Source organism: Ptychodera flava, chromosome 4, assembly GCF_041260155.1.
Source record: "Ptychodera flava strain L36383 chromosome 4, AS_Pfla_20210202, whole genome shotgun sequence".
Lineage (NCBI taxonomy): Eukaryota > Metazoa > Hemichordata > Enteropneusta > Ptychoderidae > Ptychodera > Ptychodera flava.
In genome coordinates this window covers 29,417,712-29,489,346 of record NC_091931.1, presented here as the reverse complement: position 1 = coordinate 29,489,346, position 71,635 = coordinate 29,417,712, and the positions used below count along the sequence as shown (strand labels likewise).

Here is a 71,635-nt window from a genome sequence, read left to right as displayed (position 1 = left end):
TGAACAAACCATTATCAAAGCAGCAAACAGACCCTTGAGTAACTATCTCGGGGACTATGAGCAAACCATTTTTTGGCCTTTCAATTTCGAAGAAGTTGTTAAAAGAGGAAATTGCATCGGCCGGGAATCGAACCCGGGCCTCCCGCGTGGCAGGCGAGAATTCTACCACTGAACCACCGATGCTACACAAACGTTGTGAAATGTACGTCATTTTTATCTGAATCAAAATTGTCATGTCATGCCTTCTTTTGACCTTACAAGACAAAGTGGTGACAAATCATGATAACACAAAGGGAGGCAGTGTATAAAGCTATATTATTTAATAAATTTGTTAATGATCCCAAAATTCCAATCTAGTTATCTTAAGTAACATATTTTCTTTTCTACATCGCATCAAAGGGTAAATCCATTTCTTTGTCTTAATAAATTTTAATTGATGTTTGTCTTGGCGATCCAGTACTTATGGGCTCTCCGTTTTTCTGATGAACTTGAGGTTCAACGTTGCGAAGCAGTACTTTTTTCCTGAGTGACAACTTTTTCAATCTAATAATATTTTATTCGGTTTTCAACCCATAATGAAGGCTTATTTTCAAATAACGAGACTCGGTAAAAATTGTGCCTTTTTCAAATTTTTAAGTACTTTTTCCCATCCTTTGATAGAATTGATAAATATGTAATTTTGTCTCAAAACTTCCCATCTCATTGTACAACAAACATAACGATTGTAAATAAGACTTTTAGCCAACAAATGTATATACACGATTGGAACTACAGTAATTTGGGATAATTGGATCTTCATATTTTTCAAATTTCTCAAAAACGGTAGGCGCCCTGTAGCTGACTGTCACAATATTACAAATTACTCATGAAAACATGAATTAGTGTGTAACGTAAAAAGAAAAGCAGATGAGCTCACATTAAATTTGCAGATTTTAAAGACATGACTTCACCATCCAATTAAAAGATTAGTTCCAATCGTGTTATGTACAAAAACCAAAAAAATTATCGAGTAAAGTTTCAAAATTACCATCCCAGAAAAAGACAAACACGGTGAACAGAAACCTTGTAGTTCTCACCTAGAAGAATTGTCAAGCAACCACCAGTGCACAACTGATGGAGAAGTTGTCTGAGATACCTTTGAGTTAAACTGTATAATCCATTTAACATGTGAAATCCCAGAACACGGATGACGTTTGGAGAAAATTACATACTTAGAGCTGAACGAGTGAAGGCCGAAAAACTCTTTCTCCGTACCTGTCTTTTCCCTGAAGCTCAGGTGATATACGTCAGTCGATAAGTGTTTCAGATTTTCTTTTTCATTTCTGCTTACTTCGACCATAAAGAAACACAGCTTTTGCGACCTCTGCCTATTTGCAGACCCTATATGAAAGTTTAGGGTCTGTGTTTGAATTTTTTCAGGTCCAGTCACTTCAAATATATTTTGCAGTTGTATTAGTGTCATTTCATCAGTGAAGTTTATCTTCAGAATCTATACGTATCATACTTATTGCGTTGGTAAAAAATCTACGAACTTATGAGGAAGTCCGTTAAAAAAAACGTTTTTAAATCTATGGCTTGAGATATATTGGGAAAATCTTAATATCAAACAAAAAGGGAACAGGCTGAAAAATACAGTTATTTTTTGATATTTTGGAGACGGAAGAGGTTTTGATATGACAATGATGTGTGTACGTACAGAGTAAAAAAATAACTGAAAAATAACAATCTGAAATCTTCAGAAATCAAAATAAACTGTTGACCGGGGGGATGAATTAAAACAGCATCTTAAAGGTCAAACATTTCAATGTGATTAGTCTTGTCTACGAATATTTCAAGCGTACATATTGTATGAAACAATTTGCTTTCTCGAATTGCCTCGTTTCTCTTCGACACTCTGAAAACATACTCTTGTTGTGAAATTTCAAACTGCTTCATGTTTGGTGAATGTAAAATTAAAACTAATTCGAATGATTCGATATCGATAATGTTTTGCGGAGTCTTGATTTGATTTTTCGCAGGTTCACATTTTTTCTCTCTGTTGTTAGACACTAGCACAGCTTCCGATGAAAACTTGTCGGTATCGTTACAAAAGTTATCTTACGGTGTAAGTCACTCTACATTTTGCCACAACGAATAACCACGTAAGATTGCGCTTTTAATTTCTGGAATATTCATGATCTACAGTCACCATATTGTGTGAGTCATCACCCCTTTGTGGCCTGATTCTTCGTAGGATGAAAAGAACACCGACTGTTACCAACACACCGAAGGTGACACAGCCAGCAGCGGTTGCGATCCAAGCCGAGGCTGGGATGGTCTGGCAACTTGATGCACAGAGGTATATGAACTCCTTTACGGGGATCTTCTCGATGACTCTGTCCCTGTATTGATCTGGGTCGTGGCATATCGTTTTTGCGCTTGGATTGTGGCTGTCGGACCAAACCCTGTATTCAAACAGGTCGCAGTTACACTGGAGTAGATTATCTGTCATAACGAGGTAGTTGAGGGTGGGTAAAACTTCAAAGATCTCACCGGGAATGGTACGGAGCTTGTTGGTTTGAAGATCGATTTTATTTATACTATGTAGACCGATGAACCATTTAGGGTCAAGTGTTTCCATTTGGTTTTGGTACATCAACAGAGTTTTCACGTTTCCACAGCATTCTGCAAACAAGCTTTCCCGGAGAGCGGTCAAGTCATTGCCGGATAGATTTATGAACTCAGTACTTCCCAACCCGGTCAGCATGTACCCCTCAGTAGTGGTAAGTTTATTGAAAGTGATTTGTAGTGAGATAAGATGATCGAGTCCATTAAACGCACCTTTCTCTATGTTTTGAATTCTGTTGGAATCAAGCTCCAAGTATTCCATGCTTATCAGTGCTTTGAAAGAATCCACTTTCAGTTCTTGTAAACGATTATAACTAAGGTCAAGAACTTGTAGCTTGTCCAGTCCGGTCCAAAATGTCGAGCTGATCTCACTCATGTTATTAAAATTTAAAGCAAGATTGGTAAGCAGGGGAGTTTTAGTGAAAGTGTTACCCACAATAGTAGAGATCCAATTTCTGTCAGCTTCAAGTCTCTTCAAGCTCTCAACGCCGTCTAGCATATCGCCATTCAACTGAGTCAGGCCGTTACTTGATAATTTCAATAAAGTTAGGGAGTTCAGTCCGTCGAATGCTTTCTTCTCGATTGATGCGATGCTGTTGACGTCCAACCGAAGGGATGTTAAATTCCTTAGATTGCTGAATGTATTTTCCTTTAACTCGGTTATTTTGTTATATTGCAGATGTAATTCCTGAAGACTGTCTACTCCTCTAAAAGTATTTTCTGTCATATATTCGATTAAATTGCTGTAAAGGTGTAGCTTCGTTAAAAAAATCATGTCGACAAAGGCAAAATCCTCGATGGAAGATAACAAATTGTGCGCCACAACGAGAGATGTGATCCCGAGGAGGCCGTCGAACATGTCTCTATTGAGAGAGGTCAAGTTGTTATTGGCTAGGTTCAGAGTTTCCACCGATTCTGTTCCGTTGAAAGCACCGTTGTCGATGGTTTGGATCAGATTTGAGTCCAGGCGCAGGGTGACCAGGCTTGTCAGTTGAGCAAAGGAGTTGGCCTCTAATCTTGTGATACGATTATTCTGTAGGTTGACAATTTCGGTGTCAGTTTCGATGCCTTCGGGGACGGTTTCCAGGCCTGTGGACGAGCAGTCTACCACCAAGGGAATATTGCATTCACAAAAGGCAGGACAGGCTGCGTCAACGATGTTGAAAATCGACGAGAAGATGACGAAAAGGGCGATGAACCAAAACGGCAAATTCATGGCTCTGCAAAGTTAAAAGAGAAAGCGAGTGATTATTTCCAAGTATAATTACTTTTAATATGTATCCTTATAATTATCGGGTGAAGAACTAATATCGTCCAACCTTTGGTTCCTTACTGAGGAAGTTTTAAGATAACTGATCAAACGACAATCTTTTTGACTAACAATAGCAGTTCATTTTACCCTACAATTGCACAAGTGCAACTTTTTCCCGGGCGACTTTTAGTTAGATCACTTCTGTCGTCACTGATCTCACATTTACAAACGTTCAGGCAACATGCAGTAAGAAAATAAAAAACCCAACTAAACAAGCGGGCCATCATATGCATAGACAATGAGCCAGCGTCTGTGGAACGACTTTTCCTGATGGAATTCAGAGACGATGTCTCTTGGAAGACCTATCTTGTACCAATTAAAGCATAGTTTGTCTGCTTTTTCATCAGCGGCATCATTCATGGAGTCAAGTAGTATATTGTGGTGAATTTGCCGGAGAGAGATAAAGTTCCTTGTATTCCTTGAAATTGTTTACTGCGGGCTTAACTATATTAGATTTGTGAAACTCTATTACCAGTGTTGTTCAACCTCAGGTATTAAGATAATACGCGTCTGATTGGAACTGAAAGACTGGGCGTTTTGCTGAAGGTTTATTTCATAGAATCTTTAAAATTGTCTTCCGAAATCAAGAAAGGAGTCACATCGCAAATTATGGTACTACGCAAACAAACTACCTAACCTTTACCGATATTTACAATTCAAAATGGCCGCTACTCCTTTGGTACCGCTACTTGGCAAATTACATTTTCGTTAGGACAAACACAAAATATTGACACTACATTTACTCCCGATCAACAAAATAGTCCGTTAAATCAGCATTTTTGCAAATCACCGTAAAGCCTGATAGTCTAAATTCAGCATCAAAAACGAATTGAGAGGAGAATTCTGTAACATTTTGAAGGTTTTTGAGTAACGGTGTCAGACTTTATTAGTTAACATTGTCCCATCGATTTAGCGTAATACGTGCAAGCGTTGTAGCACTGTAGAATGTCTTCATATCATTTTTTTCAATAGGCCGAAGTGGCAAAGCTTTCGCTGAATGCAGTTAAATATTAACAAGACGCCATGTTGTCATTGTATTTGCGACGAATGAGGAAATATTGCACTGTTTTGAGGGTTAATGTCCTTTGCAATGACTTAGTAACACAGCCAATTACGTGAGCTGAGTAACGTGAGTTGGTAACTAGCGTTCTTGTAAATTTACGGGTGTTACGTTTAATGTCACGTCATTTATGGTTCGGTAAACACAATCCTTGATCGGCAAGACGCCGTTACTAACCGTACTGCAATCGTACTGTGCAATTACTTACCAAATGTATTCGTCACTCTTGGCTGAAAGGGACTGCTTTGAAACTGTCTTTACTGACCAAAACTGAGTTATGAGCTCGATAGGATATGTCTATAATGAGATGAATTTCTCTTGTCCACGTTTCTGATCCCAACAGTTGCCTCTGTTACATGCGTCTGGCCTTATGTTTCAAATAAATGGTAGATTCACCTATCACGACGTTTCTATAAATGGAACTCCCCCTTGACTAAACTGATGATGTCATTGTTGATTCAGGCATGCGAAACAAATGATTCCGTTGCATGGTCGCCAGAATACCTTAAATTTGGAATGGTCAGCATCTTTCAAATGCTGTATAAATTTGCAGGAGTAGAGATTACTGGACGCACACCATTGGATGCAAAGTGAAACGGTTTTCCCGGGGGGGGGGGGCTTACGACTGTCATGTTAGTATGAATAATCTGCCTGACACCGACGACTCTATCGATCACTTGACATGCGAAACGCTTAAACTTTCTATATCCATTAATTCCCTCTTCTCTGTTGGGATACGTTCACAAATAACGATTAGAGGGAGCTGGAGGAATCGTGTTTCAGATCCCCCTCAATACCCTCAAATATTTTCAAGTCCCCCCGTTTATATGATCAAAATTTTTCAAGCCCCCGCCCCCATTATTATGTAGCCACATATTTATCAGTGATGCACACAGAGATAAAAAATACAGATGCATTGCATGGGCAGTTCTGCTGTAAGATGTTAGACACTACCTCTTATCAGCAGGTTGTAGAGCCATATACCTATAGGACATTTTCTTAAATTGATACATTTTTAAAAGCATCAGTGGACTTTTTGGCTTTATCAGTCTAAGCCGACTTGAGTTTATCCAACTCTGGCCAGGTCAATGGCACTTGCTGAAGAGCATAAAAATAACGATCATGAGACAGTATGCAAATTGTGATTTCCTGGCTGCATTAGATGCTACTTATAAAAAAAAATTACAAAATTGACAATACGTGAAGGTTAAATATTCCACCAATAAACGTTTTAATCTCTAAAATTGTGTTGTAATAATGGCAAATTTGGTAAAATTAAAATAATTTCTTTTACTCACACAAGTTTTCATTTAAAGTAGTTAAAAGCGATTAGAGGGAGCTGGAGGAATCGTGTTTCAGATCCCCCTCAATACCCTCAAATATTTCTAAGTCCCCCCGTTTATATGAGAACCGCCGAAAACTATCACAGTGAAGCGTTGGTCTCCAGAATCTATCGATTCATTGAAGGCCTCTCTGGAATGTACAAACTGGAACGTATTTTTAGATTCTTCAACATCCATAGACAACTTAGTAGAGACAGTCGGCGATTACATTAATTTCTGCGTGGACTCGGTCGTTCCCAACAAAACAGTAAAGATATTTCCAAACAATAAACCGTGGATCTCGAAAGACGTAAAGTCTTTGGTCAATAGAAAGCGACTAATCCATGCCAGGAAAAATAAAGATGAACTCAAAGTAGTTCAAAAGGAACTGAAAAATACCAGCCGAAAGGAAAAACGAGTATACAAGGGAAAAATTGAAGAGAACTTTATTGGCAATAATATGAAACGTACTTGGCATGGTCTTACACTTATGAGTGGAAATAACAATGCGAACAACAGTACCAATCTGTGTCCACAGAATAACAATACTTATGCAAGCAAACTCAATTTAATCTATAATAGGTTCGACTGTCATGATTTTTCCAGTGAACACATACAGACACGGAACCACCTTGGCTGCAATGATGATGGTCAGTTCTTCTCGACAAATGAGGAGGAGGTGAACAAATTATTCAATAATGTGAACCCCACAAAAGCATCCGGTCCCGATAGAATATCTCCACGAGTACTTAAAATATGTGCAAATCAACTTGCCAACATATTTTCCATCATTTTCAATATTTGTTTCAAAAGTAATTCTCTTCCTGAAATATGGAAACGGTCATGTATAATTCCAGTGCCTAAGAAATCGGTTGTTTCAACTATGAATGACCTTCGTCCTGTTGCTCTGACGTCAGCGCTTATGAAAGTTTGCGAGCGCATTGTTCTTACCCAACTTAATACTTTTTTAAAGATTTTATTGATCCATATCAATTTGCGTACAGGCAGAACAGGAGTACTGCTGATGCAATTTTATTGGTTCTTCACAATATTTTTTCACACCTTGATCATGCCGGTAAATCTGTTCGTGTTATGTTCTTTGATTTCTCAAGTGCATTCAATACCATTCAGCCACATCTTTTAGTTCAAAAATTACTGAGAATGAAGGTCCCAACAAACATGATCGCCTGGATCTTTAATTATCTAACAAACAGGTCACAATATGTTCGATTAGGAGACATCAAATCAAACATCATTAGTTCTAACACAGGTGCACCCCAAGGTACTGTTCTAGCCCCATTTCTTTTTACCTTATACACGGCAGGCTGTCGTAGTTGCTCTGAGACCTGTCCACTTGTCAAGTTTGCAGATGACACAAGTTTGGTAGGCAAAATTAGCCAGGACAATCATTCTCAGTATTGATGAAATCGGTCGCTTTGTACAGTATCGTAAAGAGAATTACCTACATCTTAATGTAAAAAGACCAAGGAAATGCACATTGACTTTAGAAGAAATGCGAAAAAACCTGACCCCATTTTAATAGACGGGGCCGAAGTTGAGATAGTAGATATACATATCTTGGTACAAGACTAGATGACAAACTGAAGTTTTGTGATAACGTGGATTTTATCATAAAGAAAACTAATAGTCGCATGTACTGCCTTCGTAAATTAAGATCACTTGATGTTACTCGAAAACTCCTTTCATGTTTACAATGCTTCAGTTTTGAGTATTCTGTCTTTTGGTATTGTCTGTTGGGGTGATGTGATTTCTGTTCATGACAAGGGCAGGTTGGAGAAAATCGTTAAGAAAGCCAGTAGAATTATAGGGGAAAACCAGGCATCCATTCAAGACCTGTGTAGCAGACAACTTACTGATAAAGTGAGACAGATATTATCTGACACGACTCATCCCTTGTACAATGACTTTGACAATGAACGTATTGACAGGAGTGGACGACTGAGAATACCACGAACAAACACAAAGCGTTACAAAATGTCTTTTGTTCCGAGAGCAATTTCGGTCTATAATTCAGAATTTTTTCATAGAAACTAAGGACCGCGCACGTGACCATTCGCACATCTTTTTAACATGCAGAGATGTAAATATGTGCATGCTTTTATGTCTACCTGTCTTTCTTACTGTATGTATTTTTAGTGCTACGTTTCTTTGTGGTTTTCATTGGTGGTGACTTGCTTCTGTTTTATTTATGTGGCTAGCAATCCAATTTCCCAACGAGGCTTAATAAAGATAATAATAATATTATTATTACAGTATGCTTAAAAATTAGATTCTTTACTGTTCAAAGTTTTACTTTTGTGTTATTTTACGATGGTCAACCATGGTGACCCCATTTTTTCTTTAGTATTTGATTATTCTCATATCATGCCAGAATTCAAAAAATCATGATATTTTTAAATCTCTAGGTCATCCATGTGTTGCTCTCTGGCCTGATCTTGTTTACATGTTTATTTCACTGTCATGCGTCGTTTGACCCAAACTGTTCTTCAACTACATCAGAGTCAGAGCGGTATGCAGTGACAGTGACACTTCAATACTAGGAGGACAGCTGTATTCATTTTGATAATTTTGACAATGCTTTTGTTCAGTTTATACAACGCTGCGTTCTTGTTCTACCCCTATCATGCTGTAGGGAGACAGCAAGAAACTGTATTTTATATATCGCATAGCAATATTGAAAAAAAAATATTAACAATTGCAGCTTCTGCCCCGTTACTAGGCCAATATGTTTTTTTCCCGAAAAATCATACATGTATATGTATAGGTTATTTTTAGAGATAAAAGTCATGCCATGGGACAAAATTATTCTAGATTTTGTTTAAGTATTACTTACATTAGAAAGATTGGATGACATTAAAATGCTATTCTTTTTTCATTAAATTACATACCAAACCTTGGAATCGGAATATCTAAAAAGTAAAAGGGAACCAAAAATGTTCAGGTCTCCCCTGTGCGTAGAGCAAAACTTTCAAATCCCCCCCTTTACGACACCAAAAATTTTCGATTTCCCCCAAATTCATCCGGCCCCTCCTCGCCGGGGTTTTTGTGAACGCAGCCTTAGAGCACAGAACGTTTCTTGATAACCTCCTCCCTTGCGTAAGCGAGTAAATTATCAATATAATAAAAATTAATATGTGTTTTTCCTTTTCAAGTTCCGTAAGGAAAAAGTCTTCGTTATAGTAATTAAGTTTTCGCAGAATTGATATTGAAGTCACTTCGGTGTGACAACATCCGGGTGACACACTCTGCTTTGTGTGGTCGCCGAATTTCTGGATCGCGTGAAATATTTTTCCTTCATTTCCAATTAGTTTTTACCAAATATACCGTTGGTGATTCATGTACCTGATTTCAAACTTCACAGTTCTGGTGACCCTTGGCTTTATTGTGAAGAAGGGGTTGAACTCTAACTGACAGCTGATGGAGATCGCGAGGGTGAATGCAAATTTCAATATGGGCCAAGACGTCTGAGAAAAGGGACATACATATCAGTGCTGCCAAGTGTGGCTGGTATTCGTGAAGTTTCAAAAGGCTTGCCACTTTGACGAGTTGACTCTGCGGTAAGTCTACTTTTGGTGTAGATGCGAAAAGATTTGCATAAGCCTGCCGAAAAGTGAATTCCTACTACAAAGCATGGGGGAAGCAATCTTCGATTGTAAGTTACTGCATTCCCACGATGCAATTAGTTGTCAATTGTGTCGGACCATACAAGATCATTTAGGATACAGGTGATTGTTGTGGTTGTTGTGGTAGTGTTCATGATTTATTTCACCATAAGGCTTAACTTGGTTGTACAGAAATGTTTACATAGAAAGACCCACACACCTTTAGCTTGTATTCTCATGGAGGTATAAAAGTGATCTCGCGTCTTACTCGTCCATAGCATAATAAAAGTGCCTGAGTATTGACATTAAATTCAGAACTTAGAGTTCAGGTCATGTCAGGCCAGGTCAGTTTAATGATATAGATAACCTCTACCATATTTGCCTTCTTTGCTTTGACTGAATACGAAAAAAGACCAGATATGAACTGAAAATGCTCACGTGTTTAATTATATGTTGCAGTTATGTGTAAATTTGAACCTTTGCCACACGTTTGCAACTTCATTTAAAGTGTTCTGATCAACATAATGAATAATATTCACCACAGATTAATTTTAAATCCAAGTATATATCCCCAATCAGGAAAGTTCATTAAAATATGCAAATTAGGAATTGACTAAAATGTTCTCATTAAATATGCAAATTATGAATAGGCTGAAGTAAAAATGTTAAATAACTTTCAATAATGTCGTATCATAGTATCTTCAATGTACAAAGTAGTTCATCAACTTTGGTCTAGTCAAGACAGATAAATATCCTTAATTAGGAAAAATCAATAATTTGAATCCTAGAAAAACTATTTTATGGAACAATAAGGACATTTTGATTGGAAAACGTTCTATTTTTTACCAGGATTTTGTAGATGCAGGAATCCTATACTTAGAACAATTGTACAACGAAAATGGCCAAAAGCTGGACTGGGATTCTGTACACAATAAAGGTGTCCCTCAATCATCCATTTTGAAATGGTTTGGACTAAAAGTGTTACCCAGCCAACATACAAGTGAATCAGCAAAGTACAGCTGATGATGAAGATGAAGTAAAAATTGTATCGAAACACAGGTCAATCAGTGTGGAACTGTGTAATATAAAAGTAATCACACAGCTGATTAATGACATTAATTTATACCACCAAAATCAGAACTGTATTTTGAACATGAATTTAAAATCAATGTTACTAACTGGAACGAAATTTATCATCTTCCATTTAAGGTAACTATCGACTGTAAGTTGAGAGAATTTCAGTTTAAAATTTATCACAATATCCTGTATACAAATGCTAGACTGAGAAAAATGAACATACCCACAGTTGATAATGCTCCTTGTTCTTTCTGCAAGAACAAAGAAGAAACTTTACTCCATATTTACATGATTGTCAACATGTGCAACTATTTTGGGAAGCATATTTCATGTTATGGGGACAAAAATAACTCGTGAACTCTATACAAAAACTGAGTATCACATTGCCTTGAGAAAAGATAACATTTTTGCCCATAATAAAAAGTGGAGAATTTACAGTACTAATATCCACCGAGACCCTAGCACAACAGACATACACAATAATGATGTATGATCACTACTTTATTGATTTCTGTAATGTCTTTTTTTCCTCAGATTTAATGAGACATGTATTTGAAAATTTTTGATAAGTCCAATAAAAACGTTCAAATAAAAAAAAAAAATCATTAAATTTGCAAATACGGAATCGGCTAAAGTGCTGTATCATAGTATCTTTAATGTACATAGCAAGTTTTGTCAAATTTGGTCTAGTCAATACAGATAAATATCACTAATTAGGAAAGTTCATTATATATGCAAATTAGGAATTGGCTGAAGAAAAAAAGTTTCATGACTTTTAATAATGTTGTTTTATAGTATCTTCAATATATGTTGCAAGATTCATCAACTTCGGTCGAATCAATTCAGATATATATCCCTAATTAGTGAAGTTCATTAAATATGTAAATAAGGAATTGGCTGAAGTAAAACTGCTTAATGACTTTCAACAATGTTATATCATAGTATCTTCAATGTACATAGCAAGTTTCATCAATTTTGGTAAAGTCCATTCAGATTTATATATCTAATTAGGAAAGTTTATTAAATATGCAAATAAGAATTGGCTGAAGTTAAAATGCTTAATGACTTTCAACAATGTTATATCATAGTATCTTCAATGTACATAGCAAGTTTCATCAATTTTGGTCAAGTCAATTCAAATAAATATCCCTAATTTCAAAAGTTCATTAAATATGCAAATTAAGAGTTTGATGAAATAAAAATGCTTAATGACTTTCAATAATGTTAAATCATAGTATCTTCAATATACATACCGAGTTTTGTCAATTTTGATCAAGTCAAATCAGATATATATCCCTAATTAGGAAAGTTCATTAAATATGCAAATTATCAATTATCTTTTATGTCACCCCTTAATATCTTTCACAGCTGATATATCTTGGTAAGATCAACATTTGTAGCAAATCTCATCAAATTGTGTGCAGTCGTTGTCAATATATATCCGGTTTTTTTTCTAAAATCATTAATTATGCAAATGAGCTAAAAGTAAGCAAGCCACACCTACCAAAAACTAATCAGTTCTTGCCATTTGCAAACTGAATCTATGTACCAGATTTGATTCTGATCTGATGAGCAGTTTTTGAGATATTGAGCCCACAGACAGACAGACAGACAGACACACAGACAGACAGACAGACAGACAAACAGACAGACAGACAGACAGACAGACAGACAGACAGACAGACAGACAGACATCGCTGCGACATATGCTCACGTGTGTCAACACGTGAGCAAAAAATGACATTTTTTGTGAAAAAGGCCGCCTCTCTAGCAAAGACAACGGTACAACAACGTCAGAACTATAGCAATGTGGTCAATTAAATTTTGCGAAAAACGCAATTTCTTCTGAGTTAAGGTAGTATGCACCTCGAAAGTGAAAGACTTAAACTTTTGCTCTAACTTTCCTCAAGGAATCTTTCAATCATTCTCTTTCAAAATCAAGAATAAAATTAGGGGGTCACCGTGCAAATTTTGGTACTAGAGAAACAAATTACCCGAGATTTACCGATATTAGAAATTCAAAATGGCCGCCATCCCTGTGGTAACTCTATGGAGAAAAATAAAAAATTTCGAATTTTGAAAAACTAAGCCGGTAAAAAGTTTTCTTTTACCAAGAGCTTTAAAATGAACCCCCACATGTGGTATATCAAAAGAGAATTGTAAAAGTTTGAGAGTCCGAATGTCTGTCCCCGAGGTGCGTTCTACCTTAAGTCAAAACAACTTTGCATATGCTCTTTATGATACCGACTCGATAACGATGTACGTCATCACAGTCATCTTCTCAGTCATTGTCGTACAATGTGTGAACGTTATTGCAACGTGACTCATATATTTTTGAATTCATTAAATTACATCTTTAACCGGATATATATTATCAAAGAATAGTAAAATTGTCATTTGCATCGGCCGGGAATCGAACCCGGGCCTCCCGCGTGGCAGGCGAGAATTCTACCACTGAACCACCGATGCTCACTTACACTTTCCGATTTTGACAATACTCAGATTATTACATACATATGAAAAAAGCGACAAATAAAATACATGCTTCTGATGTGCTATTTAAATTCAACACATGCAAGGTACGCGTCAGGCATTCCTGCTATCAATCTTCAAGTCTTCATTCGTTTTATAACACACCTCATCCACAGTCTGTGTTCTAATTCGCCAATTGGAAGTCATGTGGGATGCGTTCTTTATGTGCTGATCCACGTAAACGACGTCATCAGGCATCATTTGTTGGAACTGTTGCCTGCCAGTCATCAGTTCTGAAAAATGATGCCCGCTGACGTCAAAAATGATATTTCGCATGCGCAAGCCGGAATGTAAACAAAGATATCGTCTGCGGCCGATCAAAACGATAGTCGATAAATTTCTAGCTTTATCCTACTTTCTGAAGAAGAACTGAATGCTCTGGTTTCCAACATGGACTCGAAACGGACGAAAACGATAATCAAACGTGCACTGAACGTTTTGCAGAAGCCTAGTATTACGATCCTGCCGGGGAAAACTTTTTCTTGCCGAACCACTCCAAAATCATAGTATTACATGGGACAAGTTTTGTGTATGATACTTTCTTATGCATGACTGCAGATGAGGTGTGTTATAAAACATATATTGACTGGCCATGAGGGCAACAGCATACGTCTTTAACCCCTCGGGCCTGTGAGTCATCCCCAAAAACAGACTGTTTCACTCGGCCTTCGGCCCTGGGGAAACAGTCTGTTTTCTTTGGTGACTCACAATCCCTCGGGGAACTGACGTATGCTGTTGTCCTCATAGCCAGTCAATATGTGTATACTGTCGTTCTATGTCCAATCAACGTTGCACACACCGTGTGTCGAACTACATGGCAGACTCGGAAACTGCCATGTCGTTTCTTGCAAATGGCACAGAGTAACATCAGACAGAGTGGCAACAGCTATTGTTTAAGGCGTGAAGCGGTTACGTAAGCCATCCATGTTTGCCTCGCCTCACGAAGCTCTTGGCTCTCTTTTCCGAAGAGTGCCGACCATGCACCCTTCGGTAATTTTCGGATTTTCACCAATTGTTAAGCGAAAGTATGTCGACAAAGTTTGTGTTGTTGCTGTCGTGTGGTGCTGATCGGAATTGATGTGTTGGCAAAAACGGGAGTGTTTTGAGCTTCAGGAAAGTGGGTTTTACCGTTTTAAAAATTCCTCTCATATTTTTATGATATTATATGAGTGTGTTTGAACCAAATTTGAAAGTCTTTTATCGATACTGTCTGGTTTTACTCAATGGTTTACGGTCAGTCATACCGTCTTTTCAAGTGCGTCAAGAAAGGACATGTTTATGAAACTGCTGGCGTGTTATGTTTTGATTGGCGTGAAGCAGTGTTTCTAGCCTGAGAGCTCACAAAGTAACTATGGTTGCTACGCGACTGGCAGTACGATGCCATCTCGTCGTATGTTTCGCATAATCTCGTGTAATTATCAACCACAAGCAAAGTCTCCAAAAAGTTTTAACACCTTTGAGCTCATTTTAATATGAAAAGCCATAGTCTGCCGAGACGACCATGGAACAAAGACATGCAAGTGTTGCCACTCTGTTTATGGTACTCTGTGCAAATGGGGAGGATTTCGTTTCAATGCAATGAGTAGTAGTTTTTCGGTTTGGCCCATGCTTTGACTTCGTTCAGTGAGTTCCCGTCAAGTCATGCATGTCTTCGTCTCGTTTGGACCTGATTCTACCCAAAATCCAGCCGACGACAATTGTCGTCACGCCACCACTTAGAAAGCAACCGACACCGATGCCGATCCAAGCCCCGGTAGAGATAGTCTGGCAACTTGATGTGCAGAGGTAAGTGAACTCCTTTACGGGGATCTGCTCTATGACTCTGTCCCTGTATTGATCTGGGTCGTGGCATCTCGTTTCTGCGCTGGGATTGTGGCTGCCGGACCAAACCCTGTAGTCAAACATGTCACAGTCGCACTGGAGTGGATTATCTGTAATGACGAGGTAGTTGAGGCTGGGTAGAACGTCAAAGATATCACCGGGAATGGTGCGGAGCTTGTTGGTGTGAAGATCGATTTTATTGAGACGATCTAGACCGATGAACCATTTCGGTCCAGTATTTCTATTTGGTTGTGGTACATCAACAGAGTTTTCACCTTTCCACAGCATTCTTCAAATGAGTTTTCCTGGAGAGTGGTCAAGTTATTGAGGGACAGGTTTATGAACTCAACATTTCTCAACCCGGTCAGCATGTACCCCCTAGTCGTGGTAAGCTTATTGAAAGACATTTCTAGGGAGACAAGATGATCGAGGCCATTGAAAGCACCTTTCTCTATGCTTTGAATTCTGTTGGAATCCAGCACCAAGTGTTCTATGTTTGTCAGTCCTTTGAAAGAATCCACTTTTAGTTCTTGTAAACGATTATAGCTGAGGTCAAGTTTTTGTAGCTTGCCCAGTCCGGTCCAAAATGACGAACTGATCTCACTCATGTTATTAAAATTTAAAGCAAGATTGGTAAGCAGGGGAGTTTTAGTGAAAGTGTTATCTACAATAGTTGAGATCCAATTTCTGTCAGCTTCAAGTCTCTTCAAGCTCTCAACGCCGTCTAACATATCGCTATTCAACTGTGTTAGGTCGTTGCTTGATAATTTCAATAAAGATAAGGAGTTCAGTCCGTTGAATGCTTTCTTCTCGATAGATGCGATGTTGTTGACGTCCAACCGAAGGGATGTTAAATTTCTTAGATTGCTGAATGTATTTTCCTTTAACTCGGTTATTTTGTTATTGGCTAGGTTCAGAGTTTCCACTGATTCTGCTCCGTTGAAAGCACCGTTGTCGATGGTTTGGATTAGATTTGAGTCCAGACGTAGTGTGATTAGGCTTGTCAGTTTGACAAAGGAGTTGACTTTCAATCGTGTTATACTATTATTATGTAGGTAAAGTGTCTCGGTGTCATTGTGGATGTCCTTAGGGATAGTGTGCTGGGCTGTGGACGAGCAATTTACTACCAATGGAACGCTGCAGTTACAATAGGCAGGACAGAGTGCGTCGACGCTGCTAAAAATTGCCGAGAAAATGACGGAAAGGGTGACGAACCAAAACGACAAATTCATGGCTCTGCAAAGTGAAAAAAGAAAGTTATAAAGAATAATATTTACTCTTACGTGTCCTTACTGGTCACATAACTAAAGCCATTACTTGGTTCCTTCGGCAATTAATGTAATCAAGCAAATGACAATCTTTTTGACTAATTTGTCATTTGGCGCGTGTTTGTCCACTCCTATAAGTTCAACGTTAACTTTCCATTAGCTTTTTTCTGTTATAACTGACCAGACACATTTCAAACTGTTAGACTACATACAGGTAAGAAGTAAACAATAACACGAACAGAGGATACATACATGGAAGGACAAATAGAGAATGAGCCAACGTCGGTAAAAAGTTCTTTTCATGAGGGAATTTGGAGACAATGTCTCCTGGAAGACTTGTCATGTACTAATTCAAAATTTAATGCTTTTTTAAGTTTTCATCTGTGTACGGAAGTATAGGGTACGAGGCGCCAAATGTAAAAAAAATAATTTACATACATACATACATACATACATACATACATACATACATACATACATACATACATACATACATACACACATACATACATACATACATACACACATACATACATACATACATACATACATACATACATACATACATACATACATACATACATACATACATACATACATACATACATACATATATATACATACACGCATATATATATAAATATATATATGTATGTATATATGTATATATATATATATATATATATGCGTGTGTGTATGTATGATTGTATGTATGTATGTATGTATGTAAATTATTTTTTTACATTTGGCGCCTCGTAATAGGGAACATCTTTGCCTTGTAGAACACCCTTAATGTACACTTACTTTGATTACTAAAGCAACGAAGAATGAACGGGTCACGGTTGTTGAGTAATCTCAAAAAATTTGCCATGAATTCAATGTGATGAGTTATTACAATGATGTCATTCAATAAAAATTATTATAGCTTTGTCAATACCCTTGAACTTGTGATATTCCCTCAGATTATTACTGATAATGTATGCGATAATCAGGTATTGTGGCCTCAGACGTTATCTACATCTACAAAATCACTGTCATTGCAAAATAACTATAAAATGTACCAAGAATTATTTACTTGTAGAAGGAGAGCTACTGATTTGAATCGTCATACGAAACGTAAAATTTACAAGATCTCCGTGTCACTATTTGAGTAAGTGCTTATCTATATGTTATCCGTTTTGACCTTCGTAATTCGAGACAGACAAAAAGCGGCATCATTCATGGAGTCAAGTAGTATTTTGATGAGTTTACCGGAGAGGGGAAAATTTCCTTGTATTCCTTGAAATTGTTTACTGCGGGCTTGCAGTAGTTTTTGTGAAACTTTATAGTCTGTGTTGTTCAACCTAAGGTATCAGAATAATACACGCCTGGGAACTGAAATATTGAACATTTTCCTGAAACTTTTTTCATGAGATCTTTCAAATTATTTTCCAAAATCAAGAATAGAACCAGATGTCACCTCGCAAATTACGGTATTACGCAAACAAATTACCTAAATTTTTACTCAGATATTCGCTATTCAAAATGGACGCTTCTCCTTTAGTACCGCTACTGGGAAAATGACATGTTCGTTTTGATAAAAACAAAATATGAACACTACATCTAATCCAGAAGCTACAAAATAGTCCGTTAAATCAGCATTTTTGCAAAGTACGGCAAAAAATCTTACAGTCTGAGTTCATCAGCAACAAAAAATTGGGAGGAAAGTTCTTTAACATTGTCGAGGTTTTTAGTTTCGGTGTCAGCCTTTGTCAGTTAACATTTTACCAACGAAGAGAAAGAGGCAGGTATTGGGTTTGGTTTTATACGTGCAAGCGTTGCTGAAAATTATTTTACCAGCACTGTGGAATGTGTTTAAATTAATTTTTCTATAGAAGGAAATGACAAAGCTCTTGTTGAATGTAGTTAAATATTAACAAGACGCCATGTAGTCATTTTACATGTATTTGCGACGAATGAGGAGATTGGACTGTTTTATTTTACGAACGATCTTTTCAATGACTTAGTAACATTTGTCTGTCCATCATACATGCTCTGAATAGCCAAACACATCAGCTGACGTTGGTTACCAGCATTCTAGTAAATTTACGAGTGTAACGTCATTTATGATTCAGTAAACACCGTGCACCTTCATTTGCGAGAGGCCGTTACCAAGCGTAATGCATTTACTTACCAAATGTTATCGCCAGTCTTTACTGAAAGCTACTGACTCGCTTTGAAACTGTCTTTAACGACCAAAACCGGATTATGAGTACCAGGATATGTCTACAACGAGACAATTTTCCCCACGTCGACGTTTCTGATGCTGGCAGTTGACTCTGTTACATGCGTCTGACCTTACGTCACGAATAAATGGTAGTTTTACTTATTATGACGGTTCCATAAATGGAACTCTCCCTCGCCTAAACGGGTGACGTCATCAAATCATATATAGTCAGGCATACCACAATCTATGAATGGTCAACACCATAACAAAAATTGCAAGCGCTTAACTTACATTATACGAATGTTTGAGACGTTCACCTGTATAAATTGGCGGGAGTTGAGATTACTGGACGCACACCATTGGATGCAAACTGAAACGGTTTACTGGGGGCTGTATTTTCTTTCTGGCCCGGACGATTCCATAGTCTACGTGTGATTAATATGAAACGCTGTCAGTGTATTCCTTAATCATGTAGGAGCACACTACGTTTCTAGATGGCCTCTCTTGAAGATTTATGTCTGCCCTAGCGAGCAAAATGTCAGTAAACTGAAAATTTACGCACTTTTCCCCTTTTTGAGCTGCCTATGTCAAAGTCTTCGTTCTACTAATTAACATTTCGCGTCCGGCAAAACTGGCATTGAAGGAATTTCAGTGTGGCAACATCTGAGTGACCTCGACATACTCGGCTTTGTGTGGTCGTCGAACTTCTGGATCGCGTGAAATATTTTCCCTTCATTTTAGCTTAATCTATATTACAAATTTTTTTATGATACCTGATTCCAGAGTTACTAGTAACAGTTCTGGTGACACTCGGCTTCATTGTGAAGAAGGGGCTGAACTCTAACTGACAGCTGATGGAGATCGTGACGGTGAATACAAATTTCTGAGAAAAGAGACGTACATATCAGTGCTGCCAAGTGTGGCTGGTATTCGTGAAGTTGCACACTGCCTGAATCTTTGAAGAGTTGGCTGTGCGGTAACTCTACTTTTGATGTGGATAATTTGACTCCCTTGCTTTTCTGGAGGACATACGAAAAGATCGGCTTAAGCCTGCCGAAAAGTGAATTCCGCCTACAAAGCATAGGGAAGCAATCTTCGATTGTAAGCTTAAGTTAGTGCCTTTCCCACGCTGCAATTAGTTGCTCACATTGTCGGAGCCTGCAAGATGATTGATTAATTGGTTGTGTTCGCGATTTATTTCACCATAATTATTTCACTCGGTTGTACAGAAATGTTTACACAAAGAAAGACCGGCACACCTTTAGAAGTATTCTTGGTAAGAACGTGCAATGTGGTCCATCATGCATCAAATTTTGCGAAAAAGATTTTCTATTAGGTTAGTCACGACAACTTTGAGAGGCGAGGTGTGAACTCCATTGTGACGTCGTTCAAATCTTTTTAAATTCATTAAAATTCATTTTTCGGCTCTGACCTATTCAACCGGACATTCATGAAAGGATGCTGTGTGGCAAAATGGTCCGTTTGCATCGGCCGGGAATCGAACCCGGGCCTCCCGCGTGGCAGGCGAGAATTCTACCACTGAACCACCGATGCTTGCCTACGTGTTACAAATTTTGACAATATTCAAAATATATCAAAACCAGCCACAAATAAAATATAACATGCCTCTTGTGATTTATATTCAACACATCGAACGGGTACTTTCAGTGTCTCATGTTCTATTAATCCTCCACCAGAGTAATGAAGGTGTCCAGACATTGACAGTGTATGTGTGATTTACCATAAATGCATGAATTGCCAAATATGTCGACTGAGTCACTGGACTTCTGCTCCAGACAATAAAGTGTCTGATGATATGTTTCAGTTGAAATGTGAGGAATCATGTAATAGTTATGTAATGCATAATCCTAGATTTTCCAACAACTCTCCCTAATGTTTTTCTGATACGAAGCGAATTTTTTGAGCGGTGAACCGCAGGACTTTTGGAAAGACAAAAGAAGAAAACTTAATGTGCTGCTTGCGAGGTCGACGTAATAATGATTGCACTTGCGTTGTCCTGAAGTTGAGTACACCACCCAGCACCGGACAGGAAACTCTCGATGACTATATCGTTGCTCTTGTAGTTGTATTTCTGCTTCACCAGGTTAAAAAAGAACAACACAAAGCAGTTATTTCCGGAGTGTACCGCACACTTTTGAAACTGCAGCATACTAGTAAATTCCCATGTGAGTTGTCCATGTTTTTAGCGGGTTTCGAACTGCAATGATGTTTATAACTGTACAATTTAAAAAGGAATCAACCGTATCTTGAGAGTTCTGTGATTGTCAGGGAATCCTCTTAAAGTTTGATCCTGACTCCTGTTCTTTAACGTGACCTTCAACATTACCCTGAGTAGAAAATAAACGTGCCCCCTCAAATACTACTGGAATATACAACATAACCCGTGTACCGAGAAAAATCCTTCATGGATAAATGAATAAAAAGATAAATAATGACGGCTCTTTAAGTTTAGTCTAGATTGGTAGAAAATTCCGAAATTTTCGGGATCTCGATAGAGTAAATCAAGAACTACGTTGTTGTTCGGAACCGTTGCAGGATAAACCCTATGTAATCATGCATTATTAGGCAGGAGGGAACAGCGGCCACTATCGAGTTAGCTGAGTAGGAGGGCGCTGTGATCACAGAATCACTGAGTTCTTATGGCCATATGCCCAAGTTTCAAACAGAGGATTTGTTTCGGGAAACGTGTCGTAACATTTGTCGGTAAATTTACTCGTCGGTTGTATCGCACATTTGATTGAGGATGGGAATATGAATAAACACATGGAAGATCTAGCAAGGTTGTAACTATTCGGCAAAGCCGGCAAACCTTTTGCAAGGTCCAGTCTGGCTGAACAGGTCTTTCCTTGTGAATAGCATCAAAGACCCGGGGTCCACAGTGTCACGGTCTCCGTGTGCTTTATATATAGCGCCCTCACATCGATGGCAATTACTTACCTTTGAACCCACGAAAACCTGATATTGCCAAAGTGCAAAAAAAAATGTTGTTTGAGGTAGACAATGTTCAGGTTCAAGTTAATGCTTTGACAACAATCGTCATCTGATAAAATGGAACAACTTTACCGGCCAGACACAGTTCTGTGCTACCTAGAGAATTGTTGCGTATCGGAAATATTGAAATAATCGAAAGAGAAAATAGGTGAACAGTGTTTTTGCGTTACTATAAACATCTAACCCCTCGGTTTCAACTATTCGCATGTATACAAGGTACACTAACACCCTCAAATAGAGATATTTCTCGCGAATACTTCAAGCTCTCAACTATCTAGAACTACTAAATATACTTGTCATTTCTTATACTCGTGCTAAATACTTACATAAACATATCTTCAACTTTTATAATATGCACAAGTTGTGCTTATTAATATTTTGCCTGCTGTTTTTATTACCAATATTCGTATCTTGAATTTTGTAGAAGATAAAATATATTTTGTCCAGATATTTTGTGTGTGTACGGTGTGTGTTTGTTTCAGATTTTTATCTTAGCTTTTATTGTCAGACATGTAAGTTGCGTTGCTTTAGCCTATTGGTTCTTAATAAAATGAAAATAAAAAAGTCAACACGAACTAATGAAATTTCAGTTATGTCCTATTCAATTCTTATCACATGTAAAACTTGAAATTATGATAAACGTTCGTGTGAGAGATGGCGGAAGGCTTGCCGTGTTTTCGTTGAAAGTGACTTTCGGGGCAAATTCTAAAGAGTGAAAAATTTTGTTTTATTAAGATGTGATGGTTGTGTTGCTTTCTTAAAAGAGCAGATTTTAGCTCCAACACTACAAACGACACGTTCACTCGTTGAGGCACTCACAGGTGTACCATGGACAGTTTAAAACATAAAGTACAAGCTCTGCAAAATGTCAAGTCTTCGTTAGATGGAGAGGGGGAGTCAATAATCTATATTTTTGACCAAATACGAAGATAAAACATCCACAATTTAAGTAATAAAGTGTGAAAGTTGTGCTATTCAAAACACGAGTCATGTAGAATAAGTCACAAAATTCCTGTCAAATAGGGGTTTTAAAACAATGTTACATATTACATGAGTGTAATACCCTTCCTCTGGCGGTGCTCCCCGCCAAGGGCGAACACACCACCAGATCCTGGCTGGCCAGGTCATAACAGTGCAGAGAAGTGTCTTTAATGTGACTTGCGCGTGTCTTTGTGAATTAATGAGTGGGTGAATATAAAATGTATTTCATCGTAGGCAAACAAAATCGCTCCTCTGCATCGGCCGGAATCGAACCCAGGCGAGAATTCTACCACTGAACCACCGATGCTGCTCTTCATCCTTTTCAACTAAAGCTAATTTTTGTCATATTGTATTCTGGATATAAAAAGTTGCTGATGATGTTGGTAAACATTACAGTTCTGTTCGCAGTCTCACCTTTGAACTCATAACTTAATTCACAAGAAGGGCTTCAGAAACATGGATTTTTAACAATGACACCTTGAACGCTCTGGGAATGTCTCTTCAATGCAAGTGAACATTTAAGGTCGGATATACTAATTTGTGGCACTTTTCGTCAATAGAAACCATCATACAAGACGACATTCGGAATTTCAAGAGACGATGTCTGATTTATTCCATTCATTTTAGTGAACACTCGTAATGACAAAAATTGAATTTTACATTGAACAAGAAAAACCACTGTTATAGGAAAGCTTACATTTAAAATTTTATACCAAGATCAAATGTTATATTGTTTTCAATAACCCTTGGAGTACAAATATTTTATTGCACAAGGATCAATATGATTTGGGTTGTTCGAGAACCAGTTCGAACTGGAAATCATTGAAACTGGATTTAAAATCAAAATCATGCATAATAAAAGATAGAAATAAAAATAAGTAACTCATATCAAAATATAAGACTAAGTATATTATGTTCGAACACAAAAGGGCTATTAAAGGTACACAGTCACCGTAAGTTTGCATATCGGGGCTTAGCGTACTACCTCGTAACACCTGTAGCTGTTGGTCCTCCATACTTGATACGTCAAAGAATATGCAGACGACGCTGCTAAGTATGCCATGGCTGGTCGTGTGGAGGCGCCCTTTTTAAAAACCGGCCACCCGCGTAAAATCTGTGATTGGCTATTAAAAAAACAGGTGACCGAATACCTTTAAATTGAATTCGTTACATTGGATTTACGTAAATGGTGCCAGCATAACTGGATCGTTTACGACAGATTGCAAATTTCATTATTTCTTTTCTCAGTGTTGTCGAGAAAGATAGCATAATCACAGCGTCACTTTGTTGTACTTGAAAGATGATTTTTTTGTCACTTACTTCACTTCAACAGGTGCCTTTATGAAATCAAATGTTTTATGATTAGGGTAGTCTGTGTTGTTAAATTATCAAAAAAATAGGAATCGTCCTGATATCATCCTTGATTATGAACGATCCTTATCATCCTTGGTTATGAACAACAGCTCGAACTGGAAATAAAGGATGAACGATAGCAAATTGTAAAGTACACCAAGTACGTGGTAAATTTCGACGTGCACTAGCAAAATTATAAAAATTGCATCGGCCGGGAATCGAACCCGGGCCTCCCGCGTGGCAGGCGAGAATTCTACCACTGAACCACCGATGCTACATACCACTTTCAAAATTATTACATTTTTTATTCAATTTAATGTTTAAAAATTCAATCCTGTGGAACCTCGTACAGTGGTGACTCGCGGGATTGTTATGGAAAAAAACACATAAAATGTGCTCCTAATGAGGTCGGCATCTACGTCAAATAATGATTGCACTTTCGTTGTCCCAAATTTGAGTACAAGCACCACGCAGCACCGGGCAGGAAACTCTCGGTGACAATACCGTTGCTCGTGTAGATGTATTTCTGTTTCACGAAGGTTAAAAAAGAACATCACAAAGGAGCTATTTCATGCACCTCACTGGTGTTAATTCGAAGGCCATCGTACACTTGTGAAACTAAAGCATACTGGTAATTTACTATGTGTGTTGTCCATGATGTTAGCGGGTTTCGAACTGCAATGATGTTTATAACTGTACAATTTACAAAGGAATCAACCGTATCTTGAGAGAGCTGTGATTGTCAGGGAGTCCTAAAAAATTTGACCCCGAGTCCTTTCTAGAACGTGACCTTAAATATTACCCTAAGTAGGAAAAAACCTCGCCCCTCAAATACCAATGAGATATACAACATAACCCACATACAGAGAAAAATCTTTCGTGAATAAGTGAATAAATAAACAAATAATGACGAATTGGTTCAGTTTCGTAGAAAATTCTGGGAATTCAAGAACAATATTGCTGTTCGGAACCGTTGCAGGATCCAGGATAAACCCTTTGCATTCAAGGCAGAAGAGAACAGCGGCCACTATCGAGTTAGCTTAGAGGGCGTTGTGATCATAGGATCAGTCCTGGTGGCGCTAGTAAAATGTAAGTTCAAACAAATGCTTTGTGAGGGGAAAAAGTGTCATAACATTTGTCGGTAAATTTACTCGTCGGTTGTATCTAAAATTTGATTGAGGGTGGTAACACATGGAAGGTCTAGCAAGGTTGTTACTATTCGGCAAATCCACCGTCTGACTGAACAGATCTTTGTTTGTGAACAGCACCAATAAGGTGTTTGTCTCTACTTAATAGCGCCCTCACATCGATTACATTATTTACATTTCCACCTACGAAAACCTGATAGTGCAAACTGCAAACATGTTTTTTTTGGAAGCATAGACATTAGTATCTCAGGTTTATGTTAATTCTTTGATTGGGCAAGGTAAGATGGACAACAATCGCTCTCTTCATAAATGGAACAACTTTTCTGACCAATTACAGTACTGTGCCATGCTACCTAAAGAATTGTTGTGTACCGAAAAAAATACTCACAAGAGAAAATGGTCAACAGTTTTTTTACGTTGCTAAAAATATCTGACCTCTCGGTCTCAATTAATTGTATGCATACGTGCCACACTAACATCCTCGAACAGAGATATTTCTCTCAAATACTTCAAGTTCACAGTTATCTAGAACGAGTAATATGGTCGTTGTAGCAATTGTTGTGAAAGTTTGAGTGGCAGCCAGTGTAGTCATTTCTGACACTCGTACGTGAACACTTACATAAACATTATTTCTGCAACTTTTATCAGATGCACAGTTTTTTGTTCATTTATATTGTTTTTATTACCAGTATGCGTTTCTTTGATTTCGCAGAAGATGACAGTCAACATGAATTGATGAAATTCAGTTTTTATTGTATTCAATTAAAGACTTGTCGTGTTTCCGTTGATAGTGACTTTGGGGTAAAAATCCTTTTTATTAAGGTCTGAGAAGCAGGTCAGGTCATTACAGTCGGAGCAGAACAGTGTCTTCAATGTGCTTGCGAGTTTCTCCGTGAAATCAGCTGTCAATATAAAAATGTATAATCATCTTTCCAAACAAAATATTCCCATTGCATCGGCCGGGAATCGAACCCGGGCCTCCCGCGTGGCAGGCGAGAATTCTACCACTGAACCACCGATGCTGCTTCCGTGTTACACGTAACCAAATACTTCCTAATCATATTCTTGATAGAAAATGTTTCCGATGATATGGCAAACATTACAGTTTTGTTTGCAATGTCATCTTTTTGCTCTAAACTTCATATGCAGGGCTTCAGCGAAACTTGAATTTTTGACCAACGACACCTAGAACGCTCAGGGAATGTCTCATAGTGCATTTGAACATTCAGGTAGAATACCGATTTAGGACAATTATCGTTGTCGTTCAATAGAAATCATATAAAGACGCCATTCAGTTTTTCAAAAGACGATATCTGCATTTTAATCCCATATATCTGAGTGACCATAACGATAAAGGAAATTTTACGGTGAACAAGAAAACTAATCAGTCTGGAATAGAAAAGATTACATTTAAAAATTGCAAAATCTTTGCAAATTCCTGAGGTAACTTAAGGAGACTTAAGATGAACTTTTATGGTATGAGTACAAACATTTTATTGCACAAAGATTAATGTGATTTGGGTTGGTCGAGAACCAGCTCGAACTGGAAATCATTGAAAATGGATTTATAAACCCAAATCATGCACAATCAAACATAGAAATATAAAATAAATAACTCCTATTCAAAATATAACTTACGTATTATGTTCGACCATAGACCCTCGAGAAAAACTCGAGGGTCTATGGTTCCACACATGTTTTCTTTCGTCGTGTCAAGGTTATTCACATAGTTTTTAATGAAACAAAGGAACTATCTAACTGAATTTGTTGCACTGAATTTACACAATGGTACCCGCATATTCGACAAACAGGTGGCAATTTTTGTTCAATGATGAGAAAGATAGCAAATTAAATTGACGTGCATATGTATGACACAGTACTTTATCCTTGCACACAGTTCGAAGAAAATTGACTCAGGAGTGACAGAGAAACGGCTGCTGACTGACGGACGGACGGACGGACAGACGGGACCCAACCCATAAGTCCCCGCCGGACTGCGTCCGCGGGGATTAAAAATATAGGGAGACTCCTGATTATCAGCCCTGATTATGAACGATGGCAAATCGTAAAGTAAACACTGACTACATGGTAAAATTCGACGTGCGTTAACAAAATTACTAAATTGCATCGGCCGGGAATCGAACCCGGGCCTCCCGCGTGGCAGGCGAGAATTCTACCACTGAACCACCGATGCGGCATACCATCCCCAAAATTAATACATTTTCTATTCAATTCAACTTATGATTAAAATTCAATCCTGTGGAAATTCGTACAGTTCAGTTATACCGTACATCACTTCTTACTCGGAAAATACTTTTCATGTATATTCTTTGCGTATAGATCACTCACCATCGGATATTGGGCACTAATAATATCATCGAACGTAAGACAAATGGTGACGTTCAGGACGTTGACGTGCAACAAGCATGTTGCACATTTTCAGCAGGGAAATTTTGACAGACGTTTTATTTTTCAAAATTTGGTATAATCATGAACATTTTAGTCTCACCTTTAGCCAGGAGTTCAATGAAGTTTTGGCAGGCTAGGCTGGGAAGCAAGACTGTCCGTTGTATCTGATCAAGGCCCATTTCGACAGTCGGCGGTGCAATGGGCGAGTTTAATATAGGTCAACCACGACAGATCAGAAGATAAGGAATCCCATGTTCAGTGCGTTACTTTAGCACTATTTTAACTCCGCCAGTAAAATGTTTGTACAAATTTCGTGACGAGACTAAACGCAATGACAAATAAACAGACGTACAAACATAGACCCTCGACAAGGGTCTATGATACAAACAAGCTCTTCAAGTGAGCGATGGCGTGTGCTGATGATGGTATTGAAACCTTTGAAACGAAGACTTCTACTGTTTTGGCCATCATCACTGGAGACGAGGATCAATTGGTTGTAAGTTGTGATTGATTTTTGTCTGTAAAGTGCATTTTCTAATTAGACCCTCAAAATGATGTCGAAAGAACGAGTGTCCGAGTTGTCCACGCAGCAAATATATGTGTCCTGTCGACTGTAATTGCAGCTGAGCTTTTATCCGGTCTGGTATATCTCTGTCTGACTAACGTATTGTGCGTATGATTGTTGTTCCTCATAACCGTGAACTAGACGCCAGGAGGGGGGAAGTTTTGGTACAATGAATTCCGTTCCTCCTCGTTCCAAATAGCTTTCTCCGCGCTGCTTCCAGTCTCTTGCCCATGGACTTCGCCTGGTTGGATGTCAGTTTCCAGTGACGTGTATGTTGGACCGTCTTCATGAATTGACAGAGAGTCTTCGCGGTCGCGGTCGACGACTTGACTTGTCCGTGGATTCTCGTCGTACCCCGTGTAGCGTCTATTGGGGACACAGCCGTAGGCATAGTGGTATGAGGGTGCATCCGAGGACCTTGTCCGGAGTTGCTTGTCGACCGAATCATCTTGGTCTGAAATCACCTCTAGGTATTCTGGGATTGGTTTGTGAGAATCTTTCGGGCTCACCCTTTTGTCTCCATGCAGTTCGTTGGAGTCGTGTGGACCTCTGTGAATGCCAGCATCCACTTCAGTTAGAACGTCTCCTACATATTCGTATTTGACGCTATTCGACGTCGAGATGTCTGTCGGCTGCGTTGGCGGGCCATTATCGTTGGTCTTCCCGGTGGGCGAACGTTGCGCAGACAAATTAAGCAGAGCTGCCAGGTTTGCGATCACGAAGCCACCCTTTTTACTGGTGTCCCCATCAAGTTCGCCCTCGGAGGGGTTATAGAGATATTGGATAGTATAGGATAGTGCAAATTTGTACTTAATGGGATGGACACATTGAGATACATTTTGGTTCAAAATAGAACTGAAACATTGAATAAAATCAAAATCTCAATCGGGTGAATCATTATTGAAGCATGCCATTCTTGTCTGTAACAATCTTGTAACCTTTGACAAAATAAAGTTAAAAATACTTCACAATTACCCACTTGCTGCTCAAACCAAACATAAGCAAAACCATATCTCATGAGCAGCTGTTTAATCTTTGTAGCCCAATTTGTCTTGCCCGCTTCATCCAATTTCCGTAACATCTCATAGCATGCCTTTGGATACCGAGCATTGTCCATTCGGACTAACCTTAACCAATATGAAACACATCTCTTCATGTATACGCAACTCAGAGGGTATCTACCGCATTCACCCAAAACAGCCTCATTATTTACATTACTGGCAAGACCTAATAAAAATCTACAAAAACGGAAATGAACCCTTTCAATAATTGGAGAAGTACTCAAATCCCCAGATTTCCGAGCCATAACAGAGTATAGGAACAATACAACTATCAAAAAGCTTAAAAGCATTCTGGGTAGACATACAACCTATTTTTGTGATAACGATTTGAATTTGTGTAAGAGCTCGTTTTGCTTTAGTAACTAACTCTGTTTTAGCAGGTGACCATGATAGTCGTGATGATATTAATAGTCCAAGATAATTATAATGCTTAACACTAGTAATCTTACTTCCCATATAGACCCAGTTTTCATATTTCTTTAAAACGCCACCATTTCTGAAAACAATAATTTTTGTTTTATCAAGATTTACTCTCATACACCATTGTTTACAGAACAACTCCAATTGATTGATTTTTCGCTGTAAAGATATTGGAAGATCGGCATTGTCTGTAACATCATCAGCATACATAAGTAATCCCAAATTAGGCAGATCTTCATTTACAGATATCCCATCTTTATCAGATGCATTCATGTATGTGTATAATTCATTTATAAATAAATTAAACAATAAAGGGCTTAGCATACAGCCTTGCCTTGTACCAAATAAAAATTATTATAGCTTTGTCAATACCCTTGAAGTTGTGATATTCCCTCAGATTATTACTGATAATGTATGCGATAATCAGGTATTGTGGCCTCAGACGTTATCTACATCTACAAAATCACTGTCATTACAAAAACTATAAAATGTACCAAGATTATTTACTTGTAGAAGGAGAGCTACTGATTTGAATCGTCATACGAAACGTAAAATTTACAAGATCTCCGTGTCACTATTTGAGTAAGTGCTTATCTATATGTTATCCGTTTTGACCTTCGTAATTCGAGATAGACAAAAAGCGAAATCATTCATGGAGTCAAGTAGTATTTTGATGAGTTTACCGGAGAGGGAAAAATTTCCTTGTATTCCTTGAAATTGTTTACTGCAGGCTTGCTGTAGATTTTGTGAAACTTGTTCAACCTAAGGTATCAGATTAATACACGCCTGGGAACTGAAATATTGAACATTTTCCTGAAACTTTTTTCATGAGATCTTTCAAATTGTTTTCCAAAATCAAGAATAGAAGCAGATGTCACCTCGCAAATTACGGTATTACGCAAACAAATTACCTAAATTTTTACTCAGATATTCGCTATTCAAAATGGACGCTTCTCCTTTAGTACCGCTACTGGGAATATGACATGTTCGTTTTGATAAAAACAAAATATGATTACTACATCTAATCCAGAAGCTACAAAATAGTCCGTTAAATCAGCATTTTTGCAAAGTACGGAAAAAAATCTTACAGTCTGAGTTCATCAGCAACAAAAAATTGGGAGGAAAGTTCTGTACACCGTCGAGTTTTTACTCGCGTCGCGCATGCGCGCAGCGAGGTATGTCGCAGCGATGTCTGTCTGTGTGTCTGTCTGTCTGTCTGTTGGTCCATTTTCTCAAAAACGGCTGAACGTATTTCAGTCAAATTTGGTAGACATCTTCAGAATTCAAATGGCTAGAACTGAAAAGGTTTTGGTGGGCGTGGCTTGGATATTAATGAAGTTATGAAAGTTTTAATTTTTCTGTTACGCCGCGTATGACAAGTGAAAACAATCGACTGTTTGAGGGCGCTGTGAAATGTGCTTGTCCAGGTTGGCTACAGCTGGATAGCTCTGGTTTCAACCACGGTCCCTCCGTGTTTCAACCTCGTATTGAACATTAAAAATATGATATTTTATTACTCATTCAACTCACTATTCAAGATAAAATATCGTTTAGCAAATTAGCTTCATCCTTGGTAATTGATTGTTTCCCTCGCTGCTCGATCGCCAGAAATGAGTACATACGTTCTTAGCCCTGCGTACGATGCTGTGTGTTCCGCTACAGCTATTAATAGCCCCGCTCACCACAGCCCTGCAAAGACCCGTACGTAAGTTGGTGACTTCAAATCCATTTTTGGACTTGACGTAAAAAGCCAAATTACTGCCGAAATTCAGCGTTCTTGGGCCCAAGTCGTATCCCTGCCTACCGCAGCTACTCGATCGCTTCCAAAAATGCCAGTCTTTTATTCTTTTTTCGTAAATAACCGTCGATGTCGGCAACTCTCTCGCTAGCCCTGCGTACGTACGCAGTGTACGCTGTGCATTCCCTGTGTGCGTTCCTAACACACAGCGTACACTGCGTACGTAATACGTTCTCTACCTAGCCTCATGGCATGGAAGTGCTGATGAATAATAACTTTGGGTCAAAGGTATTGAAGTGTCCAATCAGGTTCGTGCACAGAGTCCAAGGCCATGACCTACTTCATGTACTGCTGCACTAAACATTTTACACAAAGTGATTTCTGAATTCAGTCACTCGGCCGCGCTGATCGCTAATCTTGAGTTTGACTGTTGATGTCGTCGTGTCGACGTTTGACTTTAAGAATCGTGTGGGTTACTCTGGACATAGCGAACCAAAAGCTAGATTATCGAAGGTTAGCGTCATAATATTTGATCAATGCATTTTCTCTGAGAATGAGATGTAGAGTGACACTTTTCAATCTTGTGTGTGTGTCAGCGAATTTATATTCCGGCATGGTTCCGCTGAGATCAGCATAATATTATGGCGACGTATTGACAGTCTGTGTCTTTTAAGTTGCTTTTCAAGATTGTATTAGCTACAGAACCAACAATGACAAATTTTTCATGAGATTTCCATGTTGGCATTGATGTTAAATCAGGAGCAGTAGGCTAGCTCCTGCCATGCTCCTGCGTACAATAGGTCTGCGTTTCCCGGCGGTACGGTGGTAGGCCGACGGCTTGTACCACACTGTCCACAGGACAGCACGTGGTAGAGGCCGTGTGCACAACCTGTACGCAGAGCTTCGAATACACTAGACAGAGTTCGTGTTTCCGTAAATTAGGCATTGAACTTGACAATATAGGCAATAACCAGAATCATCGACCATCGCCTGACAAGTGCACCATAGTCAGCTGTACATGAGTTGCGTGGCGTGGTGAGCAGGTTCCCATGGGTATTTATTTTTTGAAACGCGTACTTCAAAGGTCACGAACTCATTTTGCTGCTACACGGCGCGGCACAGATGATTGTATCGTTTTTGGGCGCATTGAGATACTGTGAAGTAGGTCAACTCGTTCTACATGGCAATTATATGTGAAATATGCAGAATTTATACGCAAACGCGACCTCTGCCAGTTAAGAGCCTGCTCAGCCATTTGCACTTGCATCGACAGATATTGTTGGATCATAATTTTTCAAATGGTTTCTTTTCTTTTTTTTCATTGCGTAATACAGTGGGGATAATGTCAAATTTAGATAGATTGGATTAATTTCGGGAATAAAAACAATGTAATGTCATAAAGCCAATACCCCAAGAATTACTTTACAAATGTTGGCACGCGAGGCAATTCAGTTCATATCTGGGTTCTTTCGGTGTCACCTTTGTCAGTAACATTTTACCAACGAAGAGAAAGAGGCAGGTATTGGGTTTGGTTTTCTACGTGCAAGCGTTGCTGAAAATTATTTTACCAGCACTGTGGAATGTGTTTAAATTAATTTTTCTATAGAAGGAAATGACAAAGCTCTTGTGAATGTAGTTAAATATTAACAAGACGCCATGTAGTCATTTACATGTATTTGCGACGAATGAGGAGATTGGACTGTTTTATTTTACGAACGATCTTTCAATGACTTAGTAACATTTGTCTGTCCATCATAAATGCTCTGAATACCAAACACATCAGCTGACGTTGGTTACCAGCATTCTAGTAAATTTACGAGTGTAACGTCATTTATGATTCAGTAAACACCGTGCACCTTCATTTGCGAGAGGCCGCTACATAGCGTAATGCAGTTACTTACAAATGTGTACGCCAGTCTTTACTGAAAGGGACTCCCTCGCTTTTGAAACTGTCTTAACCGACCAAAACCGGGTAATGAGTACCAGGATATGTCTACAACGAGACAATTTTCCCCACGTCGACGTTTCTGATGCTGGCAGTTGACTCTGTTACATGCGTCTGACCTTACGTCACGAATAAATGGTAGTTTTACTTATTATGACGGTTCCATAAATGGAACTCTCCCTCGCCTAAACGGGTGACGTCATCAAATCATATATAGTCAGGCATACCACAATCTATGAATGGTCAACACCATAACAAAAATTGCAAGCGCTTAACTTACATTATACGAATGTTTGAGACGTTCACCTGTATAAATTGGCGGGAGTTGAGATTACTGGACGCACACCGTTGGATGCAAACTGAAACGGTTTTCTGGGGGCTGTATTTTCTTTCTGGCCCGGATGATTTCATAGTCTGCGTGTGATTAATATGAAACGCTGTCTGTATTCCTTAATTATGTAAGAGCACACTACGTTTCTAGATGGCCCCTCTTGAAGATTTATGTCTGCGCTAGCGAGCAAAATGTCAGTAAACTGAAAATTTACGCACTTTTCCCTTTTTGAGCTGCCTATGTCAAAGTCTTCGTTCTACTAATTAACATTTCGCGTCCGGCAAAACTGGCATTGAAGGAATTTCAGTGCGGCAACATCTGAGTGACGTCGACATACTCGGCTTTGTGTGGTCGTCGAACTTCTGGATCGCGTGAAATATTTTCCCTTCATTTTAGCTTAATCTCTTTTACAATTTTTTTTATGATACCTGATTCCAGAGTTACTAGTAACAGTTCTGGTGACACTCGGCTTCATTGTGAAGAAGGGGCTGAACTCGAACTGACAGCTGATGGAGATCGTGACGGTGAATACAAATTTCTGAGAAAAGAGACGTACATATCAGTGCTGCCAAGTGTGGCTGGTATTCGTGAAGTTGCACACTGCCTGCCACTTTGAAGAGTTGGCTGTGCGGTAACTCTACTTTTGATGTGGATAATTTGACTCCCTTGCTTTTCTGGAGGACATACGAAAAGATCGGCTTTAAGCCTGCCGAAAAGTGAATTCCGCCTACAAAACATAGGGAAGCAATCTTCGATTGTAAGCTTAAGTAGTGCCTTTCCCACGCTGCAATTAGTTGCTCACATTGTCGGAGCCTGCAAGATGATTGATTAATTGGTTGTGTTCGCGATTTATTTCACCATAATTATTTCACTCGGTTGTACAGAAATGTTTACACAAAGAAAGACCGCACACTTTAGAAGTATTCTTCTCAGTATTCTAGGTAAGAACGTGCAATGTGGTCCATCATGCATCAATTTTGCGAAAAAGATTTCTATTAGGTTAGTCACGACAACTTTGAGAGGCGAGGTGTGAACTCCATTGTGACGTCGTTCAAATCTTTTTAAATTCATTAAAATTCATTCTTCGGCTCTGACCTATTCAACCGGACATTCATGAAAGGATGCTGTGTGGCAAAATGGTCCGTTTGCATCGGCCGGGAATCGAACCCGGGCCTCCCGCGTGGCAGGCGAGAATTCTACCACTGAACCACCGATGCTTGCCTGCGTGTTACAAATTTTGACAATATTCAAAATATATCAAAACCAGCCACAAATAAAATATAACATGCCTCTTGTGATTTATATTCAACACATCGAACGGGTACTTTCAGTGTCTCATGTTTTATTAATCCTCCACCAGAGTAATGAAGGTGTCCAGACATTGACAGTGTATGTGTGATTTACCATAAATGCATGAATTGCCAAATATGTCGACTGAGTCACTGGACTTCTGCTCCAGACAATAAAGTGTCTGATGATGTTTTAGTTGACAAGTGAGGAATCATGTAATAATTATGTAATGCATAATCCTAGATTTTCCCACAACTCACCCTAATGTTTGTCTGATACGAAGCGAATTTTTTGAGCGGTGAACCGCAGGACTTTTGGAAAGACAAAAGAAGAAAACTTAATGTGCTGCTTGCGAGGTCGACGTAATAATGATTGCACTTGCGTTGTCCTGAAGTTGAGTACGCCATCCAGCACCGGACAGGAAACTCTCGATGACTATATCGTTGCTCTTGTAGTTGTATTTCTGCTTCACTAGGTTAAAAAAGAACAACACAAAGCAGTTATTTCCGGAGTGTACCGCACACTTTTGAAACTGCAGCATACTAGTAATTCCATGTGAGTTGTCCATGTTGTTAGCGGGTTTCGAACTGCAATGATGTTTATAACTGTACGATTTAAAAAGGAATCAACCGTATCTTGAGAGTTCTGTGATTGTCAGGGAATCCTTTTAAAATTTGATCCTGACTCCTCTTCTTTAACGTGACCTTCAACATTACCCTGAGTAGAAAATAAACGTGCCCCCTCAAATACTACTGGAATATACAACATAACCCGCATACCGAGAAAAATCTTTCATGGATAAATGAATAAATAGATAAATAATGATGGCTCTTCGAGTTTAGTTTAGATTGGTAGAAAATTCCGAAATTTTCGGGATTTTGATAGAGGAAATCAAGAACTACGTTGTTGTTCGGAACCGTTGCAGGATAAACCCTATGTAATCATGCATTATTAGGCAGGAGGGAACAGCGGCCACTATCGAGTTAGCTGAGTAGGAGGGCGCTGTGATCACAGAATCACTGAGTTCTTATGGCCATATGCCCAAGTTTCAAACAGAGGATTTGTTTCGGGGACGTGTCGTGACATTTGTCGGTAAATTTACTCGTCGGTTGTATCGCACATTTGATTGAGGATGGGAATAAACACATGGAAGATCTAGCAAGGTTGTAACTATTCGGCAAAGCCGGCAAACCTTTTGCAAGGTCCAGTCTGGCTGAACAGGTCTTTCCTTGTGAATAGCATCAAAGACCCGGGGTCCACAGTGTCACGGTCTCCGTGTGCTTTATATATAGCGCCCTCACATCGATGGCAATTACTTACCTTTGAACCCACGAAAACCTGATATTGCCAAAGTGCAAAAAAAAATGTTGTTTGAGGTAGACAATGTTCAGGTTAAGTTAATTCTTTGACAACAATCGTCATCTGATAAAATGGAACAACTTTACCGGCCAGACACAGTTCTGTGCTACCTAGAGAATTGTTGCGTATCGGAAAAATTGAAATAATCGAAAGAGAAAATAGGTGAACAGTTTTTTTTGCTTTACTCTAAACATCTGACCCCTCGGTTTCAACTTCGGTTTCAACTATTCGCACGTATACAAGGTACATAAACACCCTCGAATAGAGATATTTCTCGCGAATACTTCAAGCTCTCAACTATCTAGAACTACTAAATATACTTGTCATTTCTTATACTCGTGCTAAATACTTACATAAACATATCTTCAACTTTTATAATATGCACAAGTTGTGCTTATTAATATTTTGCCTGCTGTTTTTATTACCAATATTCGTATCTTGAATTTTGTAGAAGATAAAATATATTTTGTCCAGATATTTTGTGTGTGTACGGTGTGTGTTTGTTTCAGATTTTTATCTTAGCTTTTATTGTCAGACCTTTAAGTTGGCTTTTAGCCTGTTGGTTCTTAATAAAATGAAAATAAAAAAGTCAACACCAACTAATGAAATTTCAGTTATTGTCCTATTCAATTCTTATCACATGTAAAACTTGAAATTTATGATAAACGTTCGTGTGAGAGATGGCGGAAGGCTCGCCGTGTTTTCGTTGAAAGTGACTTTCGGGGCAAATTCTAAAGAGTGAAAAATTTTGTTTTATTAAGATGTGATGGTTTTGTTGCTTTCTTAAAAGGGCGGATTTTAGCTCTAACAAACGACACGGTTACTCCTTGAGGCACTCACAGGTGTACCATGGACAGTTTAAAACATAAAGTACAAGCTCTGCAAAATTTCGTTAGATGGAGAGGGGGTGTCAATAATCTATATTTTTTGCCAATTACGAAGATAAAACATCCACAATTAGAAGTAATAAAGTGTGAAATTGTGCTATAGTCAAAACACGAGTCATGTAGAATAAGTCACAAAATTCCTGTAAAATAGGGGTTTTAAAATAATGTTACATATTACATGAGTGTAATACCCTTCCTCTAGCGGTGCTCCCGCCAAGGGCGAACACACCACCAGACTTGAATCGTTCTGGCTGGTCCAGGTCATCATAGTCAGTGCAGAACGGTGTCTTCAATGTGACTTACGTGTGTCTTTGTGAATTAATGAGTGGGTGAATATAAAATGTATTTCATCGTAGGCAAACAAAATCGTTCCTCTGCATCGGCCGGTAATCGAACCCGGGCCTCCCGCGTGGCAGGCGAGAATTCTACCACTGAACCACCGATGCTGCTCTCCAGCCGTTTCAACTAAAATTAATTTTTGTCATATTGTATTCTGGATATAAAAAGTTGCTGATGATGTTGGTAAACATTACAGTTCTGTTCGCAGTGTCACTTTTGAACTCCGAACTTCACAAGCAGGGCTTCAGTGAAACATGGATTTCTATAAAATGACGCCTTGAACGCTCTGGGAATGTCTCTTCAATGCAAGTGAACATTTAAGGTCGGATATACTAATTTGTGGCACTTATCGTTGGCGTTCAATAGAAATCATCATACAAGACGACATTCGGAATTTCAAGAGACGATGTCTGATTTATTCCATTCATTTGAGTGAACACTAGTAATGACAAAAATTGAATTTTACTGTGAACAAGAAAAACTACTGGAAGAGGAAAGCTTACATTTAAAATTTTAGACCAAGATCAAATGTTATATTGTTTCCATTAACCCTTGGAGTACAAACATTTTATTGCACAAGGATCAATATGATTTGGGTTGGCCGAGAACCAGTTCGAACTGGAAATCATTGAAAATAGATTTAAAAGTCAAAATCATGCATAATAAAAGATAGAAATAAAAATAAGTAACTCATATCAAAATATAAGACTAAGTATATCATGTTCGACACATAGTTTAGTTGGTCATGTCAAGGTTATTCATATATTTTTATTGAAACAAAGGGGCTATTACAGGTACACAGTCACCGTAAGTTTGCATATCGGGGCTTAGCGTACTACCTCGTAACACCTGTAGCTGTTGGTCCTCCATACGTGATACGTCAAAGAATAGGCAGACGACGCTGCTAAGTATGCCATGGCTGGTCGTGTGGAGGCGCCCTTTTTAAAAACCGGCCACCCGCGTAAAATCTGTGATTGGCTATTAAAAAAAACAGGTGACCGAATACCTTTAAATTGAATTCGTTACATTGGATTTACGTAAATGGTGCCAGCATAACTGGATCGTTTACGACAGATTGCAAATTTCATTATTTCTTTTCTCAGTGTTGTCGAGAAAGATAGCATAATCACAGCGTCACTTTGTTGTACTTGAAAGATGATTTTTTTGTCACTTACTTCACTTCAACAGGTGCCTTTATGAAATCAAATGTTTTATGATTAGGGTAGTCTGTGTTGTTAAATTATCAAAAAAATAGGAATCGTCCTGATATCATCCTTGATTATGAACGATCCTTATCATCCTTGGTTATAACCAACAGCTCGAACTGGAAATAAAGGAGATGAATGAAAGTACAGCAAATTGTAAAGTACACCAAATACGTGGTAAATTTCGACGTGCACTAGCAAAATTATAAAAATTGCATCGGCCGGGAATCGAACCCGGGCCTCCCGCGTGGCAGGCGAGAATTCTACCACTGAACCACCGATGCTGCTTATTATTTCTGAAATTTATACTTTTTTTTATTCAATTTAATGTTTAAAATTCAATCCTGTGGAACCTCGTACAGTGATGACTCGCGGGATTGTTATGGAAAAAACACATAAAAGGTGCTCCTAATGAGGTCGGCATCTACGTCAAATAATGATTGCACTTTCGTTGTCCCAAATTTGAGTACACGCACCACGCAGCACCGGACAGGAAACTTTCGGTGACAATACCGTTGCTCTTGTAGATGTATTTCTCTTTCACGAAGGTTAAAAAAGAACATCACAAAGGAGCTATTTCCTGCACCTCACTGGTGTTAATTCGAAGGCCATCGTACACTCGTGCAACTTTAGCATACTGGTAATTTACTATGTGTGTTGTCCATGATGTTAGCGGGTTTCGAACTGCAATGATGTTTATAACTGTACAATTTACAAGGAATCAACCGTATCTTGAGAGAGCTGTGATTGTCAGGGAGTCCTAAAAACTTTGACCTCGAGTCCTTTCTAGAACGTGACCTTAAATATTACCCTAAGTAGGAAAAACCTCGCCCCTCAAATACCAATGAGATTACAACATAACCCACATACAGAGAAAAATTTTCGTGAATAAGTGAATAAATAAACAATAATGACGAATTGGTTCATTTCGTAGAAAATTCTGGGAATTCAAGAACAATATTGCTGTTCGGAACCGTTGCAGGATCCAGGATAAACCCTTTGCATTCAAGGCAGAAGAGAACAGCGGCCACTATCGAGTTAGCTTAGAGGGCGTTGTGATCATAGGATCAGTCCTGGTGGCGCTAGTAAAATGTAAGTTCAAACAAATGCTTTGTGAGGGGAAAAAGTGTCATAACATTTGTCGGTAAATTTACTCGTCGGTTGTATCTAAAATTTGATTGAGGGTGGTAACACATGGAAGGTCTAGCAAGGTTGTTACTATTCGGCAAATCCACCGTCTGACTGAACAGATCTTTGTTTGTGAACAGCACCAATAAGGTGTTTGTCTCTACTTAATAGCGCCCTCACATCGATTGCATTATTTACATTTCCACCTACGAAAACCTGATAGTGCAAAACTGCAAACATGCTGTTTTTTGGAAGCATAGACATTAGTATCTCAGGTTTATGTTAATTCTTTGATTAAGGGCAAGGTACGATGGACAACAATCGTCTCTTCATAAAATGGAACAACTTTTCTGACCAATTACAGTACTGTGCCATGCTACCTAAAGAATTGTTGTGTACCGAAAAAATACTCAAAAGAGAAAATTGGTCAACAGTTTTTTACGTTGCTAAAAATATCTGATCCCTCGGTCTCAATTAATCGTATGCATACGTGCCACACTAACATCCTCGAATAGAGATATTTCTCTCAAATACTTCAAGTTCAAAGTTATCTAGAACGAATAATATAGTCGTTGTAGCAATTGTTGTGAAAGTTTGAATGGCAGCCAGTGTAGTCATTTCTGACACTCGTACTGAACACTTACATAAACATTATTTCTGCAACTTTTATCAGATGCACATTTTTTTGTTCATTTATATTGTTTTTATTACCAGTATGCGTTTCTTTGATTTCGCAGAAGATGACAGTCAACATGAATTGATGAAATTCAGTTTTTATTGTATTCAATTATTATTACATGTAAAAAGTTAAAATTTATGATAAAGATTCGTGCGAGACATTGGGGAAGACTTGTCGTGTTTCCGTTGATAGTGACTTTGGGGTAAAAATTCCTTTTTATTAAGGTCTGAGAAGCAGGTCAGGTCATTACAGTCGGAGCAGAACAGTGTCTTCAATGTGACTTGCGAGTTTCTCCGTGAATTGAAATCAGCAGTCAAATATAAAAATGTATAATCATTGTTCCAAACAAAATATTCCTATTGCATCGGCCGGGAATCGAACCCGGGCCTCCCGCGTGGCAGGCGAGAATTCTACCACTGAACCACCGATGCTGCTTCCGTATTACACATAACCAAATACTTCTTAATCATATTCTTGATAGAAAATGTTGCCGATGATATGGCAAACATTACAGTTTTGTTTGCAATGTCATCTTTTTGCTCTAAACTTCATATGCAGGGCTTCAGCGAAACTTGAATTTTTGACCAACGACACCTAGAACGCTCAGGGAATGTCTCATTAGTGCATTTGAAAATTTCAGGTAGAATACCGATTTAGGACAATTATCGTTGTCGTTCAATAGAAATCATATAAAGACGCCATTCAGTTTTTCAAAAGACGATATCTGCATTTTAATCCCATATATCTGAGTGACCATAACGATAAAGGAAATTTTACGGTGAACAAGAAAACTAATCAGTCTGGAATAGAAAAGATTACATTTAAAAATTGCAAAATCTTTGCAAATTCCTGAGGTAACTTAAAACTTAAGATGAACTTTTTATGATGTGAGTACAAACGTTTTATTGCACAAAGATTAATGTGATTTGGGTTGGTCGAGAACCAGCTCGAACTGGAAATCATTGAAAATGGATTTATAAGCCAAAATCATGTACAATCAAACATAGAAATATAAATAAATAACTCCTATTCAAAATATAACTTACGTATCATGTTCGACCATAGACCCTCGAGAAAAACTCGAGGGTCTATGTTTTCGCACATGTTTTCTTTCGTCGTGTCAAGGTTATTCACATAGTTTTTAATGAAACAAAGGACCATCCTAACTGAATTCGTTGCACTGAATTAACACAATGGTACCCGCATATTCGACAAACAGGTGGCAATTTTTGTTCAATGATGAGAAAGATAGCAAATTAAATTGATGTGCATATGTATGACACAGTACTTTATCCTTGCACACAGTTCGAAGAAAATTGACTCAGGAGTGACAGAGAAACGGCTGCTGACTGACGGACGGACGGACGGACAGACGGGACCCAACCCATAAGTCCCCGCCGGACTGCGTCCGCGGGGATTAAAAATATAGGGAGACTCCTGATTATAAACCTGATTATGAACGATAGCCAGTCGTAAAGTAGACACTGAATACATGGGTAAACTTCGACATGCGTTAACAAAACCATTAATTTGCATCGGCCGGGAATCGAACCCGGGCCTCCCGCGTGGCAGGCGAGAATTCTACCACTGAACCACCGATGCGCCATACTAATAGCGAAATTAATACATTTTCTATTCAATACAATTCAATATTTAAAATTCAACCCTGTGGAAATTCGTACAGTTGAATTATACAGTACATTACTTCTTACTCGGAAAATACTTTTCATGTATATTCTTTGCGCATAGATCACTCACCATCGGATATTGGGCCCTCATAATATCATCGAACGTAAGATAAACGATGACGTTGACGTGTAACAAGCCTGTTGTACATTTTCAGCAGGGAAATTTTGACAGACATTTTATTATTCAAAATTTCGATATAATCATGAACAATTTAGTCTCAACTTTAGCCAGGAGTTCAATGAAGTTTTGGCAGGCTAGGCTGGGAAGCAAGACTTGCCGTTGTATCTGATCAAGGCCCATTTCGACAGACGGCGGTGCAATAGGCGCGTTTAATATAGGTCAACCATGACAGATCAGAAGATAAGGAATCCCATTCATTGCGTTACTTGAGCACTATTTTAACTCCGCCAGTAATATGTTTGTACAAATTTCATGATGAGACTAAACGCAATGACAAATAAACAGACGTACAAACATAGACCCTCGACAAGGGTCTATGATAGAAAGAAGTTCTTCAAGTGAGCGATGGCGTGTGCTAATGATGGTATTGAAATCTTTGAAACGAAGACTTCTACTTTTTCTGGCCATCATCACTGGAGACGAGGCTCCATTGGTTGTAAGTTGTGATTGATTTTTGTCTGTAAAATGCATTTTTTAATTTGACCCTCAAAATGATGTCGTAAGAACGAGTGTCCGAGTTGTCCACGCAGCAAATATGTGTTCTGTCGACTGTAATTGCAGCTGAGCTTTTATCCGGTCTGGTATATCTCTGTCTGAATAATGTATTGTGCGTATGATTGTTGTTCCTCATAACCGTGAACTAGACGCCAGGAGGGGGGAAGTTTTGATACAATGAATTCCGTTCCTCCTCGTTCCAAATAGCTTTCTCCGTGCTGCTTCCAGTCTCTTGCCCATGACTTCACCAGGTTTGATGTCAGTTTCCAGTGACGTGTATGTTGGATCGTCTTCATGAATCGACAAAGAGTCTTCGCGGTCACGGTCGACTACTTGACTTGTCCGTGGATTCTCGTCGTAACCCGTGTAGCGTCTATTGGGGACACAGCCGTAGGCATAGTGGTATGAGGGTGCATCCGTGGACCTTGTCCGGAGTTGCTTGTCGACCGAATCTTGGTCTGGAATCACCTCTAGGTATTCTGGGATTGGTTTGTGAGAATCTCTGTGAATGCCAGCATCCACTTCAGTTAGAACGTCTCCTACATATTCGTATTTGACGCTATTCGACGTCGAGATGTCTGTCGGCTGCGTTGGCGGGCCATTATCGTTGGTCTTCCCGGTGGGCGAACGCTGCGCAGATATATTGAGCAGAGCTGCCAGGTTTGCGATCACGAAGCCACCCCTTTTACTGGTGTCCCCATCAAGTTCGCCCTCGGAGGGGTTATAGGACTTCGAGAGATGTCGGAACAACAGGTAGAGCAACACCGCACAGAGTATTAACGTACCGAAGAAGGTGCCGAAGAATGTGGCGACAATAACTGATGTCGTATCGCAAGGAGGACACCCTTGCATTGGCGGTAGTGCCGTTGACGTCACCCTTGTCTCGTTTTCGTAAACGTATGAGGTGTTTTCAAGCTCGGACGTCGAAAATTTGACGGCGTCGATCGGCCAAACATCGACTTGAACTTCTGCGCTATCAGAGCCGCCCGCGTTTTCCGTTGTACATACGAAAGTGCCCGAATCATTGGAATGAACATGTGTTACCGTGACGTACCATTCTCGTGAGACTTGTACGGCTTATTGTGATTATGGTCACCGTCCGGCCACAAGATTACTCCTTCAGGGTTCGTCCAGTATATAACCGGCTTAGGGTATCCAGTGGCACTGCAGGAGAAGGTTATAGTATCTCCCTCTACGACGATTCTATCACTTACTTTCACGCTATCGATCCGCGGAGCAATGCAAGTTAAATCTAATTCGAGCAGCTCTTTTAAATTTCTACCAGACAGACTTGGAGGGGTGGCGCAGTCAGCACCATGAAGGAAGCGTCCAGACCCGGCACTCCAAATCAGAAGGCTTTGGAGACTGCAAGAACATTGCAGTGGGTTGTCTTGCAAGAACAGGAACGACAACTGTGGAAGAGATGCGGTGACTGAATTGTCAAGTGTGATCAACTCATTTCTTTCCAATCGGAGGGTTGTTAAATTTTGGAGATCAATAAAACGAACTTTGTCCAAGTTAGTGATTCTGTTGTCTGACAGTGAAAGGGTTTGCAGAGACCACAAATTTGCAAACGCTTCGCTAGAGATCGCCCTCAACGCATTGCGTGACAGATCAAGGTGCAGGAGACTCCTCAGAGGCGAGAATATATACCCTGGAAGGTGCTCCAATCGATTGGAGCTCAAATTCAACACTTTCAAATCCGAAAGGCCGTTTAGGGCGCCAGTTTCGATCTCAGCGATGAAGTTCGACTGTAGATTCATCGACTGCAAGAATGGATATCGAATAAATTGATCGGCAAGGAGCGTTGTAATCGCGTTTTGCTCCAGGTTCAATGAGAGGAAGTCAAAATGTGTAGGTATATGAGTAAATCCTCTGTTGGCGCAGTCTTCCACATTCCCTTTCAACGATGTACATTTAGTCAGGGACCCGTCAACGAAGATGACCATCACAAGGCCGCAGCAACACAACACCGATGCTTTCAGTGAGAACTGAGACCATCCCATCTCTGGTAGCAGATTCTTTGCACCTACAGATAAATTTATTCGACAAGAATTAGAATGACCGGCAGTTTATTCTGTCGTGTATATAATCATAAGAAAATATCGCTTATTTATTTTGGGGTTTCATTTTTGTCAGTGTTTGTGTGATTTCCAAAGAGTTCCGTTATTGGACTGCACATCCGGGTATTGACGGCGGAAGTCACTGCCCTATCGAAAGCAGCCAAAGAATGCCCCATATAATTTACACACATCTTTTAAGGTTACATATAACATCGCCCTACTGCCAAGAGTAATGTACACAGACAAAATACGTAAGCATAGCCAGATAGTTTTTATACTCCACAGTCCTGAAAGTCGGTCATCACCCGATCAACTATTTTACAAGGGAACGAGCACAACTAACGGCAGGGGCCAGAATATCAAATATTTTGTCCGCCCCAACAGTTTTTTCCGCATTCCCCTCCCCAACGCGAACCTAAATACTCAGACCCCTCTCTGTTGATAAGAACATTGTTGGAGCCCTGGCCCGAATATAAAAACGTAGACAAGACGGATCCAAACTTATCCCGTAACGTCCTGATTAAAAATGTTATATATCAGTACAAGAAAATCGATTTTGGAAGTTCTCTCAAAGTGTCATTTCACCATACATAGCGTCTATGGGGTAAACAATGCAAAAAAATACATCCAAAACTAACTATTGACTATCTGTGTTGTGTATATGTCGGCAACTGATTTGAGTACTTCACTAGAATATGGTGATTACAATTCATATTTGTACAAGAAATTTATTTTTGGAATTTCACTCAAAGTGTCATTTTACTATTTATATTTTTTTGGTCTATGGGCCAAATATTAAAAAATGGTTTCAATCATATCTGTGTTAGACCATTGGTATCACGAGAATATGGCTCGTAGAAGGGCACGTTTGTACAACAAATATGATATTGTAATTTCACCGACAAATAATAATGTGCGATACATTAGTGTCTATGGGATAAACTATAAAACAGTTTCAATACAAATCTAGCTATATTTGTGAGAATAATTAATTTGCGTGAAGTTTTTTTTTCACGGCTCATTTTCTGTCGTTTCAGTGCTCCCCTCCCATGATAGTCGCCTGTTGCTGTCTTTTGTCACACACGTTTGCAGTCATAAGTGCTCAAAAGCACAGTCAATGATAACAGTGACCTATTAGGTGATCTTCAATCATTGCATAATTATAGTCAGTTATTGAAATACGGCTTTTTCATTAGATAACCAAAGAAAACAAGTTATGAAACAACCGTGTTTAGCAGCATTCAGAATCTGCATGATTTATGTTCGTTTTGAATAAAAAAATTGAAGCGCCTCTTCCCGGAACTCTGGAATTGTCAAGTCCCCTTGAGCACCCTGGCAGTTTTTTTTTCGTGTCACCGCCAAAGCAAATAAAGTGACTTGTCACGACAAGGTGTGGGTGGATGTACATTGTAAAGATTATTGTTCAGATTGTAAAGGAATGTGATATCCGAAACGTTGCGTCATAAGAGAACACACTCCGAATCTCAAGTTCAACCCTCTCTCTATCTTGATGACAGAAAAACATGACATTTTGACAATGAAGATGTAGTTGATACCTATAGACAGCACACGTGGTTGATTTGTACACGGAGGGACCATGATTTGTACAAGATATTCGCGTGTTTTATAGGAGATGTCTCATGAGAGGGTCAATCTTTCAGTTTTAGGTCAACGGACTTTATCACAAACTTCGCCAATAAGCATAGGCAATCGCAGAAACCTTACAACTAGAGAATCCAACGCTGTACTATAGGCTATCACCTTAGAGATAACACCGGACTCTACATTTATGATTTATAGCTGAATGAATTATAACGATCGGCCAAGGCCAAGACAATTAATTGATTTACAGTCACAAGACGTCGTACTTCGACCCTGGCGTACTTATCGGAAAAGATCACGACGTTCGAAGATTGTACCATTTCTGACAAAAACAGTGCTAATGTTGAGTGGAGAAAGGAAAAGAAAGACGACTACTCACCAGCTCTTATTAAACCGCCGAGAAGTTTTGGGTTGACGGCTCGCTCTGCCACTCCTCGTGTGGTCAAATCCTATGTCTCGTCACCGAGAGACACTGTCCGACGCCCGTGGTATATGTACTGTCAAATCCAGCTCTCTGTACTTTCACAGAGAATCGGGATCACCGATGGTTTCTGGCGCGAAGTGGGTGTCAACTTGAAAGATGCTGAACACAGGAGATAAACATACGATATGTATGGAGGTCGAGCTGGGTAGTTCGAATGTCACAAATTAATACGTTATGGTATACGCGGATGGTTACTCATTAACATTTAGCGATCACAAGCAATCGTAATTCCAACGCCTTTGTTTGCTAGTCAGTCCAAAATTGGAAGAGCTTTAACATGGATATTTATCATACCATGTGAGTTTGTCAGTTCCCATTAAGTTAAATAAAGTGTAATTGGTCGATTGTGATCGCTTCATTTGATCAAAAAACGATATGCGAGCCACGTGAGAATAATATCACGAAATGACGTCACACGCACACGCGGGTTATCATGGCATGAATGAACAATTGGTCGGTTGACAAAGATTACATCCCGGGATTACATCACGTGTGTCACGATCTAGCCGTGGCGTGACCGTACAATGTTATATACCTCAAGTTCCAGCAGTGTTCCTTTGCTCGAGATATTCAAACCTTTGACATGTATATCAGTACCTGCATCTTTCTCAAAGGAAACTTAGTTTAGTTTTATTGTATGATTTGTGTAGACATCCAAATTTGCTGACAATATTTCATCTGGCCCACGTAGACCTGGTCCGAATAACAGGCATTTGAAATTTGAAACAACCTCATATATATATATATATATATATATATATATATATATATATATATCAAAATAAATTGCCTTCAGTTTGCGCAAATTATGGACAATTGAAGGAGGACCCCTAGACTGCCCGAAGTATATATATATATATCAAATAAATTGCCTTCAGTTTGCGCAAATTATGGACAATTGAAGGAGGACCCCTAGACTGCCCGAAGTAGTGCTGCCATGCTATTCAGCTTGTTACTCCCCGGATGACTCCCCTGTATCTAAATTCACCCCTCTCATATCACATAACAATCACATACACAGGAGAAATGACTTAAAATACACGACTCTAAAGCTGAACTAAGTCTGTACTTTTGGACAAATCATATAGAACGCAGTATCAACATCATTTGAAGGGTTTATTATTAATTTCCCATCCATATTGAGAACAAAAACAAACGTTCCATTACATTCGAAAAGTAAGAAAGAAATCATAAAGGGACACAGAGTGAATGGAATACTCCACAGTACAATTATTACAGAAACTTAAATGTGAATTGATATTTTCAATCCCTGTATATTGGTAAAACTAGTTACTACGAGACTTCACTTATCTCACCTTTATCGAAAATCCAGCTTCCATAATGCAAGAAAATGCACAATATTAGAGTTTTATGTAAAAAATTCTTCACTTATACATATACAAAAAAAAGACTGAAAAGAAGACTTTTTTCGATATACAATTAATTCAACATTATCGAGTCAAACATCTCAACTTAATGGTACATCATGAATAATGAACATAACAGACGACGAATGACCCGCAAATCATTAATAACACAGTCTCATCCCATATGTAAAATTTGTAGGTGGCGTTTATACAGTGGTAATAGCTTATGCAGTAACTGTTCTCTATAGGCTATACTTTACTCAACTTACATTGTAGGGAGAAGAGCAATTTATACCCTAGTGCGGCGGAACAAAAACCATGACAACAACATCAAAAAAATATACAACATTTGACCCTTAAACGTGTAAGTGTGCACGTATTCGATGCGTTTTCTGACAGATCGCGCGATGTAATGTGATGTGGTAAGCCTGAGAGAAATTGTCATTGTGGTAAATTAAATACAAAATGCGATTTAGAGACTAGTAGCTGGTGTTCTTTGGTATTTGTGGTGTGCCGACGTGTGGTAACGCAGTGAGGTCCGGTGCGTGGGACGCAGTACTAGTGTGGCGCCGTGCAGTGCTGCGTGTGGTTCTGAGTAGCCAAGGATGGCGTTGCAGTGGGCGATGCCATGTCTCGTGAAGTCGCGACACCTGACATGATATAAAACCACAAGTGATTTGTATGTGACTTCGAAAGACTCTGTATGGGAAGTCTGAAATATAGCAGTCCCCAGGCTTAATATTCGTAGGTGCAGTTGTTATAAATGCGTTTTTCATGACATCGCCGTAACTCCGTGGAGAAACAGTGATTTTATGCGTGGTTCACTGTATGACATCCATATAGTTCTAAAATGGAATGTATGATGTGTTTTTGATATTGATTGGGTCGTAACTTGAGAACTCATTCCGAGTACAGTTCGCCGCCTGCTTTCTTAAGTTTTTTTGTCACGTGTTTGCCAACAATTTTTTTTCATGTCACTTTGACGACGATTCAGAGCCAAGATGTTATATTCAAAATGAAAATTATCGATGAAAATTATCGTTATTAGTTCTATACTTGGTAAATATCGTTACCGTTAGTAACAATTAAACAAGTTAACAACTTATTGCGTTGAGCCTTTTCAGTGTATTTTCATAGAAATTGCAAGACTCGTTTCCGCCGGCTTGTTCTGTTTTCACTCTTTATTTACAATTACAATCTTTTTGTTTCCAGGTCCGGAGCCAACAAGTACTTGGCCGCTTTTGGCTGACGTAGAAGACAATTTTGGAGCACCAGCATCCACGCTTTTCGGGCGCGCTGTAGTGTTGGTCGACTGCTGAGGAGCCCGAGAACTTGAAAGGGATTGAGCGGGAAGCGTGCTAGATCTCACATTCACGTAGCCGTCGGTCTTGCCGTCCTTTTTCTCGAAACCGCCGATCCTTGCCGCCACACTGACATTTCGCAGCTGTTCGCCATCGTCTTCCTTGTTTTCCGAGATCGATCCGAGCGAAGACGTCGGGCGTTTGTCGGTTGGCGACCCCGTTGACGCCGGAATAATGTAAGTTTCGTCGTAGTCTTGCTGGCCGTCTGCAGCGAACGACTTTCTAAAATCTTCATCAGCGTACATATACTCATGTTCTTCATTCTCAGCTGTCATTTCCATGTACTCATTGTCGTCATCTTCGTGCGGATTTTCTTCGATTTTGTCGTAAACGCCTCCCGGCGGCTCAGCCGGTACCACGTAGCTAGGCTGTTCTTCTTCAGGGAACACAGCTTCGTCGCCGAATTCCATGTTTTCGTACGTTCGTTCGTCCTCCGCCACACCATTATCTTTGCCCGGCTCCTCTTTCTTCTCGCTCTTGTCAGTTGCTTTCTTTTGCCCTTTAGATTTCTTGGCTTTTCCCTCCTTTTCTTTCACAATCTTTTCCGTAGAAACAGTGAGACTGTCTCGTTCAGCTTTTCGAGTCTTGCTCGCAGTCGTTTTAGCCTGTGGTTCATTCATAGGGACAGGCTGCTCATACAAACCGCTGTCAATATCATTGTCAAGGTTACTCTCATCAACCTGTTTCTTCCCATTGTTGTTGTCGCCTATATTTGTTCTTTTTTCCGATTGGCCTTTATCCTCTGTTGTGTTCCCGTCTGATCGAGGTTTTTTCTCAAATCTTGCCTTGATCTTGGTAACTGCGCTTTGGGTTGCTTCTTTCATCCTGAGAACCTTACTTCCAGTAGGTGCGCCATCTTCGCCGGCGTTGTCTGCTGCCTTTGTTTGATCGGTGTTCCCTTTCGAGGCTGAACTGACTGGCGCCGCTTTCGAATCAGTGACGTCGCCAACGAAGACAGGACTTACGATACCGCCCTTGCTTTCCGTGTCGCTTTCGTTTAGTCCGCTTTCGTCACCAGGGTACCAGCTAGCTCCTTTCTCGTCCCGCCGATGTCGTTTTAGGTACAGGTAAAACACGAGGATGCAAACGAGCACTGTGATCAGAAGTGTCACGAAAAATGTGGCCGCAACAGCAGCCCCTACTTTACAATCGCAGGGTACCGTTACTACCGGACACGCTGTTCCTGTCGTTCCTGGACCGTCCGAAACAGTCGGAGTGTTGAGTTTAACACTAGGCGCCAAAGTCGTCGTCATCTTCGTCCAAAAGGGGTTGATGATAGCCACGCGTGAACAGAAAGGTGTAATTAATAAAGGCTGTCAGGTTTCTGTAAAGAAGCACAAACAAGAAACAAGATTTCAAATGGGCGTATATGAAGTGCACCTCGTGGAGAGAAAGTAGGACTCTCAAATTGGTCGAAGATTTTTTCTGATTTGCTGGTCGTGTCCACTGAACACATATCAAAGCTTGAGGAGTGAATGGAGCTTTCATAATCTTTTCTTGTGTGAGAAATCGAAAATTTAAATTTACATATGGACACGGGCCAAATACTGGCAATTTTTCTCCAGCTAGTTCGTTTCCCTAGTACCAAACGTTTGCACGATGGCCCCTGATTTTTCATTCTTGAATTTGAAAGAGAATTAAAGTTTCTTTCATGACGTTCGAGGAACAACTGCACGTACTGCTTTAATAGAAACTCCATTTGCTACTATCAATGTATAATGTTTTCCGTTATTGGAATTTTGTCTTGGAATGTTGTCTTTAGAATATAATATTTTGCCATACTAATATCAACAATCTTAATGTTCAACTTGACAGTGCAGCCTGCTCGTTTTTAATGACCAATTTTATGTTGAAAACTGAATAGTCTTGACAAGGATTACAGTTTGTAAGCAATGATGTTGCAGATTATACAAAATGGATTGTATAGGCCAATACTTTCTCTTTCTGCACACTTTTGAAGGGAAGAATTTAAGGAATGTACCTTTTTCACAGCACAAAGGTCAAAGGACAGCATCCCTACAATAGGCAAACAGATATATAGCTCTTTTTGAATTTACGTAATTTTCTCCATTTATCAAGCTGTTCGTACGCTCACGACAAAGAAAGAGCCAGTGGAAAGAGCCAGTGTTCTGAACAGTAATGGTGGAGGCATGGTGACTGTGTTTTTGTTAATGTCATTAACCCCTCTATACTAACATTAAAACGTGCGCCCATACTTTTATTTTCAAAGAATGGCCATCGCCACCCATTCATTAATTAAATTAAATGACCCAAACTTTTTATCAAGGATCGAAAACTAGCTATCCTAACCCTCCCCCTACAAGTTGTTGTAAATCTTCTTTTGAACCCGGTCTTATCGTGTTTTTTAATTTGTTTGGTACTCCGCCATCGAGCCCATTGTATGAGTTAATTTTGGTGCTCAATAATTTCATTGATTGATTGATTGATTGATTTGACGCATGCAGACAGTTCGCTCTCCGCTGTCTGGTGTGCGACAGACGAGTCGTCACCGTTCATTTGTTCGAGTTCTGCCGTGCGTCACAGCACACCCGATTGCTCATATAGCTGGCAAATGACAAAAGCACTTTACACGCTCTGAGAGCACAACAACAATCTCCCTTCTCTAGAGGGGCAGATTTAAATACTTCAGTACAGTTTTCGGAGGCACAAGACCTACAGGGAATTATCTGCAGATCAGAACTTCAAGCTCGGAGGAGTCAAGTAAGAATGTGAATGTTACGAATTTTGAACGGTTCTCGATTGGCATGACCCTTGAGTTGTGGTGTGCAAGTCGGTAGTCAGAATCGCATTTTTGTCTGACGTACGATTTCAAAATTACTGACAAGTAAAGGGCAAAGACTGTTTTCTGATAACCACATGACCCACCACGCTGTATTAAATAAAACCTACTCAAGATAATTTCAAAGAGAAAACGTGCAGCGAGCGTCCCCGGGCCCCTTTCGAAGGTGATTAAACTGTCCCACCAGCACTCATTCTGCACGGAATGACCGTGCAAACACAATAAAATGTCGTTTCAATATTGGCATCCCATTACATATATAGCATGTCCTTACTCCCTGTTGGGCATATTTGTCTTTCTATATGTGTCAGTAGGCATGTGGATGTATAGGTGTGTATGATGAAGGTTGGTAGGTGGGCGTACAGACAAGTAGGTGTGCATGAATATTACTGAGGGTGTTTGCAGGAAGATTGTGAGTGCCACTGATATGGAGAGAGAGAGAGAGAGAGAGAGAGAGAGAGAGAGAGAGAGAGAGAGAGAGAGAGAGGAGAGAGAGAGAGAGAGAGAGAGAGAGAGAGAGAGAGAGAGAGAGAGTGAGTGTGTGTTTAGCTACCAGGTCTTTCATCTGTCGGTGTACAATAGCTGAAGTATACGGCTAAAGAATATCATTTTATTTACAAAGAAGTTTTCCTCTTGAGTTGCTGTCGTCATTCTAAATTTCAAAATTGACTTTAAAGCTACGACTGTCACTTTCATTACGCAAGTCATTTCACTGCAAGACACATTCTTTCGATACACGGCAAATCCTCTGAGTACCCACTTAGAGTGCGAACTTTGAAGATCGAACGTTAACTCGAGAGCAGTCAACTGTGGCAAGGAAGCTGACTCCTGTGAGTGTGGCCTATAGGCTATATTGTTACTTTCAACAAGACGCAATTGGTTTTTTTCAGTTATTGTTGTTGGAATTTCACCAAAGTTTTCTGGGCGAGACCTTTGCACAGTTTTCAAAAGCCTCGCTACGTGAATGTACTTCAAGATAAGGGGAAGGGCAAATGTTTCCCGTTGAATGTTCCCGTCCGCCGATGAACTCGCGGTATCGGGCCCTCGAGTAGCCAAAGCACAAATACAAGTAAACGTTGCTGAATTTGAAAACTCGCAAATAATATCTTATGTATTTGTTCTTTCGTGTTTGTCCTGCCTCCAGTGTCATTTGCATGTAGCACAGTCCCATAACCCTGTCTGCAGTGACATGAGTAGCGCAATGACAGAGATATTTACGAACATTATAAATAACCTCGTTTACTCTTCCATGGTTACATGTAACTCACCGTCTGAAGCAGTGGCTTGTCGTTCCATTCCCATACCACAACACAATCTCGTCGCTTCCAATTTACCAGCTAATATTGTTACAGAGTCCTCGGGTTTTTCAGGTGTCGTTAGTGGGGTCACCAGATACATTGACGAGCCCTTGCGGCAAGCTGACCACAACAGTCACCAGCGGGAGGGTGATTTCCCAAGCTAATAGCGGTGTGACGTTTCTATATGTTCTTTGCCTACGGCACTACGCTCTTCCTACAATCTGTTAGCTGCCCTCCTCAACTTCTTCATTTTCCCCTGGTCTATACAATGGCAGTGGGATATTCATGTTATACAATAGAAAGAACGCGGAAATAGAAAATAGGTTAAGTGAAAGTTTGTTTTGTTACTGTCCGAATCGACACTTCGCTCTATCAAATCTCTTCTTGGTATATAACGAGCCTGAGAGACGATTGAAATAAGTTATCCCTTCTAACGTCTACGGCTAATAAATCAGATGTTAACACAATAATCTCCTTAGTTACGAGAAAGTATATGCGGACATATCACTGTTAGTGTATTTACCTCCAGGTATAAAGTTAAAGCCACGATATTGTGTTGCGTCAGACGTTGGCGAATTCCTGCCTGTTCTGCAAGCATACTCTACTCCCACGTCAACAACAGCATGTACAAAAACTTTTGAAATTCAAATCTTTCGGCACATTTACCGCAACGTTTTGGCCGACTTGGTGCAAAGTAAATCCCCATGTGAACTACAAAAGGGATCCTTTATTTTTAACGGGGGGGGGGGGGTCGATGAATTGTATGTAAGCCGCAGCTGAAATTCAAAAACTTGTCCATAAATCGTGTTTTCTAAAAACATGACACCCGCTTCAAATTCATCAATTGTAAAATGTGAACCCCTTTCATAGAGCCCTTTTGCAATAAGTTATCCCTTCTAACGTCTACGGCTATTAAATCAGATGTTAACACCATAATCTCCTTAGTTACGAGAAAGTATATGCGGACATATCACTGTTAATGTATTTACCTTCAGTTATAAGTTAAAGCCATGATTTTGTGTTGCGTCAGACGTTGGCGAATTCCTGCCTGTTCTGCAAGCGTACTCGACTCCCAAGTCAACAACAGCATGTACAAAAGCTTTTGAAATCCAAATCTTTGGGCACACGTACCGCAACGTTTTGGCCGACTTGGTGCAAAGTAAATCCCCGTGTGAACCACAAAAGGGAATCTTTATATTTTACGGGGAGGATGTGGGGGGGGGGGGGGGTGGTCGGTGAAATGTATGTAAGTCGCACCTGAAATTCAAAACCTTATCCATAAATCGTGTTTTCTAAAAATATGACGCCCGCTTCAAATTATCAATTGTAAAATGTGAACCCCTTCCATTAGACCTTGTGCATTAAGATTAATATATGGAATCCATCTTTAGAGACTGTATGTTCGCACAACTGTTGTGTTAAGGGGTGGTTTGATGCTTTAACTGTATGTGAGGTAATTCATTTGCATGATGTATCATTATGCTTAAAAGCATGTATATAAGTACGTAGGTTATATAAGTATGAATGAGTTCAAGTATTTAGACCAGTATATGTGTTCAAATTCATTTTTGACAGTTTACCAATCAGTTTACAAATTGGTCGTGGCACTCCCAAAACGGCTGGGTATCCATGCTCTATTCTAAAGTTTCAAAATACCCCTTTAGGAGACTTGTCTAAAAACAGACGTCCTTTTATAGAAATTTGGGAAAAGTCAGATAGATATATAAGCACTAATTTTTATAAAATCTAGGAGAGGAAGAGATAACGTCACAAGACAGTACAACTACGTCAATGCAGTTAGAGTAATGAAATTGTTTTCGACGCAATACATAAGTGTAGTCTGGTATCCTTACGAGCCTACCCTCCATAAGAGTCTGGAGAAGTTGATAACTTTTGGAAACAAAGTTTACATGATGACATCATTATTGAAAACAGTCTCGGTTTTTCAATTTAGTACCTTTATAGCCGTTTATCTAATAACGTAAGTTAAAAGAAGCCTCGGCATGTTAAGCGCCATATATTACTTTTCTTCTTCTCCATTTTGACCTTGCAGTACTAAAAAAGGCTCTTGAAGGTTAAGACAGCATCCCAGGATGAAATACTGCGTTTCAAACCCCGCCCTGAAGCAGCTTTAAAAAAGGGAACCCCGGCGTTACTTTTTTATGAGTTTTGAGAATCCGATATTTATTTCCTCAAAACTCGCATATAGGTGGGCCTCAGGCAACTGCGAAGCGTGGTAGAGTATTGAACGTCACCATAAATGGGTTCGTTCCATGTTAAACGCTGCGACATGTATTTACGGCTACTTGAAGTATACTTACTTCAATAAAATATTGTTCAAAAACTGTTGTTTGTAAGCAAGAAACTTCCTCTTGCGTATACAGGACGACCACAGCCCTTTAACGCGCCTTGAAAATACCAGGTTGTGATCTGTTTGCATTGTGGCCATGTGCTTTGAAGGGACAAGTACATTGTCTTCTTAAGATTGATTGCGAGTCAGACTCAGTCAATATCGAATAAACATGAAAACTTTCAAGTTTTCTGAGATTCGCGTAAACCATACAAGCCGCATCTACCAAAAAAATTAATCTTTTTTTGCCACTAAAATAGAAAATAACATACCAATTTCGATTAGAATCTGACGGCGGTTCTTGATAGATAGACAGACGAAGACAGACTCACACACATAGACAGACAGACATCAGCACGATAATAGCTCACGTATGTGAACACTTGCATGAGATAAAGATGTAAAATCTTATGGAGTCTGAGCAAAGTCGATGTGAGCATAACCACTGAAGATGTACACAAGTATCACACGAATGAATGACATGCCGCTACTAGGCCGAGACCGCGGCCAATCATCACTAGGTTCACCAACAGAAAAAATTGACACAAGATATACACTGAGAGAGAGAAAAAGTCAAGAACGCTACAACAGACATGATGGGATTAACTGTCTAGAACAACATCTACATAAGTGAAAACAACATTCGATACAAACATAATCTACTGAGACAGGTAAATGAAAAGTGAAAGGCTCTAAGAAATATGTTTTTTATGGAGAGTCAAATCCACTGTCACGTACAACGAAACCAATATCATGAATATTGTTTAAATTTCTGACAGTGCGAATTTCGAGATGTGATTTGTCTGCTTTTTCATGAATTTGCCTTTTTATACCTAGAATTAATTTTGTGTCAGTGTGCTAGCTGTGCTATTACCCCTATGGTTTGGTTGAGAGACCTACATATTTACTGTTTCTCATACATGTAAATGTGAGCTCCTCGAACAGAAATGTTGATGACTTCCATTTACTGTATGAAGAGGTGTTATAAACTAAATTTCAAATCATAGGAATCACAGAAACTTGGAAAATTGACAACAGTTATTTGTTCAGTCAAGACTATTACAACTCTGGGGTCTCAATGTCGCGCAACCGGAAAGGGAGGGGGTGCCGCTGCTGCTTGCATCCACAAATCTGTCTACTACATGTATAACGATCTGTCATACAATGTTGACCACTCCGAGTCAGTATTGTCAGAGGTTGTCGACAGAAACCAAACGTTTATCGTAAAACTAGATAAAAATATTGTATTCTTCTTGTATATTTCAATATTGATCACCTGAAATGTGACAAATGCGGAGGGCGGAATTAATTTTACAATACGATGCACTGTTTAAATTTATAACAAATTATTTCTACTTGAACAAGAATTACTGGTGCCACTCAAACGGTTATTGGCCACATTTATACAAACGTTCCATTTGCATGGATACAGTTATAGGGGATATTTCTGACCACTTACCAGGTTCATTGCCATATTTTAGGATTTATTTTCGAATGAAAATGAAAATGTCAACCGATAAGTTCAAAGTTAATCATAAAAGTCATGGTTAACAATTTCATTCAGCGAAATGAAATTCAGCCACTGGAATTTTTATGACTTTACAAAGACATTTGATACCATAGATCATAACATACTCATATCAAACTCCTACACTATGCTGTAAGGGAAAACCCGCTTCCCTGGTTTACACATTATCCGAAAAATAAAAATAAAATATTTATTTGCAGATTTAGGAACGTTTGAAAAAGTATAGTTGCTCTGTGGTGTCGGACAGGGCTTGGTAATTATACTTTGTTCCTTATCTAAATAATGATTTACCGAATTAATCCAATTATTTTTAGGGATGTTGCACGTTAGTGTGATGCGTATATTGCTGATAAATATAATTCGAAAACAAGATATGTAATTTTCCACTGCAATCGAAAATTGTTATTTGCCAAAGGTGTTCTATCAGTAAGAAACAGTATAATCCATGAGACCCGCATGACACGCATCATTTATCGGAGTGATAATTGATGAACATTTTATATGGAAAGCACACTTCGTGTGCGTGACTAAATAAGAGCAAAAAAAAGTTGGAATACTTTTAAATTAAGACGTTATGTAACTAGAAATATTACGATTATATTAATATGTTAAATTTTCATTTTACCTAATTTGACATATGCTCTGGAAGTCCGGTGTAACGATGCGTCTTCATTTCATTGCAATTCCTTACACTGTTGCAGAGATATGGAACAATTTGCTGGTTCGTCGATTCTACGAATGCAATTTGTTTTTCATATTTTCATAATTTCCCCCATTTTATTTGACGTTGCTCATAGGTTGGAATAACCATACCGGCATATTTCACGTATCGTAGGTCATGTTATATGAAATCGTATTCCCATTTCTTCGTTTACCGAAATATTAAAACACATTGTCGAGGAGGTAACTAGATGATATAGGATTTATATAAGGGGTCGTCCAATTCGATCAACTCTGTGACCGGACTTTTTCTCTACCTGAAAATGTTTGTGTTGCTCCAGCTAAAAGCGTGCGAACAGCCTCAGAATGATGCATTTTAAGCAATAAACCACACCCAGCGACGGTTATAACACAAGATTTTGACCAGATATATGTGCAGGGGCGATAGCGAGTGCATGTATGGAGTGAACTGGTCAAAACAGAGTGGTATACCTGTTGCAGAAGTGGTTTAATGCTATTGCATCATAATATTAAAATGGAATTCTGACGTTAAACGTCAAAAAGGCAATTTTTTTCAGCTGAGAGCTCGTGCCTGTTCCAATTATACAATATTACGAATATAGCACTGACTGTTTTTTCAAGTATCGGCCAATCGGATCGAGTTTCAACATATTGGTATGATATAAGACTATACTAGAATTTTGCGAAGTCATTCCCAATTTCTACTGATAATGTATCGGATTATCCAGTATTGTGGCCTCAGATGTTTTCTTCACCCCTACAGACTGAGACTTTGAATATTGTCTGGCGTCCCAAGAATTGGGGTGTTTCCCAAAGTTGAAGGATCTGCTTATTACTGTTATACTTTCAAATCGTCTTAAGGTTTTTTTAAGATGCAGAAAACATGCAAAATTTGCAGTGGCATTTTCTGTTTCCCAGAGTTTTCCGAATATTTGACTATTCAAATTAAGCGGACCATTCTCTAAGGCACTTCATACTGAGATCCTGTTTTTTGAGTTAGCTTGTCTTTGTCTATGATTATTATGCTTCTAGGTCTTGAATATTTACCCTTCTGCAGGTTGCTCGCATAAGTGGTGTTCATTGATTCGATTCTACTCATGGAACGCGACTTTTGGTGTGACGTCACAGCCTCCTGATTGGTCACAGTGCTGACGTCTTTTGAGTGGTCCAATCCGTGATCACCATGGTGATTGTCGTCGGACTTATTAGCGAAATCACCTATTAAAGCTGCGACGTTCACGGCCTTTAAATCCGTGTCTACTGTTCCTTTCAAGTTTCTCCGACGCGATTGCTCTTTCGCCTGGCTTTGCTTATCGTTGAGCGATTCATTATCATCATGGACCGTGTCTTTTATCTTCTGTTGACCTTGAAGTGGCTGGTCTTCAGGCGATTTGCTTTCAAAATTTGTAACTTCCCTGCTTTCCTGTTGGGTAACTCCAAATTCTGGCGCTTTTACACCATGGCCAGTCTCCGTTGAAGTGGTCTGGTTCGCGATTTCGTGTGACCCCATTTTTGAAGCAGAAACTTTGCTCTGAGCGTCAGATTCAAGAGAAGATTGGCTTTCTGCAGTGTTGAAGACCGGCGCATCCCCTCTGGAATGGCGCCCACTTTGCGATGGTGGTTTCCACTCCGGAGTGACATCGTTCTCTGTTTTGTTCTTACTGTGATTTGAATCATGACCAGAGCCTTCATACATACCAATTATCTCCACAATACTTTTTTGTTTCAAGTCTGTATTTTCTGTGACAGTTTTTTTGGTTGAGGTGCTTCGACTTTTTGGAACTGTTTGACTTTCTCGTTCTTCCCTTGCAAGAACTGGCGTATCTCCCGATGTCAAGTTGCCAACTGGGTCTCTGCGGCGTGTGTTGATGTCCACGGGTGCTTGATTGGATGTTTGATCCGCGATGGAGCTCTTTATCTCGGTCTCTTGAATGACAATTCCATGTGAGTTTTTCGCGCTGAGAAGTCTCTGGCGCTTAAATTTGACGCTTGACTGTGGACATGACGCTTCATCTTCGATTTTCATGGAATTGCGGTCCAACTTCATGTACTCTCCAGGTTCTTGATCAATTTGTAATTCAAGGTAATCCTCGTCTGGCCAATCCAGTGACACGACAGAAGTCTGCACGGACTGCATTTGTTGATTCCCTAACCTGGCTCCTTGATCCATTGGGGCATCTGATTGCGACGTTGAGAAATGCCTGCGACTCGAACTGTCCGAGTTTGTCGTCCCAAACTTATTCAGCTCTCTCACTTTTGAAGCGCTATTAACTCGAGTATCCACCCGGCCGTGCGCAGTGATCGCACGGTCAGCATGATCTACGCTGGGGGCTGCTTCATGACCATCGTCATTCGCGCCGACCTTCGGATCGTCCGTGTTTTCTGGCAATGTCGTAGTCGATGGAATTCCACTGTTGCCTGCTTTATTCCGTATGCCGTACTGTTTATTGTACTGCTCTTCTTTCCTAAGGTTCTCGAGCCCCACAATTTCACGTTTGATATCGTCCAAATTAACGTAACCAGACAGCCTCTTGTTGTGGTTATGACCTTTTACATCTATTGAGATCGTCCCTGCCCCATCAGAGACGTCATCCACCCGGAACGCGCCATTGTCACGGCCGCGTCGAATAGGCCGTGATCTGCTGGATTCAGTCACTTGACTATGAGCATTTGGGGTCGTCTTAGAGACACTTCCCTCTTCTTCATTTTCTTTCCACAAAGTTTCTGATTGATGGCGTCTCAAGTAATGGATAAAAAAGAGCACGAAGAAAATCACTGACACAAGAGCTGTGATAATTACGCTGGTAACAATACTTAACACACAATTTTTACTTTCACACGGTGCAATGTTACTGTCAGCCATAGATGTCGATTGATAAGTGTTGATATTACTTTGAAAATATTTTGATAGGAAGGTTATTCTGTTGCCCTTGTGTTTTACCCATTTTGATGAGAGAGAGAGAGAGAGAGAGAGAGAGAGAGAGAGAGAGAGAGAGAGAGAGAGAGAGAGAGAGAGAGAGAGTTTTAGTTAATATCACTGAGACAGAAAAATAGACTCGGTTAAGTACTCTCTGATCTAAAGCGCTATGTATGTTGTTTTATCTTGTGGCATTGACATTGTCGAGTGTTCCTCAGTGCATTTCTACTGTTGTACTTTTATAATCATTGTATTTTTTGTGATCGTTGTATTTTTATTGCAAAGAAATTTGATACTTTAATCCTAGAAAATCGCTCTAGAAAAATGAATTATTATGAGTAATAGGCCTCGCGATCCATACAGGTATCAAATTGTTACGTACGTCCTATTTCTTTGGCAATATATATATATATATATATATATATAATATATATATATATATATATATATATATATATATATATATATATATATATATATATAATCCGTGGCAAAACGCGTCCAACAGTTATTCCTTTTGGATACAAAGAAATGAAAACAAGGAAACTGCTATCATATACTGTTTTTCAGCTTTTGTTGAAGAAGTGAAAAGTACATGTAAGTTCCTTTTTCATGTTTTTTCTTTTCTCTCCTGTATACTTATTAACGAAACAGGGAGCCCTATTTTCTACAGAGTGGTCTAAGTGCGTCCATTCATTTTACGAATTTTGAAACATAACGCAAAATTGACAGCGCAGAGACATTTTAGCTTCTTTTTAAGACGCGCGTTCTCATGGGGGCGTAATTTATCAACTCAAGAGTTCGTTATATAACATGGACCAGTTTGTTATTGTTCATATTGGATAGGTTTGTGCATACTTATTTATAATTCCAATGAATTTCTTTTATAATTATGTCGATTTGCCATGGCAACCTTTCTTGGAAGCTCTGATTATGTTTTGCCAAAGCAAAGCGCCCTTTTAACGAAATTATAGGAAAATGCACTATTTTCTAATTTATCCGAAAAATTCATTTTTATGAAGATATACTGGCATTATTTATACTCCATAATACATACTTAATATACAGCCACGCTGTACAGTTTAATCATATTTTAATGACAAAAAGGGCATTAAATGACTAGAAATAGTAGAAAATATAGTTGGAATTGTAAAGTTACGATCAGTCCCTCGAACTCAAAACCGAATCCGAAACCGAATCTAAATTCGGTGTCGAATAAAATCACTACTTCCTATGATTGTCTGCATCGCTTTTTGCAGGAAACTTTGCGCGAGTTCTTCCATCTGGCAACATGTAACTTAGTTTATGTCAGATTAAGGAAAGGGCCGCAGTCAAAATAAAGGGGAAGGTATCAACACAAACCTAAATAATTTTACTGATTATATTTGCCATAATTCCTGTAACTCAGAGCGAATTGCGTTCGGTAGAATATTTCGACTGAATCACTCAGCCTTCATCAGCTGTTGTGTGATCGTGAAGAGTGCGATGACTATACAGGTCCACTGATTCAGTCGAAATATTGTACCGAGAGCAATTCGCTTTGAGTTGCAGGAATTACGGCCAATAGAATATGATTCCAGAGCAAGGAAACAATACTTTAGTTGTATTTTACTGATTGATAGTTAAAGCAGCTACATTTCATTTTTTGCACTGTCGAGTGTGACAACTGTTGATATAAGCATTTGCTGTGAAGGTAGCCGTATACGATTACTGAATCAGAGCTTCCAAGAAAGGTTGCCATGGCAATTTAACATTATTACAAAAGAAATACTCAAAACTATAAATAATCATGCACGAACCTACCAACTATGAACAATAACAAACTGGTCCACGTTATATAACGAACTCTTGAGTTGATAAGTACGCCCCCATGAGAATGAGCGTTATAAAGAGAAGCTAAAATATCCTTGCAACTGTCACTTTTGCGTTTTGTTGTAAAATTCGTAAAATGAATGGACGCACTTAGACCACTCTGCAGAAAGCAGGGCTCCCTGTTTCGTTAATAAGTATACAGGAGAGAAAAGCAAAAACATGAAAAAGGCACTTACATGTATTTTTCACTTCTTCAACAAAAGCTGAAAAACAGTATATGATAGCAGTTTCCTTGTTTTCATTTCTTTGTATTCAAAAGGAATAACTGTTGGACGCGTTTTGCCACGGATTATATATATATATATAAATATATATATATATATATATATATATATATATATATATATATATATATATATATATATATATATATATATATATATATATATATATACATACATACTTGAGAAATACACCTTAGAACACCTGATAATAGATTGTGAAATATAAGAGTACAAAGCAAAAACTCTCTGTAATGACTGCATTTTAGCGAAATCTAACAATCTAAAGCGCCATGTTTATTTCTGATTTCATAACATCGATTATCTTTCGAGAGAAATGGACAAACTCTTTTGAATTGTACGTATGATTCAGAATCTATACCGTCTTCAGATGCTCACATTTCCGTTCCGTTTCTGCTACCTCCATTTACACATTGCTTCTACATTGTCGTTCACCTATTACCGCAAGTGTTCACTATCCAAGGAAATGCGGTGACTGTTTACCATTTTGTCATCGGTGATGCGCATGGCCGGCCCCTTCCGTCGAGATAAGTGTTAAGAGCAGCATTACCGTGATTTCCTTTGATCGCGTCCTCGCTGTGAATGATTTGCTGATTATGTCCGGAAGAACGAATCTTCTAATTTCTACTCGACAAGTAGTGAAGAAATATCTAGACGAAATTCCCAAAACTGACCCCCAGAGAAAATCGAAAGTGTTAATTGTTTACCTGTATACAGACTTTCTATTCCAATGCTGGTACCAGAATGCTTCAAAGGTCGTTGCAATGACCTTTCTTTTCTCATACACAATGTCGCTTTTGGTATTCATAAAGCTGAGACTGTTCTCAGACTGTCTTCGTCGTAAGTCAAACAAGAGCAGCCAACATGAGAAGCAGGAGCTTAGTTTACCATAACAATGAATTTGTTCATGATCACTGCAGTAACCTTCCGACCTGCAAATCACGGTGTTTACCGATAAAGTTGTGCTTGCACACACTGGTGGGACAATAAACCACACAGTTTTCCTCGACTGCGCAAAATCAGAACAGAACACTATCGCCTTTTCAGCCGTGAGGAACGTGCAAGCATGTCAAGAACGAGGAAAAAAGTATCTGTTCACTTGTTTCTATGATATTTACGTCTGCGTACCTGCTTGTGAACTTTACTGAACCCGGACGCCTATTTCGCGTTGTATTATTTAGTTAGGGTTCTGATGGATATTGCATCAGCTCTGTTTCTCGGCAGAAATTTCGGTCAATTTTGCTTGTTGATCGACAAACAAAGATGTTTTGATAGATGTCAGGTCCATCCATTGCGTTGCCACCGTGGCCGATAAAACAACTGTATATGGCCTATAGTATTTCTTTCAACCTCATTGACTTAGCAGCACTGTTGATATTCTGCCTTGAGAGAGGAAATTTCGGAGTCCAGATACTTGTATATTCCGAAGCATATGGCACACTGAGTTTGTGGTATTCACACGGAGGAACACATCTATTTTGCTGTTCAATCTGGTGCTGACGCAAGTATGTCGACTCGAATCTCAAAATTTTCACCCGAAAAAAACAGTTTGTACAAGACGGATAAATGAGCGGGCACCACGTGATAATACAATTCATTGCTTTAGAACTCTGACAAGTATTGCATCTTAAGTTTACTTTGTATTTTCTGTATTTTTACGGCCGGATCTAGGGGCAAAGTGAGAATGTCAATCATATATTAGGAAGTGGATAAAAATTACAGGGGGTACACATGTAGGTGTTTTTCAAAATGACGACGTGCAAAAATTTAGTGACCCTTAAAAAGTTTTTGCAAGCAAATAAATGACCCTTCTCAATTTTCATGTACAAAAAAGTGACCCTCCCCTGCTTATCACAATCCATATCAATAATATGACGTGTAATTTCTCATTTGATTTTTGAATTTTCAGGGGACATTTTTCAACCTTTACAAACAATCACTTTTATACCAGGTTACAGGTCGATGGAAAAGAAAACACATTTTCACAATAAACAACTCCATCAACTACTTGACGTACAATCAGCTATTCAAAATAAATAGGGACAACAGTTATAAACTTTATAATTTGGCTTTTAACTGTTAAGAGAGAACTATTATTGTTTGTCAAGAAACTTATTGCAACCTAAAAGTCTTATTTAACAACATGTATACATTTAAATGCACAGATATTTCAAGTTTGTTTAAGGGAAAATGTTTCATAGTTTACCCATAGACTACCATGGGAAGTGAATTAATATTTTTGGGTGAAATTCTAATATCATATTCGTTGCTCACATCTGCGCATGCACTTTCAAACACTCCTAATCGGGAATTGTTTGTAAAAGCATAGATTCAGCTAGTTTTGCATTGTAAAAAAATATCAAGAGTTTTCCCATAAGCTAATATGTATAACGATTCAACATTTGCGGTGAAGTTCCAATATCAAATTTCTTGTACACATATATGTATTTGTAACCAACCTATTCTAATCAAGTTTATTTATATCAATAGATAAAAGTCTATAAATGGACAGATATTGCTAGTTTCATATTGAAACATATTTAATATTGAAAAAAACATTTCACAGCTTTCTCACAGACAACAATGTATAGTATAGTGGGTCATATCATTTTTGCTGAATGTCAAAGATCAGAAGCAAATCTTTATTTGCTTAATATTTTACGTCATAATAAAGTAATATTGCATTATTTTTTCTGCCGTGAAGTGGCCAGTTTGTAATTACAACCATAAACAGGATAGCCTCAGTTTGCTTGTCTGTTCGAGCGTATTGTATAAAAACTGGAAGGCGCTCACAATAAGTTGCATCCATGGCGGAAGCTGGGGGTGGGGGATTGAATTGAAATGTGACATTCCTAGAAATAGAATCAGGATTTCTGCCCGTAACCTATCAATGTCTGAACTCCTTTAATGACACCTTCGCTAAAATACCTGATTTTTTAGGAATTTCAAGGCCACACAATACCTTCACGTTCGATTATTCAGGCGTCAAGCCTGCTGTCTTACTGCTAGACCTCGGGTCATGTGTCATTGAAAGTTTTTTACAGTGTATTCTTGTCCCCACGAAATATTCGGCCCGGGGAATGGTTTCAGCACCTACGTGGTGTGTTTGCATATCGGAAAGTACTCTTTTGACAGAATCTAGGTCGCAAGCCGGGGGCCCTGACCCAAGGCCGTCGCGGACGGTACTGGCATCGAATCGTAATTTGCATGATAATAGTGCACTGTTTCTGCGGTCAAGGTTGTGACCGATGTCACGACAAATAAAGGCGTTTGGTGACGTTTCAAGAGCCGGAGAATGTTGAAATACTATAGTAGCGCTTTGTGGAGACGATAAATACTGAGACGAGTAGGAACATAATAGCTGAATGTTCATGTCAAAAACTTTATGGTCAGCAAACCCTAGATACTCAGCTATCGAGTATTTGTCATGATTTGGAAATCATTCAAGACTTACCAATAAGGCCAAAAATAGATTTGTTTCTGGTCACCGCCTGCATCACTTCAAAGTGTGCAAGTCAATTATTTTTTTTTTCTGTTTTTCATTTGCCCCTATGGAAAAAAGGAAAATGTATCAAATTCAACCAAGAATTTTAAAAAAATGAAAAAAAAAATCGCGTCGCCGCATCATTTTTGCCATGACCAGAAACAAAACTATTATATTTTTGGCCTAATCAGTGTATGGTACTTTTTTCTACGTCCATGGTCAAGGCAAGGAATACTGTCACTCATCACTTGAGAAAGAGCAGTGTCATATTTTGATATCGCTTCTCTGTATCTACTTTATAACTTCTTAAATAATCTAACTAATCTACTTTGTTATAATCCCTGTCTCACAGGATGTTGTGCTTTGAAAGCTAAGCCTCACTCGAAGTCCTCATACGGTGACACTCTACCGCACCTCAGGAGTTGTGAAGTGTAAAAATCAAACTCTGGAGCTGATGGTATATTACAAGGAGGGAAATTTTATTTCGTCTCTTTTGTTATATATAGCTTAGTATACAATATATTTTGTCTAAATTTTGAAAACTGTATCAACTTGAGGTATTAAGCGTTTCGGCATATTACATGATTTTAGGGACAGTTAAAAAAACAGTTCTCTACAGAGCAAACCAAAAATAAAACACAGCAAAAGTTACAGCTAGTGTTGCCCTAGTTAATAAATTCAATGAAGGATACTGGTTATTTCACGATTGCGTTTTGATCGAAGATTTGCACTTTGTACAGACCAGCCAATCTGAATGGATAATCAGTGAAATGACAGGTATTGTCAACCAGGCCTTCAAACACTTCAAGCTTTCCCAAGTATAAATGGTATTGCAAAAAAGCTACAGGACCATGTGTAATTGGGTGTTACATCTGTTGATGAAAATAAGCAATAAGCTATAAGCATTGTAATATCCATGATCATTAATACCGATATCTCTAATTATATATGCATGACGTTTTCATCGTGCGTTACTACACATTGATTTGTAATGCGGATCCGTTTTTCCATAGAGGCCAAAGCTGTGCTTCCGGGCCTTATTACACGATCTGAAAGAAGATAAACACTACTTTCCATTTCTGTGGATATCGTCTCCTCTGATATCAAAGTACAACATGACATGCATAACCAGACATTTAATATTATTTGCCGCGGTAAATTTGAATATGTCTTAAACGTACCTAGTAACAAGTAATATATATATATATATATATATATATATATATATATCATATAATATGTAGAAAACTAATATATATATAAGCTAAAGAGAATATATATAATGTATAATATGTAGCAACTGAGAATATATATATAATATATATATATATATATATAATATATATAATATATATATATATATGTTCGACTGTGGTTTTTCAGGTTGTCCCCAGTGTTGTCGGTGGCGTGGTTATGATAAATTCGTTTGTAGGATATTACACACGTACCAATCTTCTGGTTCAAATAGTTTATTATAACAGCACAATGTTTCGTCCTAAAAGTAGGACTTCCTCAGGTGCTACAGATCAAAAAGTTTCAACACGGAGTAAGTCACAGTGATATTTAACGTACAAAAGTTACATATCGGAGAAAATACTAAGTGACAGTATGGTGAAAATACAGGAGTTGTTTCTTACCTATTTGAATGGCTCAGATGTTGAATGGCAATTGGGAGAATGTTGAATGTGTATTTATAGTGTGGCTGGGAGGGCGCTAGTGTTGGAATTTGAATAAAGACAATGGGAGTAGCTAGCTGTGAATATTTAGGCCGTCAGGTGTTAATGTCTTTAATTTGGAAATCCACAAGGATTCCAGCTTTTTTCGAAGCGGGTCGTCCATTTTATTGATTTTCACAATGCCAACTATTGAAACGTCTTGGATTGTGTGTTGATCTGAATTGAAATGGAGCGCTACTGGCATGTTTGAGTTACGACGGATGGTGGACAGATGGTTATTGAATCTTAATCGAAATTCTGTTTTGGTCTCTCCTACGTACTGTTTTTTGCATTTATTACAGGTTATAAGATATATTATGTTTTTAGACTTGCATGTGATGTTTTGTGTAATAGTGTGAACTGTATTATTTGAGTGGCTATGGAAACTGGTGGCATTTGTCGAATGTTTACAGATGTTGCAGCCCCTGGTTGAGCCACATTTGTAGAAACCTGCTGGTGCATCGGACTGTTGTAGTTCACTGTGAACTAATAGATCTCGCAGGTTTCTACTACGGCGGTGTGCTACGATTGGAGTTTCAGCGATGGCACATTTACAACGGGGTGATTTTTGTAATATATTGAAGTTTAATATATTACTTCAATATATTACAAAAATCACCCCGTTGTAAATGTGCCATCGCTGAAACTCCAATCGTAGCACACCGCCGTAGTAGAAACCTGCGAGATCTATTAGTTCACAGTGAACTACAACAGTCCGATGCACCAGCAGGTTTCTACAAATGTGGCTCAACCAGGGGCTGCAACATCTGTAAACATTCGACAAATGCCACCAGTTTCCATAGCCACTCAAATAATACAGTTCACACTATTACACAAAAACATCACATGCAAGTCTAAAAACATAATATATCTTATAACCTGTAATAAATGCAAAAAACAGTACGTAGGAGAGACCAAAACAGAATTTCGATTAAGATTCAATAACCATCTGTCCACCATCCGTCGTAACTCAAACATGCCAGTAGCGCTCCATTTCAATTCAGATCAACACACAATCCAAGACGTTTCAATAGTTGGCATTGTGAAAATCAATAAAATGGACGACCCGCTTCGAAAAAAGCTGGAATCCTTGTGGATTTCCAAATTAAAGACATTAACACCTGACGGCCTAAATATTCACAGCTAGCTACTCCCATTGTCTTTATTCAAATTCCAACACTAGCGCCCTCCCAGCCACACTATAAATACACATTCAAACATTCTCCCAATTGCCATTCAACATCTGAGCCATTCAAATAGGTAAGAAACAACTCCTGTATTTTCACCATACTGTCACTTAGTATTTTCTCCGACATGTAACTTTTGTACGTTAAATATCACTGTGACTTACTCCGTGTTGAAACTTTTTGATCTGTAGCACCTGAGGAAGTCCTACTTTTAGGACGAAACGTTGTGCTGTTATAATAAACTATTTGAACCAGAAGATTGGTACGTGTGTAATATCCTACAAACGAATATATATATATATATATATATATATATATATATATATATATATATATATATATATATATATATATATATATATAAAGAATAAATGGGATAATTAAAGAAGTAGAATGATTATACACATTTCTGTTACACACTCAACGAAACGTTTTCATCGTTTGTCAGTGTAACAGAGAAATTAATGGCCCTGTACGTTGCTGCAAAATTGTCATTTTCATTATTTCAACGGAGTACACTGATACGAGGAGTGAAATATACTAGTGAGACAGTTAGCTATATAATGCTATAATACGGTTGAAGTATAACGATAAATATTGAAACGACCATGTTCCGTTTTCAATTCTCTCGAGGCTCATACGTTGTGTTTGTGTTTATTTGTGTGTGCATGTGTGTGTGTGTGTACCAAGTTTTTCCACAAAGAGAATAAGCGTACAATGTCAATGGCCTCAGTGTGATACAGTTTTGATGATAAAAAAACAAAAGAATAAAATGTAATGAGCAAGATTTTTCAAAAAGACCCTACAACCAAGATTGGGACATATTGGACGACTGATTTCTATGAGAGAATACTTTTGGCGAGAAAAATAGTTTTAAAAATTACTCATGTGCAAGTTTAAATTTATGCAAATTTGCACAAATGCAAAGGAGGTTTTGCCTACATTCATACGTACCAAACATCAAAGTAATAATTCATAGGTGTCATAATTTGGAAATCTGAAATATATGAAAAATTGTAATGACGAAAAATTTTCTTAAATATGCAAGCCACAAGTACAAGATTTAACCCAGCATTCCGCATTTCTAACTTGGTCACATTTTATACTGTCACTTTTGAATTGCGAGCTCCATAACTTTAGTCTACAGATATACCGACGGACAGATCGACACACAGACACGTTTAGGAGTACAATCATTTTCTGTGTCCAGAGGAAAACACAAAGAGGAAGTGTCTCACTGTCCCAGTGTACAAACAATCAAACAAAATAAAAGGGAAACGAAAACGAAAACTTTTCAACAACTTTTCAAGACTCCAAATACTTGAGATTGAAAAATGCAGTGGCAGTATTTCACCTATTTGAGATTTAAAATAGGTAAACACATTTTAGTCGGCTAAGAGAAACAAAAAGCCCTTAAATGCAAGTAAATTACAATCCGTTCAGTTTGATCAAAGTGACATCATGCAAGTTCAAGGGTCAATTAAGAACTGTTTTGTAGCAGATATATATATATATATATATATATATATATATATATATATATATATATATGTATAGAAAAATTGTTCCTGGGTTTGAATCTTGCCTTAACGTTTTTACAGTCAGTTTTCTTTGTCTATTATAACGACGTTTACTGGTCTCG

The 71,635-nt window shown here is 38.8% G+C and overlaps 5 protein-coding genes and 10 non-coding genes across 16 annotated transcripts; all 15 read right to left on the bottom strand.

Annotated features, from left to right (window-relative positions):
* Positions 1-112: 112 nt before the first annotated feature.
* Positions 113-183, bottom strand: Trnag-gcc (transfer RNA glycine (anticodon GCC)). Its single transcript has one exon. It is a non-coding gene; the product is annotated as a tRNA-Gly (tRNA).
* A 113-nt stretch (positions 184-296) lies between these two features.
* LOC139131412 (leucine-rich repeat-containing protein 15-like) lies at positions 297-5,381 on the bottom strand. Its single transcript, XM_070697440.1, has 2 exons — positions 5,188-5,381; positions 297-3,827 (listed from the first exon to the last, which is right to left on the bottom strand). The coding sequence occupies exon 2, from the start codon at positions 3,821-3,823 to the stop codon at positions 2,156-2,158; it is 1,668 nt and encodes a 555-aa protein (XP_070553541.1). The 5' UTR covers positions 3,824-3,827; positions 5,188-5,381; the 3' UTR covers positions 297-2,155.
* Positions 5,382-13,399: 8,018 nt separating this feature from the next.
* On the bottom strand, positions 13,400-13,470 carry Trnag-gcc (transfer RNA glycine (anticodon GCC)). Its single transcript has one exon. It is a non-coding gene; the product is annotated as a tRNA-Gly (tRNA).
* A 1,846-nt stretch (positions 13,471-15,316) lies between these two features.
* On the bottom strand, positions 15,317-18,937 carry LOC139131411 (leucine-rich repeat-containing protein 70-like). The gene is made up of 2 exons (XM_070697438.1): positions 18,796-18,937; positions 15,317-16,590 (listed from the first exon to the last, which is right to left on the bottom strand). The coding sequence occupies exon 2, from the start codon at positions 16,584-16,586 to the stop codon at positions 15,564-15,566; it is 1,023 nt and encodes a 340-aa protein (XP_070553539.1). The 5' UTR covers positions 16,587-16,590; positions 18,796-18,937; the 3' UTR covers positions 15,317-15,563.
* A 1,374-nt stretch (positions 18,938-20,311) lies between these two features.
* Positions 20,312-20,382, bottom strand: Trnag-gcc (transfer RNA glycine (anticodon GCC)). The gene has a single exon. It is a non-coding gene; the product is annotated as a tRNA-Gly (tRNA).
* A 3,995-nt stretch (positions 20,383-24,377) lies between these two features.
* On the bottom strand, positions 24,378-24,448 carry Trnag-gcc (transfer RNA glycine (anticodon GCC)). The gene has a single exon. It is a non-coding gene; the product is annotated as a tRNA-Gly (tRNA).
* A 1,825-nt stretch (positions 24,449-26,273) lies between these two features.
* Positions 26,274-26,344, bottom strand: Trnag-gcc (transfer RNA glycine (anticodon GCC)). The gene has a single exon. It is a non-coding gene; the product is annotated as a tRNA-Gly (tRNA).
* Positions 26,345-27,445: 1,101 nt separating this feature from the next.
* Trnag-gcc (transfer RNA glycine (anticodon GCC)) lies at positions 27,446-27,516 on the bottom strand. The gene has a single exon. It is a non-coding gene; the product is annotated as a tRNA-Gly (tRNA).
* A 7,421-nt stretch (positions 27,517-34,937) lies between these two features.
* Positions 34,938-35,008, bottom strand: Trnag-gcc (transfer RNA glycine (anticodon GCC)). Its single transcript has one exon. It is a non-coding gene; the product is annotated as a tRNA-Gly (tRNA).
* A 4,076-nt stretch (positions 35,009-39,084) lies between these two features.
* Trnag-gcc (transfer RNA glycine (anticodon GCC)) lies at positions 39,085-39,155 on the bottom strand. The gene has a single exon. It is a non-coding gene; the product is annotated as a tRNA-Gly (tRNA).
* Positions 39,156-41,038: 1,883 nt separating this feature from the next.
* Trnag-gcc (transfer RNA glycine (anticodon GCC)) lies at positions 41,039-41,109 on the bottom strand. The gene has a single exon. It is a non-coding gene; the product is annotated as a tRNA-Gly (tRNA).
* Positions 41,110-42,209: 1,100 nt separating this feature from the next.
* Positions 42,210-42,280, bottom strand: Trnag-gcc (transfer RNA glycine (anticodon GCC)). The gene has a single exon. It is a non-coding gene; the product is annotated as a tRNA-Gly (tRNA).
* Positions 42,281-44,082: 1,802 nt separating this feature from the next.
* LOC139130563 (leucine-rich repeat and fibronectin type-III domain-containing protein 5-like) lies at positions 44,083-47,535 on the bottom strand. Its single transcript, XM_070696311.1, has 2 exons — positions 47,087-47,535; positions 44,083-45,071 (listed from the first exon to the last, which is right to left on the bottom strand). Exon 2 carries the CDS (start codon positions 45,046-45,048, stop codon positions 44,083-44,085), a length of 966 nt encoding a protein of 321 aa, XP_070552412.1. The 5' UTR covers positions 45,049-45,071; positions 47,087-47,535.
* Positions 47,536-48,288: 753 nt separating this feature from the next.
* On the bottom strand, positions 48,289-54,341 carry LOC139131410 (uncharacterized protein DDB_G0286299-like). 2 transcript variants are annotated; one of them, XM_070697436.1, is made up of 2 exons: positions 53,988-54,341; positions 48,289-51,243 (listed from the first exon to the last, which is right to left on the bottom strand). In XM_070697436.1, exon 2 carries the CDS (start codon positions 51,170-51,172, stop codon positions 49,733-49,735), a length of 1,440 nt encoding a protein of 479 aa, XP_070553537.1. In that variant the 5' UTR covers positions 51,173-51,243; positions 53,988-54,341; the 3' UTR covers positions 48,289-49,732. The 2 variants fall into 2 exon arrangements, with proteins under 2 accessions (XP_070553537.1, XP_070553538.1); XM_070697437.1 differs by lacking the exon at positions 53,988-54,341 and adding an exon at positions 51,901-51,936.
* A 3,251-nt stretch (positions 54,342-57,592) lies between these two features.
* Positions 57,593-64,600, bottom strand: LOC139131409 (uncharacterized). Its single transcript, XM_070697435.1, has 2 exons — positions 64,315-64,600; positions 57,593-61,505 (listed from the first exon to the last, which is right to left on the bottom strand). The coding sequence occupies exon 2, from the start codon at positions 61,437-61,439 to the stop codon at positions 59,538-59,540; it is 1,902 nt and encodes a 633-aa protein (XP_070553536.1). The 5' UTR covers positions 61,440-61,505; positions 64,315-64,600; the 3' UTR covers positions 57,593-59,537.
* Positions 64,601-71,635: the final 7,035 nt, after the last annotated feature.

Excerpts from the sequence above, each read along its gene's own strand:
- LOC139131412 (XM_070697440.1), bottom strand. The coding sequence starts at position 3,823 with ATGAATTTGCCGTTTTGGTTCATCGCCCTTTTCGTCATCTTCTCGTCG.
- LOC139131411 (XM_070697438.1), bottom strand. The coding sequence starts at position 16,586 with ATGAATTTGTCGTTTTGGTTCGTCACCCTTTCCGTCATTTTCTCGGCA.
- LOC139130563 (XM_070696311.1), bottom strand. The coding sequence starts at position 45,048 with ATGGGATGGTCTCAGTTCTCACTGAAAGCATCGGTGTTGTGTTGCTGC.
- LOC139131410 (XM_070697436.1), bottom strand. The coding sequence starts at position 51,172 with ATGACGACGACTTTGGCGCCTAGTGTTAAACTCAACACTCCGACTGTT.
- LOC139131409 (XM_070697435.1), bottom strand. The coding sequence starts at position 61,439 with ATGGCTGACAGTAACATTGCACCGTGTGAAAGTAAAAATTGTGTGTTA.